Here is a 72,089-nt window from a genome sequence, read left to right as displayed (position 1 = left end):
CTGTATCTAAAGATACCATGGGGTTCTCTGAGAAGTGACTACTTTTTTGCATCATTTGCTGTTAAATAGTAGGACAGGAAAATACAAACAGCAGGCAGCCAAAATTTCACATCTCATATGGACCCAGATTATTTTTTGGAGGGGAGGGTGGCTAGTGGTGTCCAGGCCTACAGGAAGAAAACAGCTGTATATTACTTAACTTCTATTTTGAGAAATGGGCTTCAAGGGATGCTTGAGCTTGCCTAGGATAGAGCACTTGAAACACCTTCCATCTTTCAAATTGTCACAGAGCAGAGTAGACCCTTGACAGGCTCTGGACAGGTGAGAAGTCAAATCGCACAGAGTGGGAAGTGCCCAGTTCTTTCAAAGCTTCTCATGAGCTGCTGTAATGGCAGAGACTGGGAATCCTGGAACGCGTTTTTCATTTTTATGGAGAGGATACACAGCAGGGTATGGTGGGGAGAGTGCTGGACCAGGAGTTGGAAGTTTAGGGTGACAATCTCAGCTGCATCACTGACTGTTCATGGAGGCCTGAGAATTGCTAGGCTACCTGACTCTTTCATCATCTTTAAAATGGGGAGAAGGGTGGGACAAATTGCAAAAGTAGCACTAATACATGTCCATTACCACATGTAAAATGTATAACCAACGGGAAGTTGCTGCGTAGCACAGGGAGCTCCGCCCAGTGCTCTGTGGCAACCTGAGGGGTGGGATGGGGTGAGAAGTGGGAGGGAAGTTTAAGAGGGAGGGGATATATATGTATACTTGTGATTGATTTACGTTGTTGTATGGCAGAAAACCAATACTGCATTTAAAGCAATTATCCTCCCCACTTAAAAATACATTAAAAAAACTAAAATGGAGAGAAGACCACCTTCTCTGTTTTGCTGATCAGATGAGAATATTTAATAAACTGTGACCATCTTACAGTTGTAATTATTATCGTAGTTATAACCATCACCATTGCATTTGAATCTGCATCCTACAGACAGTGAAGATGCTTTATACATATGAGGTATTTGAAGTCAAAGATGCTGATGCTCATTTTTTCTTCTCTGCTCTCTCTATATTAGGTACTATTTTTTCCACTTTCCAGAGCTTCTGGCATAGGTAATCATGGTTTTTTATGTGTGTATGTGCCTTCCTGTGTTATGTATGGAAACTTTTAGAAAGCTTGTACTTAAACCAACGTAAGGCAAATAGAAAACTGCATTGTAATTAGATAAGAAAGCATCTTATCATCCCTTCACTGGGTTTAAAATATGAGAGTTTCTTACGGAAAAAATTAGAGGGTGTGTGTTTGTTTTTTTCCTGGTTGAGGTCTTCTTTTAAGGAGAAGCTTTCTTTTTCTTTGGCATCTATGGGCTTCCCTGGTGGCTCAGAGGTTAAAGTGTCTGCCTGGAATGCTGGAGAACTGGGTTCGATCCCTGGGTTGGGAAGATCCCCTGGAGAAGGAAATGGCAACCCACTCCAGTATTCTTGCCTGGAGAATCCGGGCCGGCGAGCTGTCCGCCCATCTTCCGCCATCCGTCCTCGACAGATCCGTCTTCCAAGTCTGACCCTGAGGCTCGACATCCTGGGGACAACGCTCTCCAGCAAGGCGGTCCAGACACTGACCGCACGCTGCCACCGGCTGCGGCTCAGGGGCGAGGGCGGGCCTGGTAGGCTACAGTCCATGGGGTCCCAAAGAGTTGGACACGACTGAGCGACTTCACTTTCACTTTAAGAAGAAGCTTTCTTTTTCTTTGGCATATACGGTATTTTAAATACAATTTTATTACCCATAGTATCAAATAACTGTATATTATCCAACTTGCAAAAGGTATTCTGCCTGGATTGTTATTAAAATGTCAATTATGATTACATCATTCTAGGGCTGGATATTTAATCTGAGAAAATAAACTAAGCAGGTACCCTCCTCCTGCATTATAGGGCTTTGGGTTCTAACTTCCTTTCTGGTGTATAACTACTGGCTGCTAAATACATGAGACACTACTTGATCCTAATGTAATATATCAAATCCTTGTTATAACTTGTCTTTAAAAGTTCACATGCTTTTCCGCTTTAGTCAGTTTTAAACATTACAAACTACCCTTTATCTTTAATCATTGCTCTTTTATATACTAATTGCATAGGCCAGGCTGGGTGAGTTTATAATTTTGCTACTGCTTGACCTTTTGAATCTGTGCATTTCATTTCAGCCTTGAGCAAACTAGTGAAGATGAGAGATGGAGGAAAGTTCTGTTTGGCTTCCTAGGTACAAGAGGTGATATCTAGGGTAGTTTTATTCCGATGCCCGGAGATTCCAAGAATGGGGAAAAGGTTGATGAGAAGACATGGAATACTTTTTTTCAGAGAGGTATCAAGAGACGTGTTAGTATCCTAAGGATTCTAGGAGATCCTTTCATCCAGCATGACAAAGAAATCAATTGACTGGATTTGTGAAAGCAGCTTTTTATCAGGAGCAAAGGTGGGTGAAGTCCTCTTCCAAGTGGAATCCCATATCATCTTTGCTCCCCAGGTTGGATTCCTCCCACCCGAAGTTTGAGAAACAGCTCCAAAGAGGAGAGAGCCAAGGGGCAGAGAAACGTCGACTTAGGGAAGAGGTGTTAATGGAATTTAGCTCAGATTTCATTTCATGGAAAAGAGATCAGTGAGTGTTATGATCTCCTAAATGTGACTAGATTGCTTAAGAACTGGTGAAGATTTACAAACTCCTTGAGTTATTTCCTCTGAACTGCAGTAGATTTTTGTACAATTCTCCCTGTTTAGGGCAGGCTCGGTTGAGTAATAAATTGGTGATTTCGCACTGTTCTGTTTCACACCTGTTAAGAGTTAATAAGTTGCAAAACACTTTCCAAATAATTTAGATACTGCCCTGCTTTGGACATTACAAACAACAAATTCTTTACACTTGACTAGTTGGTGGAGTTGCGAGAATAATCACCCAAGTTCAAAACACCTGGAATCCTCATCAACTCTTGGGAAACACTGCCACCATTGTCCTTTGGGTGGGTTGAGCTAATTGTAGAGTTACTGTGCAATAACCCTTTATTTGAGACTAATAAACTCATAACATCTTTAGAAAGTATGGTGCTTACCCATTGGACTCTGGCATATACTCAATAATGTCTGCATTTAAAAGGGAGAGAAATGGAAACTTTCTTCTGTTACTAATAGAAGAAAGCATCTATTTACATTTAATGGCTGTAGCCACAATATTTCTTGAGCGAGATTATGCAGTGTGTGTGCGTCTGTGTATGTGTGCATGCACACATGTGTGGACGTGAATGAGTGTGCAGTTCCGTAAAGAGAAAATACAACTTGGCAGGTCTGGAACCTCGAGGTTCAGATGTGCACGGGAGTGTGTTTGGTTGTAGTGAGGACAGCTTGTCTCCAGCTCATTTCAACACAATAGGCAGGAGACAGCATAGCTGAGTTTCCCCAAATGGCTAGTGCTGTAGCTTATCCTTTTCAATGTCAGTGGATTGATCGATCATTAAGATGTCTCTAGTTTTTAAAAAGAGACAGCCTACTGACAAGCAGAATGGCTTTTTTTTTTTTTTAAAATCTCAATTGAGAAAAAAGCCAGACAGACTTAAAGAAAACTATGTAAAATACTGTTCTGGAGAACATTACTACCTTTTGCTAATCTTTTAATTCTGATAAGTAGCAATGATTTCATTGGTGGGCAAACCTCACTTGTGCAAACCTCTCCCATCTCCTTAATGGGATCTCTTCAGTCTCTGATGTCCACTGGCCTCTGTTGTCTATATCGCTCACGTGCCAGTGTCTTGTTATGACTGTTGTTCATCATTTAAATATTTTGCTGCAGTTTGACTTTGGCTCAGACGGTAAAGTGTCTGTCTATAATGCGGGAGACCTGGGTTCGATCCCTGGGTCGGGAAGATCCCCTGGAGAAGGAAATGGCAATCTACTCCAGTACTATTGCCTGGAAAATCCCATGGTCAGCAGAGCTTGGTAGGCTACAGTCCATGGGGTCGCAAAAAGTCGGACACGACTGAGCGACTTCACTTTCCTTTCCTTGCTGGTAAGTTAAAGCTTATAGTCTAGTTGGGGGTAATATTCTTGCACCTTGTGTTTGCTTTGCACAGTAACTTAAACAGGGTAAGTGCTAAAAAGTATGTTTGTTGACTTCATTCCTGGAGAATAACTTCAGTAGAGTTAAAGAAGCAATTTTGCTCCTTTCCACAGCAGTAAACAGCCATTAGTTTGTTATTGTAAGGTTGCCTAAGGCCCAGTTTTCAGCCTAAAACTGAGTGTGAACCCTCTATCAAGAAAACAGAATTATTTAACACAATAAACATTTGGTTGTACATTTGGCCTAGAGGAAATTTGTTGTCTATCTGTATGGCCCCAATTCTTCACCTAATGACTTATTCCTTATTCCCTGTGTTTATGTTCCTGGTTATCAAGGAAATCTAAGTCTAATGTAAGAAGGCAGAAAATGCACTCTAAATGTAGACTAATGGTGAGTAAAATGCAGGGATAATTTTGAGAGTGTCTCTTAGGAAAATATCAATAAACATTCTGACATGAATCCAGGGCTCCAGGACTTAGATCTTGGGGTGAAGGCTTATACTCAGCTCTATAAACAATTAAGATTACAGGTTGTTCGAAGCATTAATGTCCCGTGTGCTTCTGCTCACTAGTCTGCCTACAGTGAAGAGATTGCCACCATTTGTATGCCTCACCACCCTAGGAAGTTTAAAGAATTCTTAATCAGCCCATTTCATGTTTTTAGGCTAATTCCATTTCCTCTTCTGAAGGCAGAAAGAAAAACATCAATGCTTAAAAAAACAGTTTGGAATTCTTGCTTTTATCTTAGCGTATGTGATTATTAATGGGTATTATAGAAGTGTTTTTTTATTTGGAGGTTCCACCCCTCCTTTTTTATTTATGAATCCTGAAGCTGCACCCAGTAAGCCTTCTCTCCTTCCTTCCAGACTCTTCCTTCTTGCTATTTCAGACCCTTAGGCAAGCCTTTCCTCCTCCTTCTGTATGCTGCAAAGTAGAGAAGCTAGTTTGAGGCCTGTAACTTTCTGTATATGTCAAAAGAAGGGATCCAGATTTCTCTTACATGCTGGCACCCATTGGTCCATCCATTTCACTCCTTTCTGTAACAATCCACACCCCCCCAAAGTCCGTTGGCACCTCTTTCTTTGAAACCAAGGCCCAAGGAGGTCAGACAGCCTCTCTTGCTTTGCCAAGCATCACTCAGCTTTAGCTGAAGTAATGTTTACATATATGATCATTCCATGCCATTTAAAATATGTAATGGATACTGCAAAAACAATAGGCATATTCAAGCTACAACGCTGTGCACAAGTGGGAGAAATATTCCAATATCCTATCAGAGCCTAATAGGTATAATTTTGCTCATGATAGAGTCATCTGCAGCAACTTTCCCAGACTGCTGGGTACAACAAAGAAGCAGTTGTCAACCTTTCAGAATCAGATGTTAATGATATTTCGTGTCTTTGTTGAGTCTGTGGAAAGCAGCTACTGCACCTAGAAGGGAAATGACTTCCATACCGACCGCCCTCAGCCAGAGTCCTCGGGACGGGAGAGCTGGATTGAGTCCATATTTACATTTCAGAGAGAGGTGTGAAAGAAGATTTCAAGACAGAATTGACTGAGCTGCCTCCCACTTGCCTTCCCCTTCGTTCAATCTTATCAATGCTGTGAGGGGTCTTATTATTTTCAACATATAGAAGGGGAAAATGTAATGTAAACAAAAGGCCGACGTGTTTTGGCAAAGGAGAGAAGTTTTTCTGCATTTCGTGTATTTTTGGAAAACCCTGAAATCCCAGAGTCATACATCTTCCAAGGTTTGGAGGCGCGTTCGTCCAGGCATCGCCTTTATTCAGCAACTTGGAGAGCAGTAGCTTTGCCGTGTCTTTTGTAGCAGGCGGCTATTTGCTCTTTCTCCCCTGGCTGGTTATAAGAGCTGCAGCTGTCAAACACTTTGTTTTTCGCGTCTTCCTAAAGGCCCCCCTTTCATGCTCTTGCAGTGGGCCTTCACTTCAACAACATTCTATTTTCATTTGTTTCATAAAAAAGTATTAATTCTAAGTCCCCTCAAAAAATAAAGCCTGTTAACACTCAGTTCCAGCTGCTGGGAATCCAGCCACTCTGTTTGAACAGATGCATATAATTTTTTACAAAACTTAATTTTATATTGGAGTATAGTCGTTTAACAATGTTGTGATAATTTCAGGTGGACAGCAAAGGGGCTTAGCCTTACGTATATGAGTGTCCATTCTCTACCAAAATAGCAAAGTTTTTACGTCCACGCCAAACTCCGTATTTCTTCCCTCCATTCTTTGCCCCTGACAACCATAAGACCATTCTCTAAGTCTGTGAGTCTGTTTCTGTTTTGTAAATAAGTTCGTTTGCAGATACATGTAATTTTGATTTAAATCTTTAAACTCTGTACAGCTAACTATTGAGATTCTGACAGAACTCTGAGGGTCGGGTTCACTCTGTTCATAGGAAAACCACAGGCCCTACTACCAATCTTAAAAGCAGAAACTATACCATGGTCTCTTTTGAAAACCATGCTTATTTGAAATTCTACTTTCATAATGATGGTGATATGTCTTTCAGTGAAGACCTTCTGACAGTTATCCAAACTAAAATCAGGGGATATTGTCCCCGTCATGTGCACCCACTTATGAAGACTATGTCAGCTCATCTCTGTAACTGTGAAGATTTTTTTATATAAATTAAATCACAAGCTGCATGTCTGCCAATATGGAACCTCTTATGTTTATATATATACTCCTGTCAGAATTCCATGTAAGTCCCGAGATACTCTATGGACGTGATTGTGATTGTACAATGTGTCAAGTAAGACATTTTCCAGATTTGGTCAATTAACAGGACTTTGGCATACCTAATTCAATCATTTCAGTCATTTTGAAGTCTGTTTCTGATTGCCATAGCTTAGTGTCTTGCTACTCTTGAGTATTTTGTGTGAACCGGCAGGCTTGGCAGCACTTTTCTACAAATGCAGAATCTTAAACCCCAGATAAGATGGACTGCATCAACTACTCTGCTGCTGGCCTGCTGACTGTGAATGAATAGCAAGGACCTAGTGGATCCTAAATTAGGTGTTCAGGTCATTTTGAGGTGAGACAGCTTTGGAAGTATGTATGCATTTTCTTGTATGTGTGGTTAGGAAGGGATTATTTTAAATATGATTAAATCATGTAGTAAACATCCTCTAAGTTATATAATTTCTCAAAAACTTTATTTTTGAAGTGTATGCTCTTGGCAGAATCTGGCTCATTGATGTATTAATTTTTGAATTCCTAATGATGGCTGTTGGAAAGAGTATGTAAAGAGTTTGTACATTTACAATCAAATATTTCAATGCTTTAAATGTAATAATTAAATATCACTGGGAATCTATAATAAACTATTGTAGTAACAGTAGGTAATATTTTTACAACACTTGGTATAAGCTAGGTGCTCTTCTAAGCATTTTACACATATGAACCCAACGAATCTTTCTGACAGAACCCCTTGAACAGTATGAAAAGGCAAAATGATAGGATACTGAAAGAGGAACTCCCCAGGTCAGTAGGTGCCCAATATGCTGCTGGAGGTCAGTGGAGAAATAACTCCAGAAAGAATGAAGGGTTGGAGCCAAGGCAAAAACAATACCCAGCTGTGGATGTGACTGGAGATAGAAGCAAGGTCCGATGCTGTAAAGAGCAACATTGCATAGGAACTAGGAATGTGAGGTCCATGAACCAAGGCAAATTGGAAGTGGTCAAATAGGAGATGGCAAGGGTGAACGTTGACATTCTAGGAATCAGTGAACTAAAATGGACTGGAATGGGTGAATTTAACTCAGATGACCATTATATCTACTACTGCGGGCAAGAATCCCTCAGAAGAAATGGAGTAACCATCATGGTCAACAGAAGAGTCCAAAATGCAGTACTTGGATGCAGTCTCAAAAATGACAGAATGATCTCTGTTCGTTTCCAAGGCAAACCATTCAATATCACAGTAATCCAAGTCTATGCCCCAACCAGTAACACTGAAGAAGCTGAAGTTGAATGGTTCTGTGAAGACCTACAAGACCTTTTAGAACTAACACCAAAAAGAGATGTCCTTTTCATTATAGGGGACTGGAATGCAAAAGTAGGAAATCAAGAAACACCTGGAGTAACAGGCAAATTTGGCCTTGGAATATGGAATGAAGCAGGTCAAAGACTAATAGAGTTTTGCCAAGAAAATGCACTGATCATAGCAAACACCCTCTTCCAACAACACAAGAGAAGACTCTACACATGGACATCACCAGATGGTCAACACCGAAATCAGATTGATTATATTCTCTGCAGCCAAAGATGGAGAAGCTCTATACAGTCAACAAAAACAAGACCAGGAGCTGACTGTGGCTCAGTTCATGAACTCCTTATTACCAAATTCAGACTGAAATTGAAGAAAACAGGGAAAACCACTAGACCATTCAGATATGACCTAAATCAAATCCCTTATGATTATACAGTGGAAGTGAGAAATAGATTTAAGGGACTAGATCTGATATATAGAGTGCCTGATGAACTATTGAATGAGGTTCGTGACATTGTACGGAAGACAGGATCAAGACCATCCCCATAGAAAAGAAATGCAAAAAAGCAAAATGGCTGTCTGGGGAAGCCTTACAAATAGCTGTGAAAAGAAGAGAAGCGAAAAGCCAGGGAGAAAAGGAAAGATATAAGCATCTGAATGCAGAGTTTCAAAGAATAGCAAGGAGAGATAAGAAAGCCTTCTTCAGCGATCAATGCAAAGAAATAGAGGAGAAGAACAGAATGGGAAAGACTAGAGATCTCTTCAAGAAAATTAGATACCAAGGGAACATTTCATGCAAAGATGGGCTCGATAAAGGACAGAAATGGTCTGGACCTAACGGAAGCAGAAGACATTAAGAAGAGATGGCAAGAATACACAGAAGAACTGTACAAAAATGATCTTCATGACCCGGATAATCACGATGGTGTGATCACTCACCTAGAGCCAGACATCCTGGAATGTGAAGTCAGGTGTGCCTTGGAAAGCATCACTACGAACAAAGCTAGTGGAGGTGATGGAATTCCAGTTCAGCTGTTTCAAATCCTGAAAGATGATGCTGTGAAAGTGCTGCACTCAATATGCCAGCAAATTTGGAAAACTCAGCAGTGGCCACAGGACTGGAAAAGGTCCGTTTTCATTCCAATTCCAAAGAAAGGCAATGCCAAAGAATGCTCAAACTACCGCACAATTGCACTCATCTCACATGCTAGTAAAGTAATGCTCAAAATTCTCCAAGCCAGGCTTCAGCAATACATGAACCGTGAACTTCCTGATGTTCAGGCTGGTTTTAGGAAAGGCAGAGGAACCAGAGATCAAATTGCCAACATCCACTGGATCATGGAAAAAGCAAGAGAGTTCCAGAAAAACATCTATTTCTGTTTTATTGACTATGCTAAAGCCTTTGACTGTGTGGGTCACAATAAACTGTGGAAAATTCTGAAAGAGATGGGAATATTAGACCACCTAACCTGCCTCTTGGGAAATCTGTATGCAGGCCAGGAAGCAACAGTTAGAACTGGACATGGAACAACAGACTGGTTCCAAATAGGAAAAGGAGTACATCAAGGCTGTATATTGTCACCCTCCTTATTTAACTTCTATGCAGAGTACATCACGAGAAACGCCGGGCTGGAGGAAGCACAAGCTGGAATCAAGATTGCTGGGAGAAATATCAATAACCTCAGATATTCAGATGACACCACCCTTATGGCAGAAAGTGAAGAGGAACTAAAAAGCCTCTTGATGAAAGTAAAAGAGGCGAGTGAAAAAGTTGGCTTAAAGCTCAACATTCAGAAAACAAAGATCATGGCATCCGGTCTCATCACTTCATGGGAAATAGATGGGGAAACAGTGGAAACAGTGTCAGACTTTAGTTTTGGGGGCTCCAAAATCACTGTAGATGGTGATTGCAGACATGAAATTAAAAGATGCTTACTCCCTGGAAGAAAAGTTATGAGCAACCTAGATAGCATATTGAAAAGCAGAGACATTACTTTGCTGACTAAGGTCCGTCTAGTCAAGGCTGTGGTTTTTCCTGTGGTCATGTATGGATGTAAGAGTTGGACTGTGAAGAAGGCTGAGCACCGAAGAATTGATGCTTTTGAACTGTGGTGTTGGAGAAGACACTTGAGAGTCCCTTGGACTGCAAGGAGATCCAACCAGTCCATTCTAAAGGAGATCAACCCTGGGATTTCTTTGGAAGGAATGATGCTAAAGCTGAAACTCCAATACTTTGGCCACCTCATGCGAAGTGTTGACTCATTGGAGAAGACTTTGATGATGGGAGGGATTGGGGGCAGGAGGAGAAGGGGACGACAGAGGATGAGATGCCTGGATGGCATCACTGACTCGATGGATGTGACTCTGCGAGTTGGTGATGGACAGGGAGGCCTGGCGTGCTGCGATTCATGGGGTCGCAAAGGGTCGGACACAACTGAGTGACTGAACTGAACTATGAGAGGTCTTATTATTGTGTGCACTTCTCAGATGAGAAAATTGAGGCATTGAGAAGTAGCACCTTGCCCAAGTTCACACTACTAGAAGGTAGAGGAGCTGTGATTGCTCTGATTGCCCTTTTTAAACATTAGATAGCAATGACTTCCAGCTGGGATGATCTTTCAGAGCCCAGTGCACTCTCTTGTTTTACCTGTGAGAGGAATAGAATTCAGAAAAGCCATGGGACTTGCTTAACAATACAGATAAATCTGTGGCAACTGGACATACATCTCAGCCCCTATATAGATTATGCACTTGAACTCCATAACCTCCTGGGAAATAGGCAGGCACCTTGATGTCAAATGGATGACAGCCCCGTTTTGCCTCATTGCTTCAAGGGAAGAGATTGGCCTAAGTACACGTGATAGCACTCCCACATTGGATGTTCCTTGTGTGGCAGAATCTCTCCCTCTTTTTCATGCATCTAGTCCACCCTGTCCAGATGTGTCCTGCTGCACTAATCACTGATTTGCATTATTTGTTGACATGTCTCCTCTACACTAGGCTTCAGTGCTGAGGCCATATTTCATGCTTCTTTATGACCTTAATTACTACCATGGCTTATGACGCACAGTGAGCCCTGAGTAGAGCTTTGCTGTGTTGACTAATGACTGTCCCTCACTACTGCTTCAGGAATGCCGTCCAGATGGGTGTGAAGCCCAGGTGGCTCGGGCAGAAATAGAAGGGACTAAGTTCAAAGGTAAACCTGGGGGGGAGGTATAATTTCATGGGCTACTGGTGGTATTGGTGGTGATTTGTACATGGAAGAGCACAGTTTGCTGTTTAGGTGGTTGATTATATCTTTCCTGTATCTTTTCATGTTTGTATTTTGTACTTTTTTTTTTATTTGTAATTCTCAAAGTTTTCTACATACAATGGATGTGCGTACTAAGTTGCTTCAGTCATGTCTGACTCTTTGCGACCCCATGGGCTGTAGCCTGCAAGGGTTTTTGCAAGGGATTCTCCAGGCAAGAATATTGGAATGGGTTGCCATGCCCTTCTCCAGGGGATCGTCCCAACTATATACGGTACCTGACTTTATACCACATGTGGAGAAGAGCTGGTGAACGCTTGTGGGTATCAAAATGAAATTGTTGATTTGCACCTAGGAGAATTTACAATATTACTTCTCTCTGGGAAATATTTCCCTTGAAGATTTTTATTTATTTAACTAGAAAAATGAAGTAAGCACTAGATGAATCTGCTGTTCAAGGTCAGGGGAAATTGTTAAAACATAAATGTTTCAATTTTTACTAGCCCATGGTTTTAAAACAAGGTCACAGTTACTTTTAATGAACAAGTGAGTCCTTGCTTGTCTGAAGAGTCTGTGGTCAGAGTGTTTCCCAGTTAGTTTTAGAGGTCCCCAAAGGGTTGCTCCATGTGTCCTCGTAAACCAGTCTGGCAGCTGTAGTTGTCACTCGGCTCCTTATTTTCTTCTTTTTTCCCTCCTGCTCTAACTTGTACTTATCCACAACTGCTGTCTGCCAGGCCCCTATGTGAAGTGTTCATTGACTTGCTAACTGTAAAATGTATTAGGAAAAAACAGGAAAAGTCATATGAATGAGAATCTTAGCCTATCAGATTAATCTTTAAAATTAAACTATTTGGAGTTGATTCACATGTATTTCTAAGAAATAATTCAATGAGGTTAATGGACCCATCACCTAGTTTTCCTCTGTGGTTAACGTCTTGTAAAACTGTAGTATGTTATCACAACCAAGATATCCATATTGATAGTGATACAGTGAAGACACAGAACATTTCTGTCACCAATTCTGTCTCCTATGCTGCCATGCTGTAGCCCCATCCATTCCCTCCAACACTACCAGCTTCTAAACTCCTAGCAGACGTTAATCTGCTGTCCATTTCTGTAATATTTTATATTGTGAATGACACATACGTGCCAACATTTAGTAGATAGCCTTTTGAGACTGGCCTTTTTCACTCAGCACACTTCTCAGAAGATATATCCAGGTCATTGTATGTGTCAATATTTTATTCCTTTTAAATTGCTGTATAGTATTCCACAGCATTAATGTGCTGTGGTTTAGCTGTCAATCACTGAAGAATATCTGGGGTGTTTCTAATTCTAGTCTATGACAGATGAGTCTGCTGTGAAATTTGAGTACAGGTGTTTGTGTGGACATAGTTTTCAGTTTGAGGGTATAAGTGCTAAGGAATACAACAGCTGTGTTATTTTATAGTTACATATTTTATTCTTTAAGAAACTGTTTTCCAAAAAAAAGAAACTATTTTCCAGAGTAGACTTTTCATTGAATATAGGATACTGTCAAGGAAGTTCTTTTAATTCATCCATTGAGCAACTTTTGGTTACTTCTGTTAGGTCTTCAGGACTTCTGATGAGAAATTTGCTCCCCTTCCAGTTATTGGTAAGGTATTTCTCTGTCATTGCTTGTAAAATTTATTCTTTGTTTTTAGTTTTCAAAAACTTGATTCTGATGTGTCTTGATATGAATTTATTGGGATTCATCCTATTTAAGATTCATTTGCTAAGCTAAGTCGCTTCAGTCGTGTCCGACTCCATGGGACCCCATAGATGGCAGCCCACCAGGCTCCCCCGTCCCTGGGATTCTCCAGGCAAGGACACTGGAGTGGGTTTCCATTTCCTTCTCCAATGCATGAAAGTGAAAAGTGAAAGTGAAGTCGCTCAGTCGTGTCCAACTCTTAGCGACTGTTAGCCCGCCAGGCTCCTCCATCCGTGGGATTTTCCAGGCAAGAATACTGGAGTGGGGTGCCATTGCTTCTGGTTACATGTGCTTTAATTTGCTTCCTGGGGGTCCTGGAGGCTGCTTTCCAGGCGGAGGCACTAGGCTGGGCTCTCCTGCAGCAGGCCCCCCATGCCAGCCCTGCAGACCCTCGGGAAGGGCCGTGTCCTCCTCCAGGCCACCCATGCCTTCCACGAGCTCCTCGTAGGTGATCTCGGCAAACGGCCACGGCCCGAGCAGCTCCACGTTGTCGGCCTGCTCCAGCACCTCCTTCTCCAGCAGCCGCCTGCCCACCTTGTCCACCTGCTCGCAGCAGCATGTGAGCAGGTCCAGGGTGTGCGCATGCGCGGAGCCCATGAGCCGCCGCACCTCCTCATCTGTGAGCTGGGCCTGGCCTAGCTGAACGGCTTCTCCACCAGCGCCTCGCCTAGCCGTCGGAGATCGAAGGACAACCTGGCCCAGCTTCTCGTTCATCCCGAACTGCACGATCTGGGTATAGGTGCTCTGGGTGACCTTCCTCAGGTCGTCCTGGGCCCCCGTGGTGACCTTCCTGAAGAACAGCTGCTCAGCCACACGGCCGCCCAGCATGGCACACATGAGGTCAAAGAGCTGCTCCCGTGTGTACAGGTACTGCTCCCTGGGCAGGCACTGGGCATAGCCGAGCCCCTTGCCCCGGGGGACGATGGACACCTTGAGCAGCGGGTCTGTGTGTTCCAGGAACCCGCCCACCACCACATGGCCAGCCTTGTGGTTGGCCCCGGTCATCATCTCACCAGGCTGCAGGACCTGTGTCTTCTTCTCAAGGCCTCCAATGACCCTCTCGATGGCCTGCTTGAAGTGCTTCTTCCCGACAAGAGGGGTTTAGGTGGTGGGCGGCGATCAGGGTGGCTTCATTGCAAACATTAGAAATATCAGCACCTGTGAAGCCTGGAGTGAGGGCGGCAAGATTCTTCTCCAGGGCATCCTTGCTGAGGCTCTTGTCCAACTTGAGCGGACGCAGGTGGACCCTGAAGATAGATGACCTGCCTTTGATGTCTGGGGGGCCAATGTAAATCTGATGGTCGAAGCAGCCCGGCCGCATCAGGGCTGGGTCAAGGACGTTGGGGCAGTTGTGGTAGAGTTGAATCTGTCCATCTCCACGAGCAGCTGGTTCAGGGTGTTCTCCTGCTCACTCTGGCCTCCGAAGTGCCCGTGGTCATGCTTCCGGCCAATTGCATCAATCTTGTCCATAAACAAGATACAGGGAGCTTTTTCCGGGCCATTGCAAACATGTCACAAACCCGAGCTGGGCCAATGCCAACAAACATCTCCAGGAACTCAGACCCATTCACAGTGATGAAGGGCACACTAGCCTCCCTTGCGGTTGCCTTGGCGAGAAGTGTCTTGCCGGTACCGGGAGGACCTGTGAGCAGGACTCCCTTTGGAATTTTGGCCCCAAGGTCCTGGTACTATTTGGGGTTCTTCAGGAAATTCACAAACTCCATGATCTCCAGCGTGGCTTCTTCGCAACCAGCCACGTCTGCAAACCACACACTGATGTCGTCCTTGATGATCTTGGTTATTGTCTCACCAATGCCAAAGAGGCCCCCTCCTCGCCCACCACGCCCAGCCCCCATCGGACCTCTCCTCATGGCATAGAGGAAGATGCCAATCAGGAGAAGGGTGGGCACCAGGCTTCGCAAGAAAGTCCCATCACTCTTGGTGGTGTAGACCATGGCCGTCTGGTTGGGGGGCTTGATGCCTAGCTCCCATTGGGCAGTCTCCAGGTTGCGCTCGAAGTTGTCCACACTGCCAATGCTGAACCACGCATACTTCTCGAGTGATGTCTCAGGGGCAGGAATAACATGCACGAATTGCTTATTCACCACTTCCAGCCGATCCACCAGACCCCTCGCCAGGTGATACTGCACGAAGTGCTTCCAAGTGATTTCCTTCCCAGGATCTCGGAAATAGAAGTAGAGAAATCCTGCAGCGACACCTGCCCCCAGCACGGCCAGACTGCGGAGATCCTTGTTGTCCCAGGGCACCTTCCCCTTCTGCATTTGTTTCCACCAGGCAAAGTCATCCCGCTTTCCTCCTCTCTTCCCTCCGTCCGCTCCAGGACCAGCATCCTTTGGTTCACTAGTTCCTTTGGGTTCCTTTGGGTTTCCCTAAGATTCACTTAGCTTCTTGAATTTGTAAATTTATGTCTGCCATATTTGGGCAATTTTCAGCCATTATTTATTTGAATTATTTTTAGCCCTGCCCTTTTTCTCCTTTTCTTCCGAGTCTCTGATGACATAAATGTTACATCTTTTGTTATAGTCCCACAGTTCTTCAGACTCTGTTAATTTTTTCAGTCTATTTTCTCTCTCTTCTTTTTTTCCAGATTGGGTAATTTCTGTCTTCCAATTTAGTGATTGTTGTCTTTATCTCTCTCATTCTACTCTTGAGTTCATCTATTCAGTTATTTATTTTGGTTCTTGAAATTTTCAGCTCCTAAACTTCCATTTGGTTTTATTTATGTTAACTATTTCTTTGCTGAGACTTTCCAGTTTCTTTCTGCTTCAAGTGTACAAGTATAACTTGTTTTATTGTGCTTTGCAGATATTGTGTGTGTGTGGTTTTTTTTTAACAAGTCAAAGGTTTGTGGTAACTCTGCGTTTAGCAAAACTATTAATACCAGTGCCATTTTCCTAACAACATTTGCTTGCTTCATGTTTCTGTGTCACATTTAAGTAATTTTCACAGTGTTTCAAATGTTTTTGTTATTATTGTATTTGCTATGGTGATCTATAATCAATAATTTTTGATGTTACTACTACAGCTTGCTGAAGGCTTAGATGATGGTTAGCATTTTTTAGCTGGAAAACACTTTTTAATTAAGGTATATACATTTTTTAAAGACATGATACTATTGCACACTTAATAGAATACAGTCTAGTGTAAGTAGAACTTTTGTATACACTGAGAAACCAAACTTTCATATGTACCGAGAAACAGTTAGAACTGGACATGGAACAACAGACTGGTTCCAAATAGGAAAAGGAGTACATCAAGGCTGTATATTGTCACCATGCTTATTTAACTTATATGCAGAATACGAGAAACGCTGGGCTGGAAGAAACACAAGCTGGAATCAAGATTGCTGGGAGAAATATCAAGAACCTCAGATATGCAGATGACTCCACCCTTATGGCAGAAAGTGAAGAGGAACTAAAAAGCCTCTTGATGAAGATGAAGGAGAAGAATGGAAAAGTTGGCTTAAAGCTCAACATTCAGAAAACGAAGATCACGGCATCTGGTCCCATCACTTCATGGGAAATAGATGGGGAAACAGTGAACAGTGTCAGACTTTATTTTGGAGGGCTCCAGAATCACTGCAGATGGTGATTGCAGCCATGAAATTAAAAGATGCTTACTCCTTGGAAGGAAAGTTATGACCAACCCAGATAGCATATTCAGAAGCAGAGACATTACTTTGCCAACAAAGGTCCGTCTAGTCAAGGCTATGTTTTTTCCAGTAGTCATATATGGATCTGAGAGTTGGACTGTGAAGAAAGCTGAGTGCTGAAGAATTGATGCTTTTGAACTGTGGTGTTGGAGAAGACTCTTGACAGTCTCATGGACTGCAAGGAGATCCAACCAGTCCATTCTAAAGGAGAGGAGTCCTGGGTGTTCTTTGGAAGGAATGATGCTGAAGCTGAAACTCCAGTACTTTGGCCACCTCATGCAAAGAGTTGACTCATTGGAAAAGACTCTGATGCTGGGAGGGATTGGGGGCAGGAGGAGAAGGGGACGACAGAGGATGAGATGGCTGGATGGCATCACTGACTCGATGGATGCGACTCTCAGTGAACTCTGCGAGTTGGTGATGGACAGGGAGGCTTGATGTGCTGCAACTATGGGGTCGCAAAGAGTCGGACATGACTGAGCGACTGAACTGAACTGATTGAGAAACCAGAATATTTGTGTGACTCATTTTGTTGCAATTGTCTGGAAATTAACACCCAAGTATCTGAGGTAGGCTTGTATTCATAATTGTGCATCAAAACATTTTTAAGGTCCTTTAAAGATCTTCAGATAATTCTGACATCCCTTTTGTCTCAGTGTTGGCATCTAATGATTATCTTTTTTCATTCCCTCTGTGGTATTCATGATTATTGCTATGACACATAATCCTTAGTTGAAACCTGGGAATTTTGGGTTATAAGACTCTGAATCTTATTTAAACCTTCTGTTTTAACTGGATTATTTTGACTCTCCTCAGCAGGGAAAGAGGGAAAAGGTGCCACCCCTTACTTGTTCTGTGAGTGTTGAAGTCCGGGTTATCTACTGGCCTCTGTTGACACTTGAGCAAGGATGGGGAATCTTCTGGATACAAGTGAAAGGGATTGGAAATTCCTGTTGCACCCTAGATTTCCATGATAATTCCCTGGCCGGCAGAGGTCAGAGCTCCTCATGATTTCTTGCCGCATGGTTTTCACTGATGCCAATGGGTAGGCAGTGGCCTCATTACCACTGGGTGGTGGTCAAAGTCCTGATTCTACTAGTCATCTTGTGTGTTGCAACACCACTCCAATGGGAAAGAGGCAAGGTGCCTCTTTACTCTCAGGTGGGGATGGAAACAGCCTCGTTTCTAGGCCTCTGCTGGTTTAGGTGGGGATGTGGGCACAATTTTTCCCCCTGTGATGTTCAGCAGAAGTAGAGAGACAGTTGTCTAAAAGTTACAAACTTTATCTCTAGGCTGCCCCTTTGTAATCTTTTGGCTAGAGAGAGAGTTGGCTTTGTTGAGGTTTTCTGTTTTATTTTTTAATTGGTAGAAAGTTGCTTAACAATGTTGTGTTGGTTTCTGCTGTATAACAACACGGCTCAGTCATAATGATATATGTGTACCATAATGATCTGAGGATATATATATCCCTTCCCTCTTGAGCCTCCCTCCCCTCCCCTCATCGCACCACTCTGGGTCATCACAGAGTGCCAGGCTGGGCTCCCTGAGTTATTTAGCACCTTCCCACTAACTATCTGTTTTACACGTGACAGTGTATATATGTCAATGCTACTTCCTCCATCTGTCCCACCCTCACCTTCCCCTGCTGTGTCCACAAATCTGTTTTCTACTAGGCTCATCAATATGCATTTTCTAGATTCCTTATATATGTGTTAATATATAATATTTATTCTTTTCTTTCTGACTTGCTTCATTCTGTGTAGGAGGCTCTAGGTTCACTCACCTCACTACAACAGACTCAGATTCATTCCTCTTTATAGCTGAGTAATATTCCATTTATAAATATACCAGAACTTCTTTATCCATTCATCTGTCAATGGACATTGAAGTTGCTTTTATGTCCTGGTGATTGTAAATATTGCTGCAGTGAACACTGGGTACATGTGTCTTTTAGAATTGTGATTCTCTCAAGGTATATGCCCAGTAGTGGGATTGCTGGCTCAGATGGTAGATTTATTCCTAGCTTTTTAAGGAACCTCCGTACTATTTTCCGTAATGGCTGCATCAGTTTGCATTCTTACCAACAGCGCAGGATGATTCCTGTTTCTCTACATTTTCAGTGTTTATTGTTTATAGATTTTTTGATGATGACCATTCTGATCATTCTGGTGTGCGGTGATACTCATAGTTTTGATTTGCATTTCTCTAATAATGAGCTTCCAGATAGCTCACTTGGCAAAGAATCCGCCTGCAATGCAGGAGACCCTGGTTTGATTCCTGGGTCAGGAAGATCCACTGGAGAAGGGATAGGATCACCCACTTCAGTGTTCTTGGGTTTCCCTTATGGCTCAGCTGGTAAAGAATAATGAGCAGGGTTGACCATCTTTTCATGTGTTTATTGGCTATCTATATGTCTTCTTTGGAGAAGTGTTTGTTTAAATCTTCTGCCCATTTTTTGATAGGGTTATTTTTCTGATATTGAGCTGCATGAGCTGCTTGTATATTTTGGAGATTAACCCTTTGTTAGTTGCTTTGTTTGCAATTATTTTCTCCCCTTCTGAAGGTTGTCTTTTCATCTTATTTATAGTTTCCTTTGCTGTGCAAAAGCTTTTAAGTTTTATTAGGTCCCATTTGTTTATTTTTGTTTTTATTCCATTACACTAGGAGGTGGGTCAGAGAGAATCTTGCTGCAATTTACATCAGAGTGTACTGCCTATGTTTTCCTCTGAGAACTTTATAATCTCTGACCTTACATTTAGGTCTTTAATCCATTTTGAGTTTATTTTTGTGTGTGGTGTTAAGAAGTGTTCTAGTTTCATTCATTAAATGTAGCTGTCCAGTTTTCTCAGCACCACTTATTGAAGAGATTGTCTTTTTGCATTGTATATTCTTGCCTCCTCTGTCATATAAGTTGTACATAGGTGAGTAAGTTTATCTCTGGGCTTTCTACCTTGTTCTGAAAGAGATAGGAATACCAGACCACCTGACCTGCCTTTTGAGAAATCTGTGTGCAGGTCAGGAAGCAACAGTTAGAACTGGACATGGAACAACAGACTAGTTCCAAATAGGAAAAGGAGTACGTCAAGGCTGTATATTGTCACCATGCTTATTTAACTTATATGCAGAGTACATCATGAGAAACGCTGGACTGGATGAAGCACAAGCTGGAATCAAGATTGCTGGGAGAAATATCAAGAACCTCAGAAATGCAGATGACACCACCCTTATGGCAGAAAGTAAAGAAGAACTAAAGAGCCTCTTGAAAGTGAAAGAGGAGAGTGAAAAGTTGTTAAAGCTCAACATTCAGAAAACGAAGATCATGGCATCCAGATCCATCACTTCATGGCATATAGATGAGGAAACAGTGGAAATGGTGACAGACTTAATTTCTGGGGGGCTCCAAAATCACTGCAGATGATGACTGCAGCCATGAAACTAAAAGACACTTACTCCTTGGGAGAAAAGTTATGACCAACCTAGACAGCATATTAAAAAGCAGAGTCATTACTTTGCCAACAAAGATCCATCTAGTCAAGGCTATGGTTTTTCCAGTGGTCATGTATGGATATGAGAGTTGGACTATAAAGAAAGCTGAGTGCTGAAGAATTGATGCTTTTGAACTGTGGTGCTGGAGAAGACTCTTGAGAGTCCCTTGGACTACAAGCAGATCCAACCAGTCCATCCTAAAGAAAGTCAGTATTGAGTGTTCATTGGAAGGACTGATGTTGAAGCTGAAACTCCAATACTTTGGCCACCTGATGCAAAGAAGTGACTTATTGGAAAAGACCCTGATGCTGGGAAAGATTGAAGGCAAGAGGAGAAGGGGATGACAGAGGATGAGATGGTTGGATGGCATTACCGACTTAATGGACATGAGTTAGAGTAAACTCTGGGAGTTGGTGACGGCTAGGAAGGCCTGGCGTGCTGTGCTTCATGGGGTCGCAGAGTCAGACACAACTGAGCGACTGAACCGACTTGGACTTCTACCTTGTTCCATTTGTCTATATTTCTGTTTTTGTGCCAGTACCATACTGTCTTGATGACTGTAGTTCCGTAGTATAATTTGAAGTCAGGGAGGTTGATTCCTCTTTTTTTCTTTCTCAAGATTGCTTTGACTATTCAGGGTCATTTGTGTTTCCATACAAATTGTGAACTTTTTTGTTCTAGTTCTGTGAAAAATGCCATTGGTAATTTGATAGGAATTACATTGAATCTGTAGATTGAGTAGTATAGTAGTCATTTTCACAATGTTAATTCTTCCAATCTGAGAACATGATATGTATCGCTCCACCTGTTTGTGTTGTCTTTGATTTCTTTCATCAGTATCTGATGTTTTTCTGCATGTAGGTCATATGTCTCTTTAGGTAGGTTTATTCCTAGGTATTTTATTACTTTTTGTTGTGGTGGTAAATGGGATTGTTTCCCTAATTTCTCTTTCTGATTTTTTCATTTTAGTATATAGGAATGCAAAGGATTTTTGTGTATTAATTTTATATCCTGTGACTTTACTAAATTCATTGATTAGCTCTACTATTTTTTTGTGGTGTTTTTAAGGTTTACTATGTATAGTATCATGTCATTTGGAAACAGTGAAATTTTTGCTTCTTTGTTTTCCAGTCTGAATTCCTTTTATTCCCGCCCCCCCCATTTTTGCTGTGGATAGGAATTCTAAAACAATATTGAAATAGTGGTGATAATGGACACTCTTGTCTTGTTCCTGATCTTAGAGGAAATGCTCTCAGTTTTTCAGCATGAGAATAATGCTTGCTGTGGGTTTGTCATATATTGCCTTTATCGTGTGGAGGTAAGTTTCTTCTATGTCAGTTTTCTAGAGAGTTTTATCATAAATGGGTATTAAACTTTGTCAAAAGCTTTTTCTGCATCTAATTGAGATGATCATATGGTTTTTCTTTCCATTTATTCATATGGTATATCACATTGATTGATTCATGTACACTAAAGAATCCTTGCATCCCTGGAATAAACTCCCCTTGATCATAGTGTATGATTCTTTTAATGTGTTATTGAATTCTGTTTCCTAGAACTTTTTGTTGAGGATTTTTGCAACTATGTTCATCAGTGATATTGGCCTGTAATTTTCTTTTTTTTTGTGACATCTTTGTTTGGTTTTGGTATCAGGGTGGCCTAGTAGAAGAGACTTTCTTTAAGAAAAAAATTATCTGCACTTATTGGTGTTTCTAGATTGTTAGCATCTTCAGTTCCAAATCTGGGTATATGAGGCAAAAGAAAGCATAGGGAGCTCACCACTATGCAATTTCAGAGTCCTTAGCTACTCTGCCTACTTCTATCAGTCACTGTTTTCTTATGTTATATATATGTGTGTGTGTATATCTTGTATTCTGTTGTTATTTGTGGTCGTGGGAGGATTAGGGAAAAGTGCGCTCACTCTATCTAGATCATAAATTTAAAAAATTATTCATTCAGCCCATTGGTTTTTGGTGAATTGGATTTTGGCCAGCTGATGTTTGCTGAGTTGTCCTAGAACTGTTAAATCAATAGAATTAACAGGGAAAACTGGGCGGAAAAATTTGTAAGCAGATTGGAGCTGTGCTCTGATATCCTCAGTTCTTCTTGAATGGCCCCTGAAAACTGTAATAGCATGTGTGTGAGTGCTCGGTTGTGTCCAACTATTTGCTACCCCATGGACTGTAGCTGCCAGGCTCCTCTGTCCATGTAATTTTCCAGGCAAGAATACTGGAGTGGGTTGCCATTTGCTACTCCAGGGGGTCTTCCTGACCCAGGGATTGAACCTGCATCTGAATACTTAATATTTTTATAGCAATTTCCTGTTTAAAAATACTTTCTTAAATATCTGATATGTATAAATGATTCATATTAAAATATACCAACTATCTCTTTGTGAGAAGTAACTATAGTTTAATAATTTAATAGTTTTAAGAGTAATTAAGACAAACCATAGGTTCTTAGGTGGATCCTTGGGAATAAGAAAGGTTCACATAGTTAACAAGATGACTTGCTGAGTTAAAGTTAAATGCTGAGTTACTGAGTGAAAGTGTAAGTTGCTCATTGTCTGACTCTTTGCGACCCCATGGACTCTACAGTCCAAGGAATTCACCAGGCCAGAATACTGGAGCGGGAAGTCGTTCCCTCCTCCAGGGGATCTTCCAACCCAGGTCTTCCACATTGCAGGCAGATTCTTTACCAGGTGAGCCACAAAGGAAGCCCAAGAATGCTGGAGTGGGTAGCCTGTTCCTCCTCCAGCGGATCTTCCCGACCCAGGAATCAAATGCTGAGTTACTAAAGCTAACTGAATTACTGAGATTTCCTTTCAAGGGTAACCAAACCATTTGTGATATTAACCTTTCATTTTCAAAGGCAGCTAAACTTCATGTTATCTATGGTAATGATTCAGAATCTTAGAGTTTCACTGTACCGCCACACGACTCATCCCTCCTTGAATCACATCACACCATAGATTTCAAAGAGCGATGCATCAACTAAGTTCAGTGCACTGTCTGGCGTATTTCATACCAAGGACTTAAAAAAAATTTGAGAAATCATTTAAATCAGTGGATTTTACTGATTTAAGAATTTTTAAGGCCAATAATAAGGATTTTTGTCTTATTCCAAAAAAGTTGAGTAATCTAGAAATAATCAATCCACGTTCCCTTCGCCAAATGCAGTTTCAAATTGAAGTCTGGTTAATTCCAACTAGTCTCATTTGTTCTACCTATAGGTTCTTAAATGATTGAGTTAACTTGATACTTTTCAAAGATCAGTGGGCCCAACTGAAGTAGGCCCATTCCTATACCTGAGCTTCCCTGGTGGCTCAGCAGTAAAGAATCTGTCTGCAACGCAGGAGACACAGGTTCGATTCCTGGGTCAAGAAGATACCCTGGAGGAGGATACAGCAACCCACTCGAATCCCACAGACAGAGGAGCCTGGCAGGTTATAGTCCGCAGGGTCGCAAAGTGTGGGACACAACCGGAGTGACTGAGCATGTTTCCATGCATTCCTATACCTACAGTAATAGAAGAAAAGAATATGCTGTAGGATATCCAGAATTGTATCCAAAAATGTTTTTGTATTTAAAATAACTATATTACTTACGTTTCAAGCTTTTTATTGTAAGAACTAAAACCTGGAATCAATTTATCATCTTATTTAGTGGATTTCATAATTATTTAAAGATTGTCTCATCTTTATTAGTGCATTTTAAATGTCAGATACTTGCTTCAATGGACAATGTGTATAAGATATGTCATATTTTATTAAATGAGATTATAGATTAGACTCACATCATAGGAGAAATTAATACTTGTTGGCCACTATATGGTAAGCACTGTACTAAGTGATTCTCAAAATCGCCTCCCATCATCTCCCCAACTAACCTAATTTTCAACTTGGGTAGAAGGAGACTAATGAAAGTTAAGTGATTTATTCAAAATCCTCACACACAGAAAACTAGGAGCACTAGTGTCCACTCAAATCTGTCTATTTTGGAAACCAATACACTTCCTTTAAACCTTGCCTTCTTTATTTATCTTAATTTCCCCTTTCATTTTAGTTTACTTGTTTACAGTTTTTCCTTTATCAGTTCTACATACCAGTTATTCTTTTCCATGAGCCATCTTTTGTGAGTCAAGACTATTTTTCCTAGAAGGCAATTTGTATAGTAAAAGTTGAGGATATTTTCTGACAGATCTTACATTACTTTTTTTTTTCTACCATTGTTCTCCAGAAAGCTCCCTATACATTTCATTCCTTAAAATCCTGTGAGTTTGAACATTTCTGTTCTCCCTGTCATCACTGCAGCGTCTCAGAAAAGAATCTCATTCCATATGCTTTCAGGCGCTCAAGGAACCAAAACATGAAAACCTGGAATTTGTCATTACCCATTTGGCCTCTGGTCCATCAAATCCAGTAGCTTGCCTCCAGGAGAGATCAGTCCTTGACTCCTCAAAAGAATCTCTTCCCTCTCTTATATACTTGGTTAATTGGAAAAGGCTGTTTTTTAGGTAAAAGATTCTGCTTCATCTGGATAGCAACCAAGTCAGCCATATGGGAAGGAAAATAATCTAGTGAGTTGCAAAATAAGAAATCATGGTCCATGTGTTCCCCCGGATGACTTTCTATGGGATATGAGGCTCCATCTCTTTGAGTTTCAGTTTATAGCTCTTTAAATGGGGATATCCTTGGCTCCATTACTAAGATTTGAGAATATAATAAATATGCACATGATAATTAAATCTCTATACCCAGTGAAGGAGCTCTTTTGGAGTTTTCCCCCTTTCTGACCACCAAGGAATGTTATTTATTTATTTATGCGTGTCTGTCTTTGGTGTTGCTGGGTCTTCATTGCTGTGTGTGGGTTTTTCTCTAGTTGCGGCAACTGGGAGCTTTTCTTTATCATGGTACGTGGGCTTCTCACTGTGGTAGCTTCTCTTGTTGCAGAGCTTGGGCTCTAGAGCATGTGGGCTTCAGTAGTTGTGATGCATGGGCTCAGTGGTTGTGGCTTTGGGCTCTAGAGTGCAGGCTCAGTAGTTGCACACAGGCTTAGTTGCCCTGTGGCATGTGGAACCTTCCCTGACCAGGGATCGAACCTGTGTCCCCCATTGGCAGGCGTGTCTTAACCACTGGACCACCAGGGAAGTCCAAGGAATGTTAAATCAACTGATCCAACACTGTTTACAAAGTTAGGAATTTTGCTTCTTCTCATTTCATGCACCAGTCTATTTGTGAAAATGTGTTGAGGACCTGAAAGTCTTGAATGATGGTCTTGATGCAGAAACACATTGGCCAACAGAAGTCACTGTTTCCTGTATTTGCTCTTCTATTCTATGGATATGTCTTAGACTTACTAGCTCACTTGACCATGAAACACACTTCAAAGAAATATGGCAGAGTCAATGACAGGGTAAGAATGAAGGTATTAGTCAAATTAGGAGTAAGAATTCTATTTATCTATGCATTTCTATGGTAACTTTTTCTTTAGTGAAAGAAACACCAGAGAACAGCTGTATACTCTCTGCCTAAAAATGAAGCCTATGAAAGAAAAGAGGATCTGGAAGAAACTCTGGTATCAGACCAGGTGACCATGGGAGTTATTCAATAGGTATTATATGTTGTCAAGAAATCTTTTCCTTCCAGAAACTGAAAGGAAAATAGCCTTAGCCTTTTATGAGAAGTGGGAGAGATTGTCAAGCAATGTAGTGGATAAATTGAGGACTGTTACATCCAGTCCATTCTAAAGGAGATCAGCCCTGGGATTTCTTTGGAAGGAATGATGCTAAAGCTGAAACTCCAGTACTTTGGCCACCTCATGTGAAGAGTTGACTCATTGGAAAAGACTCTGATGCTGGGAGGGATTGGGGGCAGGAGGAGAAGGGGACGACAGAGGATGAGATGGCTGGGTAGCATCACTGACTCGATGGACGTGAGTCTGAGTGAACTCCGGGAGTTGGTGATGGACAGGGAGGCCTGGAGTGCTGCGATTCATGGGGTTGCAAAGAGTCGGACATGACTGAGCGACTGAACTGACATGTGTGTACAAATCAAGATATTAATAAAGTGCAAAAAATGTTATTTCTTTCTGGAAACTACAGGAGTCTGAAACTATTGTAGTTGTCATTCAAACACTGAAACTGTGTAGGTGATTCAAAGTGGTAATGTCAATGAATTCATTCAAATTATTTTCCTATAGTAATTCAGCTTTAAGAAATGTCAGGGATTTTGTAATCTCCGAAGTGGCCTGTGTCAGTCTGTCTTGTTACTTATATGATGGTCATATTCTCCTAAATACAGTGTGAAATTCACTCCCCTGGAGAATGGGATAACTCTTTCTAGAATGATTTAAGTAAGAAGAAAGAGAGTTAATAGACTTAACTCTCTTATGTTAATACATAAGGAGATACAGAAAGTAAGTTTTTGTATGGTGATTCAGATATTGCTATGAGATTACAAATACAACATGAAGGCCATGGAGGGCTGGTGCCTACTACTACTGGCCATTTTGCTGGCATGTGAGTGACCACTGAAAGGGTTAATGAATAGCTGCAATTTGAAATATCACATTTATGTGATTTAATCACCTTTAAGTACCCAAAGAACAATGAAAAGATTTGGTTCATCTACTGAGGTGTTTCATGTAATAAAACATTATGATAGACTGAGGGGTATTGGGTTTTATAGTGTCTTTATACTAAACATATCACATCTGTCATTTCTAACTGATAAAGCTTTAATTACTCAGGTTAGTTAAATGTGAAGTGATGATCTAATGGAGCTTTACACCTGATAATAGCTGCATAGAAGAGAAAATACGAATAACAAGGTCCTTGCTCTATACATAGGTGATAAGCAAGACCATATCTTGAAGTTTTAAAATATTTTAACAAAGCAATAACACTTTATTGATTTTATCTCTTTTCTTTGACATCATTACTTAGGGCAAACATTCTGAATGTGAGTTTGTAAGATGTTGAAATGAACATGGAAAAATTTGAAATTGCATCAGATTGACAAATTTAGCTCAAACAACTATGGAGTACAATATGAATATATTAGATGTTAATTAATTAATTAGACATTAATTCATTCTATGCTCTTGTAGATAAACTAGTAAACTCACATAATGGTAGCCAGATCATACAACTTTTGGAAGATAATTTGGAAATATGTGTTTGCTTCCAATTAATTCCACTGCTGGGATGTTATCTTAAGAAAATAGTCCAATATATATGAAGAAAAGCTGTACCTTCCAGTATATGCATAGCAGCGTTATTTATACTGGTAAGTAATTGGAAATAAAATGTCCAGAAATAAGGTAGCTGATATTATGGCACATTACATAACTATTAAGTTCATAATTATGGAGTCTATCAGCATGAAAAATGCTTATGTTATTTTCTCAAAGAAGACATCGAGATGGCCAACAGGCACATGAAAAGATGCTCAACATTGATAAATTTTAGGGAAATGCAGATAAAAACCACAGTGAGGTATCACCTCACACCAGTCAGAATGGCTGTCATCAAAAAGTCTGCAAATAAGAAATGCTGGAAATGGCACGGAGAAAAGGGAACTCTCCTCCACCATTGGCGGGAATGTAAATTGGTGCAACCACTATGAAAAACAGTATCGAAGTGCCTTAAAAATTCATAGAACTAAACTAAATAGAGCTACTATATGATTTAGTAATCTCGCTCCTGGGCATATATCTGGAAAAGATGGAAGACTCCAATTTGAAAAGGTTCATTCACTCCAGTGTTAATGACAGCACTATTTATAATAGCCAAGACATGGAAATAACATAAATGTCCATCAACAGATGAGTGGACAAAGAAGATGTGGTGTATTTATATATATGTGTGTGTATGTGTATATATTAGCCATAAAAAGAATGAAACAATGCCATTTGCAGCAACATGGATGGACCTAGAGAATATCATACTAAGTGAAGACAAAGACAAAGATTATATGATATCACTTATATATGGGATCTGAAAAATAATGCAAATGAAGCTATTTACAAAACAGAAACTGATTCATAGACATAGAAAAGAAACTTATGGTAACTAAAGGGGAAAGGGAGGTAGGGAAGAGATAAATGAGGAGTATGGGATTAGCAGATATACTCTACTATATATAAAATAGATAAGCAACAAGGATTTACTGTATGACACAGGGAACAATATCCAATGTATTGTAATAACCTGTAATGGAACATAATATAAAAAATATAACTTTGCTATATGCCTGAAACTAACACAGTATTATGAATCAACTATATTTCAATAAAAAATGCTTGTGTCATAATGTTAAGTGAAAAAACTTAAAACTACATACATGATATTTTAATAAATTTTGTGTGTTTACTATTTATAGTTTAAAAATATTTGAAACAGAGCTACAAGTAAGTAAGTTTATGCACAAGAAGGCAAATCTGAAGGAAACACATAATTGTGTATTTGGGGGGATTGTTCTGTTTTCCATCTTTTATAATGTGTTTTAATTACTTTTATAAAACAAATTATAATTGAAAAATAAATCCTACTCCATCCCCATCCATAGGGAGAAATTTAGAGAGAGGAAATTATAGAGCTGTAAGAAGAAGGAAAATTAAAAAGAAGGTCAAGTTGAAAGTTAATGACAAAATGGTGAATGAAGAAATATATAGACATGAGGAAAACATTCTGGTGGGATGTTAGGCAAATCTGGACAGATACATCAATGACTTTGAAATTCACAGCAGATAACTGAAATCTGATGATCAGTTACATGGGGAAATTGTTTTTTAAAAAAAGCAGCTAAAATATATGGTGGAAACATGATCTGGAAAAAAAATTCAACAACATGGCAAATGGAGAGATGAAGGACAACGAATTACCTTGAGTTGCATCCAGGTTCTTGGAACAGTCTCACAGCATCATCTATGAATTTTGGTGAGTAGCAAGTCAGGATATCAATACTAAGGACTTGGATCAAAGTTGGAAATCGTCCCAAGGAAACTTGGCTGAGCAGGAGACTATGCAAAGAATTGAAGATCAGTCGGTTTGGTCGCTCAGTTGTGTCCGTCTCTCAGTGACCCCATGGACCTCAGCACATTAGGCTTCCCTGTCCATCACCAACTTCTGGAGCTTGCTCAAACTCATGTCCCTGAAGTCAGTGATACCATACAACCATCTATCTCATCCTCTGTCCCCTTCTCCTGCCTTCAGTCTTTCCCAGCATCAGGGTCTTTCCCAGTGAATCAGTTCTCTGCATCAGGTGTCCAAAGTATTGGAGTTTCAGCTTCAGCATCAGTCCTTCCAGTGAATCTTCAGGACTGCTTTCCTTTAGGATGGACTGGTTGGATCTGCCTGCAGTTCAAGGGGCTCTCAAGAGTCTTCTCCAACACCACAGTTCAAAAGCATCAATTCTTCAGCGCTCAGCTTGCTTTATAGTCCAACTCTCACATCCATACATGACTACTGGAAAAACCATAGCTTGGACTAGATGGGCCTTTGTTGGCAAAGTAATGTCTCTGCTTTTTAATATGCTGTCTAGGTTTGTCACAGCTTTTCTCCCAAGGAGCAAGTGTCTTTTAATTTCATGGCTGCAGTCACCATCTGCAGTGATTTTGGAGCCCAATAAAATAAAGTCTGTCACTGTTTCCATTGTTTCTCTATCTATTTGCCATGGAGTGATGGGACCTGATGCCATGATCTTACAATTCAAAGAATTGAAGATAGAAGACTATTTAAATAAGTTTAGAAGACTATTTAAACAAGTTGTAAAATGTTGAGCTGAACTGGTGGCCACTAGTGAATGGAATATTCATATTATACCATTATAACTTTTAGAGGGGAATATTATCCAAAAAGTAAAACAAGCTAACTTTGAGTTGACCTTGGCAGTAAGACGCAACATTGATTGTGATAAAATGTGGTTTGAAAATCCATATTGAGAATCCAACACATTGGTCTTGTGTTTTAAGCTTTTATTTATCTGCCACATGTATCCACATATTATTAATAAATAATGCATATGTATTTACATATGCATATAGAGGAACATGTTTGTTGAAAAGGTCAGTTGATATAAGAATAAATGTTACATTCTGAAGAGGAATCATTTGGTCATCTGATTAACTGTTCCCCAATAGTAGGAGTGTTTTATTGTATTATACTTGCTTTTTATGTCTCTGTACTGGGAAGCTCAAAAGTTTACCCTTGAGTTTTACCCTAGTCTTACCCTTGCCTGCATTTTCTTACCTGTCACTTACTGTTTACTGGTCTTTATTTTTTCTTGAGAGTTCCTGGATCCTTTTCTTGTGTGGGGGGTGTGGGGAGTAAAATTGCTTTACAATATTGTGTTAGTTGCTGCTTTACAGCAAAGTGGATCACCTATATGTATATGTGTATCCTCTCCCTCTTGAACATCCCTCCCACCCCATCTCACCCCTCTAGGATGTTTACTGCTATTTAATTCTCTGGAATTTGGATTCCATTTTCCAGGATTCATTAGTGGCTTTAAGAAATATTCATTACTTACAAATAGCCATTGGCCTTTCCTTTATCCCTCTACTTTTTTACCCCCACATTCACAAGCCTTTGGTTTCCTTTAATAACAGTTGACTTTTTCTTCCAGTTGAATAGAAATAGCTAAAAGCTACTGACCATTTAGTCTGTGCCAGAGACTGCACTAAAAGCATCATTACATGCTACTTTGAGTTTTCTCTCCCAGTTTAGAGCAAGGGCTCCTTTAGTGCTGGGCTTGGGTGGCGGGAGTTAACTTGATTCTCTTCCATCTGGAAATCAATGGCAGGTACAGTTTCCTAACATGAAAAAAGCAGAGGAACTTGTTTTCACAGAGGCAGTCATTTCAATTAAGTACAGTGGATATACTCTTTACTGTAGAGCCACTTTTGGAAATTATGAGGAAAGAGCATCTTTTCAAAGAAGATGCTTCTGACTATAGCACTTGTCTCTTTGTTTCTTTCCCAGCTCATTGCTAAGTGAACTTCTGGTCATCTGATAAAGATTTTGGCCCAAGCTATCCACTTATCTGTCCACATTAGTAATATTAAATAAGGAATTATCCTTGTGTTGTGTAGACCTGAGTAAAAAAGTATCTTCAAAAATGCCACAAAGCGTCCTTGTTATCCCATTGGTATAGGGAAATTTATTACAGGAATGTAAATATCATAAATATGGAAGTTTTGAAAGGTATGAAACAAAATATAGAACAAATAATATAGCAAATAATTGTTTATATAACATATCAACATATTTTTAATATAATATATAAGAAAATATAGCAAAAAGAGGTTTCTTTGTATCCACTTCAGTGAGTTCAAAGTTGGAATTGAAGAAGGTGAAGGCAGAAAAGAAGAAATGATGTTTCATCTAAAGGTACATTCCAGGATTTTTTTTTTTTTTTTTTTCCATTTTGGCTGTGCTGTGCAGCTTGAGGGATCTTAGTTCCCTGACCAGGGATTGAACGTGGGCTCCCTGCAGTGCAAGCTTGGAGCCCAAACTGCTAGACTGCCAAAAATTCCCCTCCAGGATGATTTTAACTCAGTCTCTCATTTCTGCCTTTCCTTGCTTCCCAGTTTTTGCAATCTCTCTCTTCTTCCTTCCTTTTCTCTTTCCCCCTTCCTTCCTTTTCTCATCTTTAGATACCCTTGTAGAAGTTGGGATATAGCTACTGTGCCGTGACAATGGCCAGAAAGAGGAAACAGAGGTGCTTTCAAACCTCTTTTCTCCTCCTCCCTTCCTGCAAACATCACGTTGACTATGAAGAACACACACACACACACACACAAACACACACACACACAGAGCACACACCCACATGCAACCAGAGTGTACGTGTGTGCGCGCACACATACACACACACACCCAGAGCAGAGTTCCTGAAAACTGCTGCCAAGTGGCCGCTGCCCAGAAGACTGTAGAATTTCTGGCACAAGCCAGAATCGATGACTCTGGCCAAGTGATTGTTGCTGAACTTACGTGTGTCGAAAGGTCAGCCTTGTGGTGCGAAGGCTGGGCACAGTCACTCTAGGCAAATTGGATTGTGTATGGAGGCCCCGAGGCTTGTTCTGCACTTTGCAACTGGTCTGGCAGGCTCCTCCACCTCCTGGGTCTGCCATGGGTATGGGAAACACCCAGCAGTCAGGTGGTCAGGAAGCTCTGCCAAGGTACAGTATCACCCACCTTTGTTTTGCACACAAAACCTACAGTAATGGCCACATTTTTAGCAGGTGAATGTCCAGGACCCTGTGTCCTGATGAGAAAGCTCTAAATCTTTGCATGAGGCATTTATTTCAACACTTCAACTCTGAGATCGCGTATTATTTAAGTGGATCCTGTACTGACTTGTAACTAAAATATAAATGTTATCAATTTGAGAAAATACCAGTGAGTCACAGCACAGCTTAGACATTGTTTTGTGTACAGATTGGTGTGTGTGTGTGTGTGTGTGTGTGTGTGTGTGTGTGATGGAGGGCTGTTAGATTAAAAAAAAAAGAACTATGAATTATCTAAAGGATACCACCAATAATATTACTTAACCATTGACCATTTTTGTCCCTCTATTCTTTCAAGTGAAAAATGGATAAAAGAAAAATACTATCTAACTTAGAGTCAGAGGCAAGGGTGACATCGCAACTTCTTTTGTTTATTAACATGGAAGTCATCAGATGGAAAGTTTTTCAACTTCCTGTGGCTGACCCAGTGCCCAAGGAGCCACCCTTTCCCCTCTCCCACTTGCTCTTATGAAAGATGAACCTGCCCTCTTCCTTCTGTCTTCTAAGCCTAACTCTTCTGCCTTTCTTCTAGGTCAGGTACCCTTTTACATCTTTGGGAACCATGTTCTATTACAGGGTTCCTCTTCTGTAATTCAACAAGCTTCTTCCCTTTCGTATTTAAATGTGATCGAACCTTTCACAGGGTTTTCTAGGTGGCTCAGTGGTGAAGATTCCGCCCGCCAGCATAGGAGATGCTTAAGACTCAGGTTTAATCCCTGGGTCAGGAAGATCCCCTGGAGAAGGAAATGGCACCCAGTCCAGTGTTCTTGCTTAGGAAATCCCATGGACAGAGGAGCCTGACGGGCTACAATCCATGAGTCGCAAAGAGTCAGACGCGACTGAACAACTTGTAGGAAAGTGAAAGTTGTTAGTGGCTCAGTTATGTCTGACTCTTTGCGACCCATGGACTATAGCCCCCCAGGCTCCTCTGTCCATGGGATTCTCCAGGCAAGAATACTGGAGCGGGTAGCCATTCCCTTCTCCAGGGGATCTTCCCAACTCAGGGATCGAACCTGGATCTCCTGCACTGTGGGAAAATTCTTTACCGTCTGAGCCACCAGGGAAGCCTCCAACTTATATGAAAACCTCCCTCAGTCCCACAGTGTCTTTCAACTCTCTCTTATCTTTCACTATCAAACTCATTTGAATGCTGATACCTGCCATTCACTACTTTCCTTCCCATTCTGTCCTCCGCTCACTGGGTTCTTGTGTCCACCATGATCATTAGACCAAAATTGCTCTTACTAATGCGTTCCATGACTCCTAATCCAGCCAGACACGTTTAATACTTAGTTGATCATTCAGCACTGCTTAATCTTACAGACTGTTCCATCTGAGGTAACTCTTCGCTTGGTGTCTGTGACATCACTCTTCCGTTGGGGTTTTCTGACTCTCCCAAGAAACCAGTCCTTCTTGGTCTTTGTTGCATTTAGAAAGATAATTCAGGCCGATTGTCAAAGATCCAGTGTAATGGTTTTAATTTTATCTTCACAATAAAAAGGTTAAAAGACTATCAGTGCATATCTGTGGGATGATAATAAACTTTTGAGCATCTATTTTAAAAGTATCTTATTATTGTCATTACTTTATAGTGTTGGACCTAGGAGGGTCTATGACTCTGGGTTTACTCTTGTCCCTGTTTTTTTCCCCCAGGAAATTCTGAATGCATCCTCTGTTGTTTTTGTGTAAGTGGGATTCTTCATGGAACCGTCACAATATCACCCTTAATTTCACTTAAAGGTATTGTAATAGCATTGGTATGAAGTATCCATTGTCACTAATCAGCTTACATTTCTTGAGCACCTGCTATGTGCCAGGTATTTGACATTTCTAATTATGTCAACTCCCTTCCGGTTAAAGATATAACATGGAAATAACGATTAACAACTGCTTGTTCTAGTCCTTACAACCTGTCTTCTAAGTTATATATTCTTATCTCCTAGCATCACGTTATCAAAGGCAGGACTCATACCAGGTCCCCCTGAATGCCCGACTCCTGTGTTCTTTCCACTGCACATACTCACGTCCTTTGCTACGACCCAGTGTCCCAGTTCACAACACCATAGTTCAAGATCATCTGCATATTAATAGTTAAATGATGAGTTCTTTTGGGGGTCTTTCCTATTCTAAAAAAATCCTGTAACTTACTGTGAGAGGTGAAATCAACATTGAAGCCCTCAGACTCCCACCTTTTTGGAGTCACCAGAACTATTTCTCAGGTTCATTTTCTTTAGATTTTCTTGCCTGCTGGATTGGTTGCTGGTTGTTGAGTTTGACCTGTCTTGGGTCAAGTCACATCCGGTTCATCTTAAAGAATTCCTGTAAAAAAACAGCACCCATCTTGACTGTCCATGTGAGGGCTTGAGATGAAAGTGAGATAGAAAGAAATGATGCATGGGCCTATAAGAAGAATAGGTAGGACGAATGGGTTCTAAGTTACCCATAATCGGCTGGAGGAGGGGAATGGTTTTGCCTCCCTCTTCTCAGCAATTATTTGATAAAGTTTGGAGACGCTTTTGGTTGTTAGAGCTTGAGGAGTGGGCACTGCTGCTGGCAACTAGTAGGACGAAGCCGGGGATACTGCCCAATGTGGTAAAATGCACAAAACACTTCTAAACTTCCCTCTCTGGACAAAGAATTTTCATGCTCAGAATGCCAACAATTCAGACGTTGAAGAAATTCCTCTGTAAAGAAAGAAGGGAAAAGAGAGAGAAAAGGTGACTTGGCAAATCTGAGTCTTTGTGACTGCAGACATGGAGATTTCATCGAGAGCAATTAGAAGCCCAGAAGTTTTGCTGAATTATTGGATAAGGGGATGAATCATTCCAACCAGCTTGAGCTTGAGGTTAATGTGAGAGAGACAGCTGGCAGAACCAGTAGGCAGAAACATTGTTAAACTGAAGTGAGTGGGAGAGGAAATGTGGAAATAGAAATAATTCATCTTGGGGTGATGGTTCAGGCCACAAAAGGGGTTGAAATGTTCAAAGACATGTGGGAAAAGAAGAGTAAAGACATTTTACTGCTATGTTAGAAATATAAATCCTTCACACAAATAGTGAATTTTTCAGTAATATACAGTAAAGATTATTCCTGCTCTGCCCATCTGTTTCAACATGAGGAATCAAAATTTGAATACCAACCTTTCTAAAATAAAGGTTCCTGGAGAGATTTAATTTTACTTTTAACAGTTTACTTAAAAAAAAAAATACACCTCATACCACTCTTTTCTATTTGAAGTAGAGGTTATCAAACTTAGTATTTATTTTTGCTTAGGGTTTACAAGTTAAATTACCACGTGTCAGTAGCGAGAGGGATTGGAGTTATTTTTTGCTGTAACAGAAGATCAGAAAAAAGAATGTCCATAAAGAGAGGTGTAGCTAGGATTTTTTAGTGTGTCTGCTCTCTGGCAAGTTTTCAAAACACTTAATAGTTTCAGCTTATAATTGCTAAACATGGAAACATTGAAACACCACACCCTTGTGTTAACTTATAATGAATAGTGACTTTTAGCACAAACACACATTTTGTGAAAGCACACAGACAGCCAGCCACACCTGTCACGTTATTAATCAGCCACCATCTCTGGCTGCCCAGTCTTCCTTTGGAGAGATTGTGGGGGAGCAGGCTCCTATATTAAGCAACGTGCAGCTGACTTAGTTTAATGAGCAGGCTGAGGATCACTCAATTGCATCCCCTCCTCTCTCCAAGCAAGACCCATAATCATATTAAGAAGTTCATATTTATGCATACATGTGTACACATTTATCTGATCTTAGAAAACTCCTATGTTGTTTGGAGATGTTGCTAATGAAGAATCAAGTATAGGCACCTGGCATACCCCCGTGATTCTGCAGAAGGATGTACTGGCAACAATAAGGCCCTCCAAGGCCTTCAAGTGCAATGAGATCTGGAATTTCCCAGATTGGAGGAACCAGTTCGGCTCTTCTTGCGTGCGTGTTAGGTCACTACAGTCATGTCCAGCTCTTAGTGATGCAACTCTATAGACGGTAGCCTGCCAGGCTTCTCTGTCTCCAGGCAAGAATACTGGAGTGGTTTGCTATGCTCTCCTCCAGGAGATCTTCCTAACCCAGGGATTGAATCTGTGTCTCTTATGTCTCTTGCATTGGCAGGTGGGTTTTTTTTTTTTTTTTTTAACCACTAGTGCTACTGAGGAAGCCCTTGGCTCTTCTTAGCTCCCTTATAAAAATGTCTTGACTTTGTTGCTTGTGTCTTGTGAGTAATTATGGCTTCATCTGCTCCGTCTTTTGAATAATATTTACAGTTTTGCTAGCCGTGGCCTTAAAAATAATCTTCACCTTATTATTCAATGAGATGTCTCATCATGCTGAATAAGGCATGACCCACACATGCTAAGAATAAACTGGATGGTGCCAAGAAATCTTCCACCCACGTAACTGGAAATGCATGGAATGCAGAACTGGAGCCCAGCTGCAACACTGTCTGCAGAGATGGCTCTTCAGTAGGTAGAGGAAGCCATCTACTCCTCATTCATTAAAGGGGCCTGGAAATGTCCATGTGGAAATTTTATTTCTCCCTCAGGCCTGCCGTTGTATCTGAAAGTCTCACCATTACAGCAACTTCTTATCTAAGACATCATTTCAGTAAAAGTATGTTTCAAACACGTAGAAATATCCTACAAGGGTATTTCTTGTAGGAACAGTAAATTCAACTGAAACTTATTTTTACTCTAACATAGATAGGTTTTCCTTATTTTCTAATTTTGCCACTCTTTCTTTGAAAGTAGAGAGCCTTGACAAAATAGAAGTTAGGACGATACTTGATCCAGCAGTGTTTAGGCCTAATGGGCATTGGTAGGGGGACCATTGTACTGGTGGTGGTTGGGCAAGAGTGGAAAAAGTTTCCTTTGGGGCAAGAGAGCCATCTCTGAGATACTGACTTTTGAGACCTCTCCCTGGAGACACTACTATGGGTCATTTCTTATAATAGCAACATAAATAATGCATCAATAACAGTAGCCTCAGTTATTCTTCACTGGGTTCTGGGACCTCAACTCTAGGCATCATGTTCATTGGAAGTGAAAGTGTTAGTTGCTCAGTTGTGTCCTACTCTGTGTGACCCCATGGACTGTAGCCTACCGGGCTCTTCTGTCCATGGAATTCTCCAGGCACGAATACTGGAGTGGGTTGCTGTTTCCTTCTCCAGGGGATCTTTCCAATCCAGGAACTGAACCTGGGTCTCCTGCATTGCAAGCAGATTCTTTACCAGTTGAGCTACAAGGGAAGCCTCTATCTTCTGGATTTTTTTTTTTTTTTTGAGGATCAGGTGAAATGGAGAATTATCTTCTAAATTTTTTTCTTTAATGTATGGTCTATTGTATTCATATCACAAATAACTAGGGAGGCAAGCTCTGTTCCTTGCTGGATTGTGAGACAGTTGAGCCAGGGATGGTTTATAATGAGTCTAACTTTGTCCACCGAACACAAGAGACAATCGATAGACATTTATTGAATAAGTGAATTTGGTCATGGGTGACTGAGGAGTAAGCAGTCTTCTTTTAAAGTTTACAAACAGAAGATTAAATTATGTCCACCAAAATCAGTTTTAGGGGCCAGGAAGTAACATAAGTACTTCTAAAACATGTTTTTTTATTAGCTAAAGTTTTCATTAGTTGTCCAATTTTTATCAAGATCACTAATTTTCTTGTGACTGGATAATTGAATTTTATTGTACATCCTCAAGTGACATAAGGGTGGAAAAAAACTGTGTATACATATATGTATGTGTTTATTATAAATATACTTTTGTTTTTATATATATTTTATATATAGTATATATTTTATAAATATATTATTTTTTTTGTTTATATCTTTGAGGGCCTATAATTCTGAAACTTCTGCCAAAGGGGAACATACCATAATGCAAGCACCATATGAATGAGGAAAACAAAATACTTGCCAATTTATTATTCAAGATATATATGAATAAATGATATGAATGGATGTGCAGAGCTATAAATATGTATGCTACAGATAGAAAAACCCGATGAATAACTTGAAGAGAGGTGCTGTAAGTGTGGGAAACATATCACATATGTCCCTGGAGATTTAACATGACACTGTCATCAGAGAAACACGTGGCTGCTTTTTGTGATACTGGAAACCCAAAGATGGGCGTGCATTTCTCCATTTCTAAGTTGTGTGTGTGTGTGTGTGTGTGTGTGTGTGTGTGTGTATGTGTGTGCTTTAATGATCCCAGGCTCTTTAAAAAATTTAAACAACATGACTATGTCCCTCCACATATTTATACAATTTTAAACGAGAAATCATGCTGTTTTAGGGAAATCCCTAGAGGACCAGTGGCTAGAACTCAGTGCTTCCACTACAAGGAGCATGGGTTCAGTCCCTGATCAGGGAACTAAGATCCTACAAGGTGTGTGGTGTGGCCAAAAAAAATTTTTTTTTTATATTTAGAGAATGAATTTATAGTTACCAGGGGGAAGTTTGGGGTGACTGGGGAGGAACAGTTAAGGGGTTTTGCATTGACATGCACACACTGCTGTATTTAAAATGAATAACCAACAAGGACCTGCTGTATAGCACAAGGATCTCTGCTCAATATTATGTAACAACCTAAATGAGAAAGAATTTGAAAAAGAATAGATACATGTGTGTGTAGATATATATATATAACTGAATCACTTTGCTGTACATCTGAAACTCACCCAACATTGTTAGTCAAGTATTCTCCAATATAAAATTAAAGTTAAAAAAATAGCTCCTAAATACAATATTATATCTAAGTAGCAATAAAAAGAAGTTGCTTAAAAAGAAATGATGTTGTTTTAAATTTCTCAAAATTAAGTATGAATTGGAAATGTAAAATACTTCTGAAGTGGTGAAAAATTTGTTGGAGGAAATCATCTTGTTCCTGCAGTTTTCCCCTTCCTTTTATCCTGGGAGCTTGTTTTAATAACTTTGTTAAACCAAATCAGTCAAACTCTGTGTGTGTGTGTGTGTGTGAGAGAGAGAGAAAGTATATCTCACTTTGAATTAGATTCCCTCTTAATATAGCATTCCAGATAACCCCTATCACCAAACTGGAGCAGCATGTGAGTTGAAATCAATTTATCATCTGTATTCTATATAGTCATAAAAGATCTTTTTTTTTTTCTACTGTCATGAGAGAAGTCCTCTGAAAACCAGCTTTAAGAAGCCTTAACAGCAGGACATTTCTCTGATTAATCTTTCAACTTGTCCTTTTTTGTAAGGCACCTCATAACTCAAAGGTATTGTCCCTCCCAGAAGTATCTGCATTTTAACAGACTTCCTAAAAATACATGTCTTCAGAATCCCTAGATGTAGTTTTCTAATGGTGAGTTTCCAGGCATCATGATACATAATGAGAAAACTTGGATCTCCTGTGATGAGACAAAATGCTAAGGGGCCTGAAGTGAACCCAGTTTAGTGGCATTCCTTGTCTATTTGCAGGAGCAAATCTTCTCTGCAGAAAAGTTTCCCCCGTTCTTAAGAAGGATTACAGAACTTTTGCAGTTAAGATCAAGGAGTAATCTCACGTGTGTAGGTGCACGTCGTTGAGTCATGTCCACCTCTGCAGTCCTACGGACTGTAGCCTGCCAGGCACCTCTGTCCATGGGATTTCCCAGGCAAGAATACCGGATGGAGGTGGTTGCCATTTCCTCCTCCAGGGAATCTTCCCGATCCAGGGATTGAACTCACGTCTCCTGGATTGGCAGGTGGGTTCTTTACCACTGAGCCACCTAATCAATCTCACAAAGATCCCTATATATATGAGGAACTAGCCACTTTGACTTAGAGATCTAGGGCCAAAAGATGATAGAGTTAGTACCTTGAGATATTTACACTTTTCAAATATGGAATATATACAGAGAATATTACATAAAATGTTACATGTGGCAACTCTACATATAATGACTAAAGATGTAAAGGCTGCAAAAAATTTGCCAATTAAAATCGCATTAGGAAAGAATAAGTAAAAATGTAAAAGGAAAAATTCTAAATATGAAAAACATTGTTGAGATGATGATGAAGTGAAACTCAAAAGATTGTTAGGTAGCGTATTAGAGCCAAGGCTAGAAAGAAAAGGTCTAACAGAGAATGGAAGAGGGGTACTATTTAAAGATACAGTGGATGTGAATTTTCTAGAACTGATTAAAAATCATGAATCCTTAAGATTTTGGAACCACCCTGTTCCCTAAGCAGGATAAAGAGAAAGAAATTCATGCTTAGACATGATGTGAAATTGCAGAACATCAAAGACCATAAAGATTTTTAAATTGAGTAGAGAGAAAGAACAGTTAAAGTGAAACAGTAAAGGCACTGTTTTACATTTGAGCAACTTTGTCTGGCTTAATAGTAGTTGGATTCTCATATCTTCTCATTCAATCTCTCTTAATAACCCATGCCATGTAGCTTCTGGAAGACTCCACTGAGAGAGTGAGAGTGAAAAGGCCAAATTTCCAGAGCTCTTATGAAAACAGTTTTGAGCTCACAGACATATCCCTTGGTGGGGCTTCCCTGGTGGCTCAGTGGTAAAAAATATGCCAGCCAATGCAGGAAAGGTGGGTTTGATCCCTGATCTGGGAAGATCCCCTGGAGAAGGCAATCCCCACTCCAGTATTCTTGCCTGGGAAATCCCATGGACAGAGGAGCCTTGCAGGCTATAGTCCATGGGGTCGCAAAGAATCTGGCATGACTGAGCAACTAAAAAACAGTAACAAAAATCATTTAATTATTGCTAAACTTGTAACATAAATACTCTCAGTATCACTCTTTTTGTAGTTAACAAAATTGAGGCCTGTAAAAGTAAAGTACTTTGTCTAAGGTAACAAAGTTAGGAAATGATGGAGTTAAGAACTAAACCTTGCAATCTGACTCCAGAGACTGAGTGAGAAAATGAGGTATCTAAATTTAGAAAATAAAAATGTAGAGATGAGCATAACTTTGCTGAGGCATTAGGTATTAGTGTGTTAGATGCACTAATATCTACACAGTCCCTTATTGACTCTTTGCAACCCATGGACTGCCACATGCCAGGCTTCCCTGTCCTTCACTAACTCCCGGAGTTTGCTCAAATTTAGTGTTCATTGAGTCGATGATGCCATCCAACCATCTGGTCCTCTGATGTCCCCTTCTCCTGCCTTCAATCTTTCCTAGCATCAGGGTCTTTTCCAGTGAGTTGGCTCTTTGCATCAGGTGGCCAAAGTACTGGAGTTTCAGCTTCAGTATCAGTACTTCTAATGACTATTCAGGGTTGATTTACTTTAGGATTGACTCTCAAGAGTCTTCTCCCTAGTATAAGCTTAGTTTAAGACTCGATACAGAGGATGTATCAAAGTGCCAAAGAATTGATGCTTTTGAACTGTGGTGTTGGAGAAGACTCTTAAGAGTCCCTTGGACTGCAAGGAGCTCAAACCAGTCAATCTTAAAGGAAATTAGTCCTGAATATTCTCTGGAAGGATTGATGCTGAAGCTGAAAAACTCCAATATTTGGCCACCTGATGAGAAGAACTAGCTCAATGGAAAAGACCCTGATGCTGGAAAAGACTGAAGGTAGGAGAAGGGGACAACAGAGGATGTGGTGGTTGGATGGCATCACTGACTCAATGGACATGAGTTTGAGCAACCTCCGGGAGTTGGTGATGGACAGGGAGGCCTAGCGTGCTGTAGTCCACAGGATCGCAAAGAATCGGACATGACTGAGCAACTGAACTGAACAGAGAATTTAAAAAGGCTGTATTCTTATGGCATTTAGAGTCTTGTGAGAATAAAAGGTTTTAGGAACATGAGAAATATATACCTTACAGCACAAATTGGTGCTTTCAGAGTTCTAGGTGCTTCTGGACAATGACATTATGGAGTGAGTTGTTTGGGGACATGGGAGAAAAGGATTTGGGTATGTCTTGGAAGATGAGCAGACTTTGAATTAACAGGTAGTAGAAGGGTGTTTCAGTGGACGTATGAACAATAGGAGAAAGACAGGATGATCATGACCTATAAAAAGGGACCATAATGAAACTTACTGAACTTACGTACATAGGGGAAGTGTGAATCAGGCAGCACCCAATTTTGGATGAGACTGTGGAAATCCTTGAATATTAAGTTTGAGATGAGCCTCAAAACAGAGAGAGAGAAACCAGTTTGGGCAAACCAGAACAGTGCTGTGAAAGTGGCGAATCATCTAAGGAAATAATCATCAGACAATGCAAAGCGGTATGATGTTGTAGACACCACACTTGAAAAGTGATAAGCCTGTTACATATGATATATGAAATGAAAGATGTTTCAGATGTTTTCAAACTTCATGTCGGTTGCATCCTGTGACCCGCCCCCCAGCCTTCATCTTCGGGCAGATAACAGAACAGCTATAATGATCTCCTGTCTGTGTGGTCTTCTGCAAATTTTCCCCCTCTTCTTCTTATCAGTTCTCTTTATATTCATCTGGTCACTAAATTTTCCTGTGTGTCTTTGAGTTGTTTCATGTCGCTGAAAAATGCTTGATGTTGTTGTCTCCAGGAAATAAGTCCAGTGTGGTGAGGAACCAAACACACTGAAAACCTGGAATAACAAGACCTCTTTTTTTTGTGGTCGCTCTATTGATTACACATGACCTGAATCAGCTCTTTATTCCTCAGTCTTTTCATCTCTGACCTGAGGAGAGCAGCCACATTACTGCTAGATAATGCTGAGAAACAGTGACACTTTCTGATAAAGGAAGCTTGTTAGAAATCACTGACTAAAATCTTAAAACTTTCCACTGCCATTTTAATTTAAGCAACACTGTGCCATACGTTGTATTTTAATTACTAGCTAGGTTTCTAAATGTAGACTGTAATTTGATAAAATATCTGTAATGTAGGCAAGCTAGTATAGCTAAATACCCCTGCCATGTGCTTATACATATTGTATGTATACGTGTGGACCATATGCACACATATGGTGAGTCTCTATGTGGCTGTAAAACTTGGAACTGTATTTGTAGCAGTTCCATTTGTGGAGGTTCAGAACAGTGTTTATAGGAGTAAGAAAGATAAGAGTAGGAATAGCTTTGGCAAGAATCAAAATCTACAAATTTTCTTCCTCAACCATCCTAATCACATGCATTCTACCCAACTCTACTGGTAGGAAGAGTTAACATGGATATAGTGCTTTGAGTTTATGAAACACCGTTGCATAATTTCCACTGGGACTGTGGGGCAGTTAACTGTGGGAACAAGGCCAGGGTAACGATAGCGTGTGAGTAATGGTGGGGGAGGTATGGGTTGAATCTGAGCTGGACGGCATCTAGGTCATAGGACAAGTATTTGGGGATGAGGTGTTTGGCCTTTATCATAAATGCAATGGGAAACCTCTGAAAGGTTTTAAACAAGAGAGTGACATGAATTCATCTCTATTTCTGAAAGTTTTTTCATAGGTTGCCACATGGAAATAGATTCTAGGAGGATAGGGTGTCAGAAAGTTGCTAAAGTTGCCTGGTTGAGAGGTGGTGGTGGCCTGGGGTGGGCTCACCCTGAAGCTAATGAAGCTTATGCTTCAGGGCCTCTTGCTCAGAGAAGCCCTTTTTCAGCTGGGTAAGAACCTGCACAATGTATTCATGATTTCCCTATGTATTTGTGATATTTGCAAAAATAATGTATTTTGCCTGTTAACTGTTAAGACAGCTGTTTCTCTCCACTCCTTTCACCATATTTCCACTTGGGTGGGGTGATAGAGGCATGATTGTGTGCATTTTTAGGATCTATCAGGGAGAAGTTGAGTTAGGCTTACGTCATTTTAACTACAGTTTGGAAAGGTGTTTTGCAGTGGTTGCATTACACGAATGAAGCCTACTTTACTTTCATAATCTTTATACTTATTGGAGAGTTAAAGAAATACAGATTAAAAACTAATGAGATATGAAATCAAAGTGATAAAGATTAAACTCTAAATTCACTAGAAATTTTTATGACATCTGGAAGTGAACTGTATAACTCTCAAATTTTTAAATTTCATTAATTTATTAAGGAGACATATTATGAGTGGAATTGAGAGTTTGTTGATTGTTTGATAACCTAACTAACGGAGGTAAATGAGTCATATGAACATATTAGGAAAATATTTAAATTTCTTGCTGTTTTGACAAGGTGAAAATACATAAAACTCATACTACACCATTCCACCATTCTCAGTTAGAGCATCAGCAACATACCCATTACTATATATAAAATAGATAACCACTAGTAACGTGCTGTAAAGCACCAGGAACTGTACTAAGTACTCTGTAATGGCCTGTATGGAAAATAATCTGAAAAAAGAATTGACATATGTTTATGTACAATTGATTCTCTTTGCTGTACACCTGAAACTAATGTGATATTGTAAGTCAACTATACTCCAATAAAAATTAAAAAAGAAAAAAAAATCAACAGCAAACTCTTCAGTGAGTTTGCTGATTCAAAGTGTATTTAAGATTAGTCATCTACATAGAAAAACTTGAAATGCTCTGAAATCTTACACCTCACCTACAGAAGAAAGTAGAAAGTGATTTTTCCAAATTTGACAGAGACCTTATTTATGGAGCACTGCAATAAAGTGTGGTGATGATGAAATAGAAATTTTAAGCTCTCAGTAATGATCCTCTACTCGCTAGACGAAAAGCTAGATTATCCACTGTCTTTATGAAGAAGAATTCCAAAAATTGTTTTCATGCAGAGGTGATCAAAGAGTATGGAGCTAAAAACATGTTGGAAAATTAGGCAAGTGTGTGAACATATCACTAAAAATAGTATGTCATTTTTCTGAGTTTTATAAAGTTTGTAGTATTTTTTCAGTGTTAAAATTTATTTCATATGTGATTTCTTTTTAAAAAATTAATTTGTTTATTTTAATTGGAGGCTAATTACTTTACAATATTGTAGTGGTTTTGCCATACATTGATGTTAATCAGCCATGGGTGTACATGTGTCTTCCATCTTGAACCTCCCCCCACCACCTCCCTCCCCATCCCATACCTCAGATTGTCCCAGTGTACTGGCTTTGAGTGCCCTGTTTCATGTATTGAACTTGGATTGGCGATCTATTTCACATATGGTAATATATATGTTTCAATGCTATTCTCTCAAATCATCCTATCCTCTCCCTCTCCCACAGTCCTAGCATATAGGGTCATCATTACCATCTTTCTAAATTCCATATATATGTGTTAATATACTGTATTGGTGTTTTTCCTTCTGACTTACTTCACTCTCTATAATAGGCTCCAGTTTCATCCATCTCATTAGAACTGACTCAAATGCATTCTTTTTAATAGCTGAGTAATATTCCATTGTGTATATGTACCATAGCTTCATGTGTGATTTCTTTGCTCATTCTAAACATATGTTTATTTTCCCTATGATTTTGTATTCATAACTTTGTGTGCCTTTTCTTTAAATATGGCATCCCAAATTGGATAAGCCTTGGACCCTATAAGACCTGGATTTCTCTCTGACTTAGATGGTGGCTGTAAAAATGGAGAAAATTGGAGATATTTAGGGTGGGTTTTGAAGGCAGAATTAATGCTTTTAAGATAATTTTATTCAAAGGTAAATGTATTAAAACGAGAAATAAAGTAGCACCTCTAAACAACTTGGGTCTGGTTAACTAGGATTTGAATCTAGGTATCAGGCTAGAATGCATCTGTTCATTGTCATATTTGAATCTTCAGTTTCCTTAGGTGGGTTTTGAGGATTCAGTTAGATGACACTGACGAAACGCTTCATGTCATATCTGACATGTTGTTGAGTGTGTTTATGTGTTGCTGTTTTTAAAATGATAGGAGGTTTACTCTTTCTATATATATATATATATATGATGTTTATTTTTCTGTCCACTTCCCAATCTCTCTGCAAGAGTCAGACCATTCTGCTTAGAGCTTTCTGATTTTTTTGAGGGACAAGGGAGTCCCTCTTCATTGCTCCTTGCTGCTGCTGCTGAGTTGCTTCAGTCATGTCCAATTCTTTGCGACCCCATGGCCTGTAACCTGCCAGGCTCCTCTGTCCATGAAACTCTCCAGCCAAGAATGCTGAAGTGGGTTGCCATTTCCTGCTTCAGGGGATGTTCCTGATCCAAAGATGGAACCGAATCTCTGGTGGCTCCTGCATTGCAGGCAGATTCTTTACCGCTGAGACACCAGGGAAGCCCTCCTTGCTCCTCACTTGGCATTTATCAGCCAGCCAGCACCCAGTGTGAGGAGTGGTGCTCAGAAACAGTGGATCCCTTTGTCTGACTGGTCTGTGGAACATCAGTGGCAGAATTACTTGGGGATACCTGGACATGGGGCAGAAACTGTACTTGCTTCAGTGGGGAGTGTTGGCGGAACCTTCACAGTTTTAAGAGGCAGAAAAAGAGAATCATACATTTTCTAATGATGTAAGAACAAGGTAAACTTGTAGAACTCCAGAGCAATTATAAAATAATCTGAAATATCTAGTTTAGATTAATTTAGGCAGATTTAAAATGATGAATGAGGTGGGATGGGTCTAATTCTCAAAGATTCTACATAGCAAGAATATTCTGAAAATGATTTGTTACTGAAACCTATTTCAATGCCTGACGACTCTTTTGAGATCCCTCTGGACTTCTCAATTACTTATGTAAAACTTATCTTGTCACAGTTAAGTGGGAATAATGACTTTTATCTCTTTGGGAACTAAAATTGCATTAATGTTTTTATTTTCTAAGTGTTAATCATAATTAGTTCCTGCTTTATCCTAACCCTCCCTTTATAAAGAAATTTTTATTTCTAATTCTGAGATGAGAGAATTGAAGCCTTTTGGATATACAGGTACATGCGTAAATGCACTCACAGGCTGTTTTGTCTTGAGGGGTATAAGAGCTCTAAACATAAGGTGTTTTGTTATGTTCGGTTCTGCGTCTGGGTAGCCAAAACTACAACTTCTGTTCTCCCAGGTCACCACATCCTTAATTGATCATAATAAATCCTTTAGGCCCCCCAGGAGTTTGCCAGAGAGACAGCATTTACTCTTGTTTGTTCGTTCATTTGCTGGTATTCTGCATATTTGGACTTCTAAATTAGGATGTGCCTGCTAGAGATTTCAGTTTAAACTTGAATTCTGTACCTTCATTACTTCTCTACCTCTTCCTCAGTGAGTGGAACAATTTTTTTTTTTTTCCCAGAGCTTCAGTTCAGCTCTGGGAAGAAATGTATGCCAACAGTGACTTCTTTCCTTTTAGGTCTCCTGAGTGTAGCACTTGAAATTGTATAAGATATAGGTGAGTAGAAGAGAGAGGAGGATTGTAAGAAAAGAGAGATGATTCAAAACTAAAGAAGGATTCAGTCAGGATTGAGATTTTGGGGGGTAAAATCGAGTTTTTTTCTTTCTGTATAATTCTGTTTAAAATATATGATGATGCCCTCCAGGCCCATCCATGTTGCTGCAAATGGCAAAATTCTGTTCTTTTCTATGGCTTAGTAGTAGTCCATTGCGTGTGTGTATGTGTGTGTTTCCATGATTATTCACTCACCTGTTGATGGACTTTAAGTTGCTTCCATATATTGGCAATTGTATGTAATGCTGCTATGAGCGTTTATCTTTTCAGATTATTGGTTTTTTTTTGTGTGGGGGATATATGCTCAGGAGTGGAATTGCTAGGTCATGTGGAAGTTCTATTTTTAGTCATATGGAAATTCTATTTTTAGTTTTTTTGAGAAACCTCCATATCGTTTTATGTAGAATCTAGATAATATAACAAACTAGGGAATATAACAAAATAGAAACAGGCACACAAACATAAGGAATAAACTAGCGGTTACCAGTGGGCCAAGGGGTAGGACAGTGTAGGGGTTTGGGACATGGGAGACATAAACTATTGGGTGTAAGATAGGTTCAAGGATACAATACAGGGAATATGGCTAATATTTTGTAATAAGTATAAATGAAAAAATAACCTTTAAAATTATGTAAAAATAAAATAAATAGAATCAACAACAGATTTGAAAGCAAAGAATATGATGAGATCAAATGACAAGATTTTCTAGCCTTAAGAATTAAACATTTCTCATTCAGATTTTGTGGAAGACAAGAAAGTTATCTTAGGAAGTGAATGGTTAACTGCTGTTTTTAAGCTGAAGTACCATTTAGTTTATGAACCAATTCTGTATGAGTCTTTTATTTCTTATAACTGAACAGAATAATTCTTACTCCAAACTTCTAGTGAGATTATATTTTTTCTTCTTCCCATGCCCCTCTCTAGAAATAAATACATATACATATCTATGTAAATATTATTTATACATGCCTTTACAAATATGCTTGTATTCCCATAAAACATGTGACTTTTTCTTTAGTGTGATATAACTACAATTGAGAAAACCCCAACAGGATCACGGAGTGTTGTCCTTCTTTATAAACAATCAGTAGGCCTAGTCTGGGAGCTCTATTTGCAGTCTCCATACTGGCCCATGAGGACATTAGGGAAGTCAGAAGTCTAGATCCCAGTGACAAATGGCTTGCCTTCCACTCTGATAGTCTTGGTTCACAGTGGGCACTTTAGGTGAAAGTAGAAGCGACAGGAGGGAATTCTGGAATCAGCTTCTCAAACCTTGCATCACTTCCTCCACAGGAAACAGTGGAAGATCCTTTCTCGCTGCTTCTCCTCTGATAAAATGCCTAGTGTGAGAGTAATATTTCAATCTCTTAACCCCAATAGGAAGAGGGAGGGATGGCTTGATTATTGCATAGTTCAGCATTTGTTTCTGCTTCTGGCTCTGCCTCCCTCTGCCCCCTCTTGGCAGCCTCCTCAGGATTAGCTTCTCCTTCCAAACATTTTTGAGTCAGACCTATTTATTGAAGAACATGCCCAGAAATCTGATCCTGTAATTACTCCTAAAATTATCAAACTTGTTCGTCCTACACCCTCTTTTAGCAGCTGTTTGAGGTAGAAGCAGTGACTGGCCTTTGATTAAGCATTAAGGTTTTTTGTTTGTTTGTTTGTTTAAATGAACAAATGAATATGCATTTCCTCTCACATCATCAGTAACTTGGTTTGGTTTCAAAGTGAAGGCTGCTCCATGACTCCTGTGACTGCATTTAAGCAATTAGGAGCTGTCTCCACCTTAACATTTTATCCATTAGTCACTGTTGAACCTTTGTCGTTACTTGTTAGTCTCTGAGAAAACGTACGCTTTAGTTCATGGTGTCTACTCATTTTCTCCATCACTGTGATAAGATTTTCCTTATTCATGGCCAATCGGGCAGAATGGAAACATTGGGATTGGGAAATCTCACTGACATTGCTTCCCTGTGACTCCAGTCAAGATGAAAATGGAAAGTGAAAATCTGGATGATTATAAATGATGAGACATTTTTTCAAATATCTGGAGATTGACATCATAGCCCCCAAATTCTCAAATTCATGGTCCAGTAAAAATAATTGAGTAAAAAATGTGAATGGCTTCTGTAGGACTGCCTGTTTTTACTTTTGTCAGTTAAAAAAAGGACCAAACTCTGCTTACTTTTGCCGCCATTTTATAAATGAGAAGATCCATATATATCAAAAAAGGGTCATATCTCAGATTAAAAGAGAATTCTTTTAAATGAATCCATTAAACTTTGTTGAAAACACACTGCCTATTTTTCTCATTTCACATCAGACCTGTGAGAACACTGTATTCTAGCTCAACCTGTCTGAGACCTAATTTGGGGACATAGCTCAGCTTTTGTTTGGATGCCTCATATTTCGACAATACAGACCACAGATGTGTATCAGTGTAGGAGTTTAGATGATGTGTTTCCCCCCTTTTATCAGCACATAGGGATGGTTGCTTTCTATCTGGAGAATTTTGCCTAATGGGTACAGACTCTTGTAGATGGCTTTTAACTTCATGTTATTTTTCTGGAAGGATAAGTCCACTGTGCTTGTGGGCTTAGTGAAGATTTATCATAGTGAAACGGGATCAATCTTAACACTTATATGGAGTAGGCAGTGGCTTATATGGCTTGATTTGTGGAGTGCTGAGAAAGCTTGGAAATAATTCTTCCACTCAGTTGCTACACAGCCTGAAAACCCCAAATATGGATATTTATTCTTTTGGATATTTATTCTCCCTGAAGTTTCCTCTTCTTGCCCACCTACACTCTCCACATAAGACATCACCATCATTCTAAAGGCTTTATTTATCATTGTTATGCTGACAACCTGTTTTAAAATGCACCCAGTATTTTTTTTTAATCACATATATGGTCAGGTCAGTAGATGAGAAGATAATGGCCATTAGAAAATTGTTTGTCACTCATCATTCCCAAGAGAAATGGCGTGTCGTTACCTGGAAAGCACCAGGTCATTTAGGAGGCAGAAGAAGCAAAGGAAACCTGTAGGCAGAGGGGCTTTTTTGTGGTTTTCCTAGGAAGGACTGGATAATTGGATTTGAATAATTTAGGTGGGCTCTGAGCTATAGAGGTGGGCCCTAGTTGCCTGGTACCTAACTATGGGTTGGTTAGGGCAGAGCATGGTGGGTCTTTATGTATTCGTTTTTGGCCTCCTTAGGTCTTAGCTGCAGCATGCAGGATCTTTGCTGTGGCGTGCAGATTCTCTAGTTGTGGCGTTCGTGGTGGTGTGCAGGGTCCAGAGCACAGGGACTCTGTAGTTTGCTGCAGGCAGGCCCAGAAGTTGCTCTGCGGGCTCAGTGTGCCCATATGTGGTATCTTAGTTCCCTGGCCAGGGATTGAACCCATGTCCCCTGCATTGAAAAGTGGATTCTTAACCACCTTACCACCAGGGAAGTGCTGGTGATAGTGGTTTGATGCATGAGTACCTGATAAGGAGGTCACTGGGTGTGAGCTCTTGATTACTTGGTCTGCATATGAAAGATGTGCTCACAGGGGAGATGTTAGGTAGCTGTCTGTAGGATTTCCTCGCCCTGGGAGGGCAGTCTGTCCCTGGTCAGTGAAGCCTTAGATGGAAGATCATCAAGAATACAGAAAATAAGAAAACATAGTTTATACACACAGTCCCCTATGTTGGGATTTGCTGTCCAGACCTCCTTTTCACGCATATTCATCTATCCAGCTGCTACTTGGCATCATCACTTAGATGCCGTAGGGTATTTCAGAATTAACCTGCCTAAAACAAAGTATACCAATCTATCCATAAACCTGGCCCTTCCAGTCTTCACCATCTCAGTAAATACTGCCTGTAAAAATAAAGCTAGAAACCTGGATAGCACCTTTTGTCCCCTTTGCTTCCCATGTTCAATCCATCTGCTGCTCCTTTCATTTTTAGTTCTAGAATATATATTACATTTATACAGCTCTCCTCATAGCCGCTGCTCCAGTGCTAGTCTAAAGCAATACTTCTTATTTCAATATGGAGACTATACAATTAACAATCAAAAAGACCGCACTTAAAGAAACAAAAAAATCAACAAGTGAATATAAAAGCTATAAACTATACGTCCTCTACTTTTCGATTTTCTCATTCTCAATCTTTTGCCATCACTGTGCTGCAGCACAGGACATTACCTATCATCCAGCCTGTGCTAAAGTAAACTTTTAAAAATATTAAGCAGAGTATATCATCACTCCCTTACTTAAAAATCTTTGGGTTGTAAGATTTCACTCATGCTCAGAATGAGGCCCAGTTCCTGACCTTGGGCTGGAGTTCCTGCAGGATGTGACCTCACTCTAAGCTTTCTAACTTCCTTTCATGCCATCTTCACCCTCACTCACTACTCTTCGAAGCTTTTTTGTTTCTAGAATATTCTAAACTCTTTCCTGCCTCAGGAATTTGGCAATCACTGGTAAACTGTATGTGAAAGTTTTTTTTTTTTCCCCTAGACTTTGTGTACATCTGGTTTCTTCTTGTCCTTTAACTGTGGGCATAACAATCATCTCCTTAAAGCAGACTTCCCTGTCATCCTCTCTAACCACAGTCTGCTTCTCTGTCCTCCACACCAATCATAACATCAAGTTCTTTATGTTGTAGTATTGTATTGATGGCTGGTTGTCTAGTCACTGTTAGTTTGTTGTTTATGGTGTCTTTTCTGCATGAATGCAACCTCCAGGAGGTCTGGCAGTCACATGCCCTGGTGAGTATTTCTTAGATGAATGAATTATTTAGACGGACCATGTCTTTTCTTATGGTTCTTCTTCTTTTCAACTTTATTGATATATGATTGACATTAAACATTAAGTTTAAGATATATAACCTGATGGTTTTATATAGGCATATACTGTGAAATGATTACCACAATAAGGTTGGTTAATACATCTACCATTGCAGATAATTACCACTGTGTGTGTTTCTGTGTGTGTATATATGGTGAGAGCATGTAAGATTTACTCCTTAGCCACTTTCAAGCATACAGGATAACATTCTGTACAGTAGATCCCCAGAACTTACTCATCTTAGAAGTAGAAGTTTGTAAGCTTTGACTACCATCACATCTCCCCACCCCTGAGTTTCTACTGATTCTTCTTTTTTAAACATCAAGGCAGCGATCTAAAAGTCTGCAAGCAATAAATGCTGGAGAGGGTGTAGAGAAAAGGGAACCCTTTTACACTGTTGGTGGGAATGCAAACTAGTACAGCCACTATGGAAAACAGTGTGGAGATTCCTTAAAAAATTGCAAATAGAACTGCCATATGACCCAGCAATCCCACTGCTGGGCATACACACCAAGAAAACCAGAATTGAAAGAGACACATGTACCCCAATGTTCATCACAGCACTGTTTATAATAGCCAGGACATGGAAACAACCTAGATGTCCATCAGCAGATGAATGGATAAGAAAGCTGTGGTACATATACACAATGGAGTATTACTCAGCCATTAGAAAGAATACATTTGAATCAGTTCTAATGAGATGGATGAAACTGGAGCCGATTATACAGAGTGAAGTAAGCCAGAAAGAAAAACACCAATACAGTATACTAACACATATATATTGAATTTAGAAAGATGGTAATGATAACCCTGTATGTGAGATAGCAAAAGAGACACAGATGTGTATAATGGACTTTTGGACCCAGAGGGAGAGGGAGAGGGTGGGATGATTTGGGAGAATGGCACTGAAACATGTATACTATCATGTAAGAAATGAATCACCAGTCTGTGTTCGATACAGGATACAGGATGCTTGGGGCTGGTGCATGGGGATGATCCAGAGAGATGATATGGGGTGGGAGGTGGGAGAGGGGTTCAGGATTGGGAACTCATGTACACCTGTGGCGGATTCATGTCAATGTATGGCAAAACCAATACAGTATTGTAAAGTAAAATAAAGTAAAAATTAAAAAAAAAAGAAAAAAAGGGAAAAAAAAATCAAGGCGCAACTGTTAAGACATGAAAGCCTACTGAAAATTAATATATCAGTTTGTTTTCCTCCTGGTTGTCTGAAAACAGTACAAACTCAGGGAGTAAAAGGGAGAGAAAAGAATGATGACTAGATTTATGTAAAAGGTATGAGAAAAGAAATTGGCATCAAAATGGATGGTTTTGTGAGTTTTAGGTTTTAATTTGTTTCTTTTTAATTTTCTTAAGAACTTGCTATGTGCCAGGTGGTGCTAACTATTTTTAACAAATATCTTATATACTCATCACAATAACTCTAGAAAGTAGATATATTATTATTATGATAAGATATATGAGGGGCATTTGTAAGATGGCAACTTTTATTTGGTTTCCAGTTTTATGTTATTTAAACACACTTTGTAAAAATAGGAGAAAGAACGTGTGGGTTCTGGAGCCATGCAGGCTTGGGTTTTCATTTCTCATGGCACCATCACTTGCAGTGTGACCTTGAATATATTACCTAACCTCCTTAAAAACTGTTTTCTTCATGTAAATAATGGGAAAAGCAGCAGTGCCTACCCGCAGAGTTGCGGTGCTCACTAATTTAGATTAAATGGTGGGTAGAAAATTATTGTAACACAGTGTCTGGCACATAGAAAATGCTCCGAAAATATTAGTTATGATGACCATCCTCAGTTTTATAACATTTAGGAGCAGTGCATAAATAACAAAGTGTTCTGTGCTTGGTGTAAGGGAACAAGATGTCCCAGTTTAGGAACATAATAAAACTATAGCAGAAATGTCTCTACTTAAATGTCTTTGAAGCAACTGTTCATACACTAACAGCTATATTTATATTAAAACAAACGGAAAAGCTGACAAGGTATCACATAAAACATATACAAAGTGTAGCTGAGGGTGTAATTTCTGAATATACAGTGAATACATTAATAAGAACTAATGGGTCAACCTCATTTGTAATGACATTTAAAGAGAAAGAGTCTTCTCCATTTCTGTTTTTTGGTGAAATTTTAATAATATCATTTTGGTACTCGAGTCAAAAAAGCTCTGAGTCATTCTCTCGCCCCCCTTCAGTTGCCCCCGCTGCCTGCCATGGTGCAGGTCATACAGAATTGCTCTCTATCTCCTAAGTTTTTGTCCAGACTTGTTTTATGGGAGCTCAGGTGATGTGGCTCCTACCCCGCCTTTGGGAGCCAGCTCTATGGCTCAGTTGCTCGCTCAGTTAGCACGGATTATCGAATATGGTGTCTTCATGTTCTCTTTCATACTACCATCCTGTTACTTTTAACTAACACCTTCTGCATTATCCAAAGTAATGCACTTCTTTTCTTGATGTTTGCAGCCTTCAGGTATTACTGGACTGTTATCATGAACCCCCCTCCCAAGTCCCCTCCCTCCACCCCACTTTAATCATCACTTAGCCAGGTTTTCCATATTTAGTTCTTTTTATCTTTCCCCACAAGTTCATCCCCCCAAGGCCTGTAATCATTTTGTGATTCTTCTTTGAGACCTTTCCAGTTTGTCTGCCTGTGTCTGGAATTGAGGTTCCCCAAGATGACTGCATCACTACAAATATATTCTCTAGCGGAGTCCTCTGGAGTCCCAGAGCTATTTGCTTAGAGGAATGATAGAGCGTTGAGCCAACCTCAAAATGAGATGGCACGTTGAAAGCATGTGTTGTTGAATTCTGCTTTCTATTTGCTTGTCAACATGACCAATCCCCTTCCTAGATTTCAGGTTTCTTAGGAGGAAAATACATGCACAATTGACTTCTCTTGAATGGATAAGTGTCTTCAACCTTGACTGCACATTGGAGTTTACCAGTGATCTTTAGAAAATACTCATGCCTGACCCCCATCCCCAGGCACTCTGAATACATTGGGATGGGATAGGAGCAGGCCATCAGAATTTTTAAAAACTCTCCAGGTGATTCTAATGTGCAACAAAGTTTGAGAATCACAGCCCTAAACAATACATGCTTAGTAAACATTTGGCAGATGAATGAAAAAATAAGTGCTGTAGTATTAGGTGGGCCAAGAAGTTCGTTCAGGTTTTTCCATAACAGCTTACAGAAAAACCCGAGCAAACTTCTTGGCCCACCCAATACTTATCTTTTCCTCGACTCATATCTCAAAGTATCTCCAGGGATCACTGTCTCACAGCTTCCTGCTACTATTATTTATGTGCACTTTATATTGGTGCTTCAAACTTTTCCAGGTCACTACTCATTGAATGATTTTTTGGCCAGAGTTTCTAGAAGCCTTGAAGGAATTGTATCATGTGTCTGACCTCTCGGTTTTCTAACTTCTCAATTTAACAGTGATCTCATGTATAAGTATGTCATTCTAAATCTTTCCAAGTGCCTGAGAATAAAATAAATCATAATTTCCCTTCCACTTTTTTTTTCCATTCATTTATTTCTCTAGCACTTGTCAACTCTATAAAGATCTACCTTATTTAAATGCCCACAAGGTTTTGCAAAGAATTTTTCCTGACAAATTTTGGTTCAAGAGCAGCATGTCTGTACAGATACAATTAAATACTTTATTAGATAAAATTTCAAGATACAGTTTAGCATATTCATAAATACTATGTCACTGTAATGGTAGATTTTAAAAGATTGAACAGACTTTAGTTTTTAGAGCAGTTTTAGGTTTACAAAAACAGTTGAAAAGAAAGTACAGAGAATTTTTTTGTGTGGGTATTTTGGCAGATTGAAGCTCAAAGCATCATACAAAGGGAAATGTCTTTTGGGTCTCTGGCAGATGCTTTAAACAGTGAATATTACATTGGGAATTTTAAAACTAGGTAGGTGACAAGAATGTGAAACTGCATTGTGCTGGACTTTTAATTATAACGATAGAAAGAATGGGGCTTACCTGGCATGGTTTGGGGTTTATTTTTCTTTCATGGACTCTCAAATATTTTTACTTTTAGCACAGTCAAGAGGTAGACAGCCAAAATGTAGCTCTCACAACAAGACCACACGAATCCAGCATTCTTATCTAGAGAGGCCTTCCTTTGAGAGACGGCCAAGAGGCTGAAAGACATGTCTCTAGAATGTGGGGCAGAGAGAGCGTCACCAAAGGGGTAGCTTGTTGGAGCAAGCACTTGACCTTCAGTAACTATGCATTCTTGTCTTTAAGACTGTGCAAATTCTTGAGTTGAATCTTGCGCAAGATTGACAGGCCTGCAAGTAGCTCTCATTCTGATGTCTTTGTCTTCTGTATCCTGCTTTTTACCAAACACCGACAGCCTGGATAATCAAAGAAAACCTTATGCCTATCAGTTTTCTCATGCAGTTATGTTTGAGACAAGAGGAAGTTCTAGGGTTTGATTAACCTCAGTACTGAACAGAAAAGAAAGGAGCAAGTCCAGAGAGATTCTCACTCAGCTGCCCAGATAGTACCAGAAAAATAATTTTCAGAGGTTGAGTCTCCAAGTAATCAATTGTCCAATTTCTATTATTTTATAAAAGAGGAAGAATGTAATATCAATATATATTAATGATGTCTTTATTAAAACTATGAAGCCATATACAGTAACTTTCCTGTGGCTAAAACTCAGTTTCCTTACCATTTGCATTAGTTTGTCTGGTATATATCTGCATGCTTTTATCAAACCACAAAAGAAGTATCCTATGTGTCTCTCTAGGGGCTTCCCTCATAGCTCAGTTGGTAAAGAATATGTCTGCAATGTAGGAGACCTGGGTTCGATTCCTGGGTCGGAAGATCCTCTGGAGAAGGAAATGGGCACTCCAGTATTCTTTCCTATAGAATCCTATGGACAGAGGAGCCTAGCAAGCTACAGTCCATTGATTTGCAAGAGTCGAACACAACTTAGCGGCTAAACCACACCATGTATATCTCTAGACTTAGAATAATTGTTGAATTCTGCCGCTGTTACAGTAAAGTGTAGATAAAGATAAACTTTTCAAAGACGTTTGCATAGGGAAACATCATAGTCACCTCCAGTTAGAGGTCCTTAACTTACGTAACATGCATGCTTAGTCACTCAGTGGTATCTGACTCTTTGCTATCCCATGACTGTAGCTCGCCAGGCTCCTCCGTCCCTGGGATTCTCCAGGCAAGAATACTGAAGTGAGCTGCCATTCCTGTCTCCAGGGGATCTTCCAGACCCAGGGTCAAACCTGGGTCACCTTCACTCCAGGTGGATTCTTCTACCGCTTGAGCCACGAGAGAAACCCAACTAATAACTCTTGTTAATAATCAGAGACTGGCCTAAAATATTTTTGCTCCAAAAAGCAAGAGCATGAACCTGTTTTCAGGGCCAGAATAGAGATGCAGATGTAGGTGATGGACTTATGGACACAGCCGAGGAAGGAGAAAGTGGGATGACTTGAGAGAACAGCACTGAAACATACGCATTACCAGGTGTAAAATAGATAGCTAGTGAGAAGTTGCTGTATAGCACGGGAGCTCGGCCTGGAGCCCTGTGACAGCGTAGGGGGTGGTACAGGGGTGGTGGGTGGGAGGGAGTTTCAAGACAGGGGAGGTATATGTATACTTTTGGGTGATGCATGTTGTTTGGCAGAAAGCAACACAATTGGCAATTATCTTCCAATTAAAAATAAACTTAAAAAGAAAAAAAAGGCAAGAGAAGACAACACAGCAAAATCTCAGGTTTTGGTAATTGAGATATGGTAGTTGGTTATGGGATATAGAAAGTCAAGAATTATTGGGAAAGGGCTTTGGGGTTACATTTATCTAGGAAATTATTTTCCTCAGAAAAGCCAGGGGAGTTAACTAAACTGCTTACCAACACAGTGTAAGTAGAAGTTTATATTCGGGATCTTTTAAAAGGTGGTCCAGGGACTGTCTACATGGGCTGGAAAGTGTCTGGTGGTTTTTAGTCGCTAAGTCGTGTCTGACTCTTGTGACCCCACTGACTGTAGTCCACCAGGCTCCTCTGTCCGTGAGATTTTCCAGGCAAGAGTACTGGAGTGGGTTGCCATTTCCTTCTCCAGGGGATCTTCCCAACCCAGGAATCAAACCCAGGTCTCCTGCATTGCAGGCAGATGATTTACTGACTGAGCTATGTAAATCCCTGAGCTTAACTCTAAACCCACTGTAGCAAGATCTGTGGGGGTGGGGCCAGAAAGCTGCATTTTTAACATGATCCCTAGCTGAATTTTCTGTATTCATCTTGGGTCTACTTACAGAATATAGAATAGAATGGGTCAGAAGGTGTTAAGCCTTGTGTCCTCTTCTCATTTTACTTTGCTGATTATACACTGAAACAAAATGTAAGCTAGAATTATAGAAACTATAGGTGGTGAATTCCCCCATGTTAACAACTCAGCTTTAAGTAGCTGCACACAGAAAGACCCCAAACCCTTTGCCTTAATATTTTTAGCTTTTGAACAATCAGAAATTACAACCAATGAAAAAAAGAATCAGAGGAAAATGATCCAGATATAATCAGTTCTCTAATGGGAACATAGAATTAAGATTAAGATCAGATGAACATTGTAGTAAAAGTTGGTTAGTAATTGTGTAGTCTAGTATATATACTTAGGATAACTATCCATTTCTGTTGAGTTCAGTCACTCTTAGTTGATCTCTCCCACTCTCTTTTTTAAAGGTCTGGTTAAAGCAGTTTCAAATGTTGTTAAAAAGAGATATTTTAATCAGCTGGATTTGATTAATTTTTTTTCAGAGTTCCAGTTTCTGGAGTGTTCGGAAAAAGAAAATGATATTCTGCTCTGGTAGAATTTGCCTGAACAAGATCTATTTCTGCCTGTGTGTATCATACATTACATTTAAAATACAAATAATGCAGGTGAAATAACAAGAGGTTACGCATTCTCATTGAAGAGCTTATTTATTCTCATTCTCATCTAAGTAACTCAAACATACCCATTATAAAAAGCTATATATATATATATTCATTTCAAACACCCTGCATTCATTAAAACAGTTTTGGAATTTCAGTTTTCAAGGTTTTTTTTTTGCTAAGATCAAGTAATAGTCTTTTAAAAAATCCTCTGGAGGGAAAAAAATGTTCATAATTTGAGAGTGGCTTTGATTTGGGGGCATGATTTGATGATGTGGCTGTTCATTTGAGAGACCCTTGGACTGCAAGGAGATCCAACCAGTCCATTCTGAAGAAGATCAGCCCTAGGATTTCTTTGGAAGGAATGATGCTAAAGCTAAAACTCCAGTACTCTGGCCACCTCATGCGAAGAGTTGACTCTTTGGAAAAGACTCTGATGCTGGGAGGAATTGGGGGCAGAAGAAGGGGACAACCGAGGATGAGATGGCTGGATGGCATCACTGACTCGATGGACGTGAGTTGGTGATAGACAGGGAGGCCTGGCGTGCTGTGATTCATGAGGTTGCAAAGAGTCAGACACGACTGAGTGACTGAACTGAACTGATTAACAACTTAACAAGTTGCAACTCTAGAATAATGAAATCTATTTTTTCTGTGATCATACATGGGTTCCAAAGACAATTCTAAAAACAACATCCTACTAATCTTTTGTGCATTAACAATACTACTATAGTGACCAAGGAATTTGCTGTGATATAGGTGAAATAATTCTGGTCTTGGTGTATAAAAACATGTTAAAAGTCACAGCTCTGCTGCTACTTTCTGTGAAGCCTTAAGCAATTTGCTTGCTCGAAGTTTCCTTTTCTTCATCTTTAAATGAAGGTTATTATAACCTACCCCACAAGATTACAACAAGATTTAAATAAGAGGATATGTGAGAAAGTGCTTTATAAAATGAAAACACAGATGTGTTATGTTGATAATGTTACCTATCTCTGAGCTGTTTGTTTTGAAGAATAACTGCATTTGGACGAAGATGTTCTTTATTTCTTTAAAGAAAGTTTTATATTTTTGTGATCACTACTCAGTTAGTTAGTAGTAATTATGTTTATTTAAACAAATATTATTCTTTAAAGCAGACTTTTGAAATTTCCATTTCAGGATGTTGGTCTCCCTTAGAAGACATTGAAAAGGAGTGAAATTCTATTTTAAAATACAGAATTCTCATTCTTCCACTTTTTTTTTAATACAAGTAAATTAGAATCATGACGTTTCCCTACTCAACACTTTGAAAAACTGATATCTATAATATAAGGACTGATAAGTTATTTAAATGAGAAATATGAGTATCAATGACGAAAACATTGGCCAAATCTATCCTTTCACGTAAATTAAAAGTCTATGATCTTCATTTTTCTTATTTATTTCTGAAAAATGCTTTCCATGTGGGATAATGGAAAAGTGACAGTATTAGTAATCATAATCCACAGAAAATCTTCAAAACATTTCAGATGATTTTTTCCACAGTATACTTTATTTTTGTAAATGTGATAAGACAGAAGTAATTAATTTAATATGGATCTTTGCCTTCCATTTTTTTCTCCATAACATTAAAGTTTCCAAATCTAGTGAATGGGAAGACGGAGGCCAAATTAAAGGTTTATTTCCTCCTCAAGTAAAAGGCTTAGCCTAGAATAATTTCATCAGGCTCTTAATGATAGTGAAAAGATTTTGACAGTGTTAAATATAATTTTGAAAGCCTTAGTGCATTCTTTTAATTTTTCCCTGTTTCATCTTGATATCTAGTTAGGTCCAAACTTTGGGTGAAAGGTCAAGTGACACGATTAATCTTTTAACTCCCTCTATAAGGGCTTTTAAAGAAAGATCCTTTGGCACTATGGCAGCAAGCCCTCTACATTTGAATAAGGTCAGGACAAAAACACACAGAGTGGGGGAAGAGAATCCAGCCACAGGTGAAGATAACGTCATGTAGATAACAGCATAATATTTTTCAAATACTCACAAACACTCACATTCTGATTAATTCTTTATTAAATCGGTTTTTCAGCCTTGGCCATAAAGCATCTCATTTTCCAGAATTCATTTTCCCAATCTTGCAGTTGTCTGCACTTATTTCACAAGAACCAAAGTAGAGACTCCGGGTGGAATCTGTGTTTGTAATCCAAGTCTACACAAAGTGGATCCAAAATATTATTACTTATCGTTAGAGGAAGGAAATAATCATTTTGTACCAGACGTTTAAAGAGATAGAATTTCTTTCTATACAGTCTAAAAACAGGAATGAGAAAGTAGAATTTTCTTAAGAAATCACTTCAAAAATAAAAAGAAGTAGGCCTTTTTTCTTTAAACTTTGTTTTAAATTCAAACTTTAAGTTAAGCTTTAAAGTCTTAAATTAAACTTCAAGTCTTAAATTTTAAACTTTAAGTCTTTAATTAAACTCTAAGTCTTAAATTCCAAAACGCTGTTTGGAATTTGATTCTCTTCTAAATAGAAATTTGCTACCTGTTTTATACTTCTATTAATTTGTGTTTTCTTTTAAAAATGTTTTTAAGAAAAAGAATCATACTTATTATCTTTTTTTTTCCTCATGCCTAACACAGTGCCTTGACCCAAATAGGTTCACATTCCAAGCTTGTTCTTTATTTGAACACGTCTATGTGTTAAACTTTGAGAGGGCAAGAGGGAAATTTCCTGCCCCCCAATGTCATCTAACATCAAAGGGCATTTCATCTGCTCTGGGGTAGAGATTATTCCATAGGCCTTTGTTAGTCTGTATCTTAGGTATCAGTTAAAAATTGTCTTGATAATAGCAGCAAATGAATACTCATGGAGTACCTAGCATGTTCCACTCTACTACTAAGTTCCTCACCAGTATTATCTCACCAGTATTATGAGTATTACTCATCCTCATTGCCAAGTCACTTCAGTCGTGTCCGACTCTGTGCGACCCCATAGACGGCAGCCCACCAGGCTCCCCGTCCCTGGGATTCTCCAGGCAAGAACACTGGAGTGGGCTGCCATTTCCTTCTCCAATGCATGAAAGCAAAAAGTGAAAGGGAAGTTGCTCAGTTGTGTCCAACCCTTAGCATGGACTGCAGCCTACCAGGCTCCTCCATCCATGGGATTTTCCAGGCAAGAGTACTGGAGTGGGGTGCCATTGCCTTCTCCGACTCATCCTCATTAACTCATATATAAAGCACAGTGACTTAGAGGGGAAAGTGAAGATTTGAATATCATATTCAAGTCTACTCAGCTAGGCAGTTGTAGGTCCTTGGGTTGCGTCTCCAAATTTCTTCCACCTAAGCTTTGGCAAACAGAGGATGTGGGCATCCAAGATGCTAATAAGATTAAAATGCGCCAAAGATGTTAATCTTCACAGTTTTGTTTAACTCATCCCAAACCTCCTCCGACCCCATCTCATCCCTGTGGTGAGAGCTGTTGGTGCAAATAGAGACTCATCCTCACCTGATGTTCTCCTCTCCTACTTCTGGAAGCCCTACTCCGCATCTTATCTTCTTGCTTTGCCCTGAGCTGCTGCTCTGGGATCTCTGCTCAGTGGCTTCATGGAGGCAGCTCCGCAGAGGCAGTGATGGCAGTTGTTCACTCACTCAGTCGTGTCTGACTCTTTGCGACCCCATGGACTGCAACACGTCCGGCTTCCCTGTCCTTCACCATCTCCTGGAGTTTGCTCAAACTCTTGTCCATTGAGTTGGTGATGCCCTCCAACCATCTCATCCTCTGTTGTCCCCTTCTCCTTCTGCCTTCATTCTTTCCCAGCATCAGGGTCTTTTCCAATGAGTCAGCTCTTCCCATCAGGTGGCCAAAGTATTGGAGCTTCAGCATCAGTCCTTCCAATAAATATTCTGGACTGATTTTCTTTAGTATTGACTGGTTTGATCTCCTTGCAGTCCAAGAGACTCTCAAGAGTCTTCTCCAACACCACAGTTCAAAAGCACCAATTCTTTGGCTCTTACCCTTCTTTATGGTCCAACTTTCACATCTGTACATGACTACTGGGAAAGCCATAGCTTTGGCTACATGGACCTTTGTTGGCAAAGTGATGGCAGAGACTTATGTAGTTAATGCTACTCTGTGTCACTTAAGGATTCCAGGATGAAAAAGTATTGAAAGTGTTAGTCGCTCAGTCATGTCCTACTCTTTGTGATGCCATGGACTGTAGCCTGCCAGGCTCCTCTGTCCATGGGATTCTCCAGGCAAGAATACTGTAGTGGATTACCATTTCCTTCTCCAGGGGGTCTTCCTGACCCAGGGATTGAACCCGGGTCTCCAGCATTGCAGGAGGATCCTTTATTGTCTTAGCCACACTCGTGTGTATCAGATTGGGGCAACTTTATGTAGGTCCAATGAGTGGACTCTCCTCTGGTTTCTTTCTTTGCTGTGACCCTGCCTTCCATTTTAAAGCACTTTTGACCTAAGCTCCATCCTCTTTTCTCTATAGACACTTCTCTTTCCTCTTTCTACTTAAATTCAATCTTGGCACTCCAGCTTCTCTCTGAACGTGTTCCCTATCAAGAACATGTAGCTTCTCTCTCTCCCCATCACCTGATGGACAGTTTAATGGGCGACAATGTTCTGGCCTGGGACAGTTGAGATGGTACCTAGCAGGGAGGTGGTAACACCAGCTTACAGGGCTGGCCTGCATCTCACAGCCAAATTGCCTGCCATACAGTAACTGCTTTGTTTAAGGAACAGCAGATACTATCTTCTCTTTCCTAGCAGCCTCCATTCGCCAGGGCTTTCCCCAGCATCTCAGAAGCACGAGTCCCCACTAGACTGAACCCTTGGAAGGGAACCCAGATATTCAAACTTGATTTTTAAATGATTCTGTTGGACTGCTTGCCTTATACATTTAAAACACAGGCCTTTCAGGAAAATCAACTTCATGAATATTCACTTCCCTTTTGCAGATTCAAATGCCTCATTGAGCCACTACACACTTCACTTTTAGAAAAACAAATGGAAATTGGTTGATGTATTTTGTCAAGTTAGATGCATTCTTTCTCTTTTCTTGTTTTCAAGTTTAACGTCTTGTCCTCCAAAGTCTCTAGCACTCTTTATTTCTTGTTCTCTTTGGCAATCTTCCTGGAATCAGAGGCAAATTTGAAGTGATTCTAAATTTAGGTTTTCATACTCAGCAATGCCAGATACTGCATTTTTGCACATAAGAGGTAGAACCAGAGTCTTTATAAGTCACCTGTGAAGTAAGCACTATCCCATTTCAAACCTGAGCATCAGTCTGCATCAGTTGTGTCTGTGATGCTCACATTGTGCATGGAGGTTCTGATGCATTTTCTGAATTGTCCCTAGCCTACCTCTGGGGGGAGGGAGGCGATCCCAGCCTGGGAATGGAGGGGAGACACTTGGTAATCTCAGGGTTCTCCATCCTGTGTACATACTTGGATAATTCCTCATGTGCCCACTTTCTCCAGCATTTTTACCTGGAAGGAATAAAGTTAAGCAGAGCACAACAGTCAGATTTAAAGTAATCAGCAGATGCTTGGAAGGTGGACACATGAGGAATTCTTCCTTTATGTTGATGATGAGGGACTTATGAGTCACCGTAAGGTTGGAAGCCTCAGGACCGCTGCAGCACTGGTTCCCCTGAGGACTGCCTGGTGGGGTGGCTTCTGTCCATTGCACAGTGCACCCACTCTACATTTTCCCGTTGTCCTTCAACTCCTCTTGCCATTCAGTCATCCCTGTAGCAGATGTCCAAGCGCTAAGGAATTGGTTTTGGCAAAGATTCCCAAATCCAGTTTTAGGGAATGTTGATGCCCACCAACCAGAGAAGGCGATGGCACCCCACTCCAGTACTCTTGCCTGGAAAATCCCATGGACAGAGGAGCCTGGCAGGTTGCAGTGCATGGGGTCGCTAAGAGTCAGACACGACTTCACTTTCACTTTCACTTTCCACTTTCATGCATTGGAGAAGGAAATGGCAACCCACTCCAGTGTTCTTGCCTGGAGAATCCCAGGGATGGCGGAGCCTGGTGGGCTGCCGTCTATGGGGTCGCACAGAGTCGGACACGACTGAAGTGACTTACCAGCAGCAGCAGCAGCATGCCCAGCAACACGCCCAGCAACACCTCTAGCACGTTGGACTTGTGTGTTGTGCTCTTGTTGTCCATCTTGGCCAACCCTCCAGTGGGCCTGGGTGATTCCATTTATAACTTGAATCAGATCATGTCACTATCCACATGGAAATTTAAAGCTGTTCCTAAGTCCTCAAAGGCTTACATGCTCTGGTTCCTGGCTTCCTCTGTCAACCAATCCTTCCCTCCCCCCAGCTTGCTGCTTGCTCACCAGTTCCAGCCTCTTGGGCCTTCTTGCTGACTTCAAACCTGCAGGCCTACTTTCCCCACAGTGCCTTTACATAGCTCAGTCTGGAACATTGGGCTGTCCCATTTCATGTAGGTCTCCACTCAGACGGCAACTTCTCTAAATGGGTTTCCTTGGCCACCCTCTAAATATAAGACCAACCTGTCACTCTGTGTCTTCTTACCCCAGTGGCTTTCAGACTCACTTACCTGTCACCCACAATGAGAAATACATTTTGTATCATGACCCCATGTGAAGTATACAGAAGAATTACAGTGAAAATTTCATAAACAGTGCCTATGTTTACTATGGGAGATGCCCTCCAATACCTCCCATTTTATTCTGTTCTATTCCATTTCATCCCACACCATCCTAATCATTTTATTAAAAATCCTGCTGGCTATATCCTTTCAAACAGATTTTACCTCCAACTGAATAGTTACAGTGTATCCTGTCTCACCTTGCTAGTAAAGTCGTCTTACTTTTTCTTCATAGCTGTTGTCTTCTGCATACTTTTGTTTATCATCATCTAGCTTTCCTTCTAGAATGTAAGGACATGAAGGACAATAAAAAATGCAGATTTCAGCATGTTTATCACTGTTGTATCCATAGCGCTCAGGGACATACATATAATAAGCCCTCAATAAGTATTCCTTGAATGACTGACTCAGTGAATGTGTTTATGAAAAAGAGATTTTGTTGGCAAATAATTTGGGATAATCCAGTGTATTCCACATCCCTCCCAAAGATTCATAGTTCCCATTAGAATGTTTAAAACTACAAGATGTTCTCTAGTAAAGAAAGCTGTTTGGTTTTGTTAACCCCAGGATTCAGAAATCAATGGACTCTCTCAGAACCCATCCTAAGAACATATCGATTAAGGGGTCATGGGGCATTGGTGATACTCATCACAGTTCACAAAAATATCTAGGTGAACAAAGCGGTAGTGGATACTAAACAGGTGATAGTGGGGTCCTGGAGCTATCACATTCTCCCTGAAATGGAGGTGTTAACCCTTCAGTTACTGAATGCAGAGAAGGCTCAGGGATCCTGAGGGAGGGATTGAGTGGTTTGAGCACAAGGATGGGGGCACTTGGGTGAATTAGGACAACAGTGGCTGTATTCCAAGGTGAGGTGTGTGTGTGCATGCGTTCAGTCATGTTGACCCTTTGTGACCCTATGGACTGTAGCCTTCCAGGCTCCTCTGTCCATGGGGTTCTCCAGACAAGAATACTGGGTTGGATTGCCATTCCCTTCTTCCAGGGATCTTCCTAACGAGGTCAGACTCGTTATCTCCTGCGTCTCCTGCATTGGCAGGCAGGTTCTTTAAAGGAGATCCTTAAATGTTTTTGCAACTGGGACATTTGTTCCTGTCTGTACCCTTGAATTTAAAGCCTGAGTAAAGAATTACTCTGCCTTATTTCTCTAATCTTTTAGTTGGGGGACCATCACCCCCAACGAAGTGGCCAAGGGATCAAGGGGAAAGAGCAGAAGTCCAAGACATCTTCCTTCTCTTGGCCTAGAGGGAGAGTAATGGAGAGAACCTCCTTGAGAAGCGGGAGGAAGAGGCAGGGACTCATTAGGGGCTTCTTGGGATGTAGTGGGTCATAGTGTTTGTTTTTTAAGATGGACATTTAGAAGGGCCAAATCTTTGAGTGATGAGAAATTAGGCCCTAAATAAATGTTAGCTGCCATTATTATTATTATTTCTTTTAACCATTTTAATCACAGCCTGGGATACTATATTCAGTACCTAAATTCAGTACTTTAATTCTGAAAGTAGCATCTCAGCTTTTATGATTGCAAACTTTTATTCTTTCCTAATCAACCTTGGCTCTACTTCCTTCTTTTCTTTCCTCAAAAATGTAAATTAAGCAGTAGAGTCGTCTGTTTGCCCAGTTCTCTGGTCCTGAGGTGGTGGTGCCCTATTTTTCTGACGGGACAGCTATTTTATTTGCTGTGTTTCTGCAGTTGCACATGATCATAAAAGCATGATTTCCCCGGTTATGCTCATTTCCAGGAGGGAGATCTGAGCTGCACTATACCACAGTAGATATTGTTTTTAAATCGGAAAACGGTTTCAATACTCCTGTTCAACAGTTCATCAGCTACTACCAAGAAAGATGATTGCTGTAAATGGTTCAGTGGTTTCATTCACTTTGTCCAGTGTGAAGTGAAAGGCACAAAAGATGACGTTGTAGGCAGAACATTCCTTCAAAGGCGACATGCTTCATCCTAGTGTGTGGAGTGTGCATCGTCTTTGTGGACGGAATTATTAGCTGTATGGTGACCCTGGAGAGGGGCGGTGTCTGGGGTGTCCAAAGGAGTGCTGGAAGATGAAGGACGTAAGCAAGCCTGAAGAGATGGAACAGTGATCCAAGATCGCTGCAAATGCTCGGAGCCTTTCTCAGTGGAGCAGTGAGTCTCCAATAGACAGTGCCTCAAAGGTATCCAGGAACCATCAGGAATTCCCTCTTTCATGAACCGCAAAGGTTAACAGCATGCACGGCCCAGTAAGACTGAGAGCTGGAACGGAAGTGCAGTCTGGCCCGTCTTGCATCCTCTGGTGATTATCTCTGTGGTTTTCTCTTTGCTGAGATGGCCTTGAGTTGAAAGACACAGCCTTTTAATTTGGTTCCTCAGCGCTGGTGTAACTGGCCTTTGATATGGAACAAATCCAAGTTCATTTTCACTTTGACAATTGGCTGTGTGACTTTGGGAGAGTTACTGCACCTCTTTGTGCTATAAGAATAATGATTTCTATGTACCAGCCTTGCTGTGATCACGAAATCACAAGAAGTCATGCTCTCGAGCTCGACATTCTGGGTTCAGATCCAAGTTCAGCCACTTGTCAATCACGTGTGGTGTTGGTAGTTTCCAGCTGCTCAGTCTCCTTTCCAATGCTTGGTTTCATGTGCAAAAGACAAATACTGACCATATCTACATCATGGGGGTGTCTCTGGGATAAAAGGTCATCATAGTGCACGGTCAGTTCTTAGCCTTGGAACTTTTTCAAAGGAAGCCGTTGGTAAACATCAGCCATTATCAACACAAACAGTATTACATGCGAGGTTCATAGGAGGTGCTTGGTAAATCTTAGTTCTCCCATTTCTAGAATGTTCCCATTCAGGGGTTTATTTATTTATTTATTGCCTGCTAATGAAAACTTGCCTGACAAGGGAAGTTCTTATGGCTGTTAATTGTGCAATCTTCCCCCTTGAAACCTCCTTCTGTGGGAGCCTTAGAGGTCAGAGTCATTTTGGAATAAGGAACCTTTTGTCTCTGATACTCTTGCACAAAAGAGAGGATGGGCCATGACTGATTTTACCAGCAGTTAAAGATAATTGTCACAAAGATTGGGGAGGTGTGACAGGAAGGAGCACAGACTGTGGGATCAGATGAGGGGGATTGAAGCCAGTCCAACCTCTTTCTCAGCTGTGGCCTTAGGCTAGTTGGTTTTTTTTTTTTTTTAACCATTCTGGGCTTCCAGCTTTTCATCTGGAGAATTGTAATGAAAATAATGCCCGTATGAAAGGCTGATGAAATGAGATCTCTGATGTGAAAAGTGCCTGTTTCGCAAACCAGTAAGCACCATAGATATGTGAAGACATAAAAATCAAGGAAGTTATTTCTATTACTTTAAGTTTCCAAAAGGGAAGGATTTTGGAAATAAAACTAAAAAGGAAAGCAACAGCACTGTCTTAATGAGTCATGGTAGCACAACAAATGCTCTGTTTGCTCAAAAATTTTCACCAGAAAATAAGGGCAAGGATCAGAAAGAATGAGGATTCAAATTTGATTGCCTCTGAAAGTGCTTCTCTATTTAAACCTTATACTCTAATACGCTACATTTTAAAGACAGAACATGGGCAGGTATCTGGAATTTAGTGCAATTCCTACATTCCAATTAGGTCATAACATAAAACTTGAGGTACGCAGAACCAGGCGGTGAGGAATGACATTTGGCCTGGCTTATTCCCTGTTCTATGATTGTATCAAGATTATGGAAAAACATAGCTAAATACACCTCCCTGCTTAACATTTCATTTCTCACGTAGAAGGTATATAGAATTTGTTGTTAATAGCTGAGTGCAATAGACATTTTGATGCTTGCCAAATATTTTCAAGATTCTATTTTCTAGGCAAAAAGTAAGATTGCAATTTCTGTTTCCCTTGGGCTTGCCCACGTGACTCATTCTGGCCAGTGTGGTATGAGCAGAGGAGACATACCTTACTTCTGGACTACAGCATTTGAATCATCGCTTTGAGACACTGGTGGTGGTTTAGTCGTTAAATCATGTCCGACTCTTGCAACCCCATGGACTGTAGACTGACAGGCTCCTCTGCCTATGGGATTCTCCAGGCAAGAGTATTGGAGTGGGTTTCCAGTTCCTTCTCCAGAGGATCTTCCCAACCCAGGAATTGAACCTGGGTCTCCTGCATTGCAGGTAGATTCTTTAATGACTGAGCTATGAGGGAAGCCCTTTGAGACACTAAGAGCTCCATTTTCTTTTATGTAAAGTTACTGGCAATGTTGGAAGGAGTAGTTGCTCTGTTAGCTGGGACTCTAAGTGACCAAGAAGAACAGAGCTCCCCTGCTGATATGTGAGGCACATATAATGTCAGAAGGAAATACATCTAACTCTAAGCTGCTGGGGTTTGGGAAGTTGTAACCTTGTCTATCCTCTTGTAGCGACAGTCAAATCCTACAAATTTTTAAAAAAAATTCTTCTCCCATTAGGTTATTACAGAATATTGAGTAGAGTTCTCTGTGCTATACTGTAGGCCCTATTGGTTATCTGTTTTAAACATAGCATTGTGTACATGTCAGTCTCAAACTCCCAATCTGTCCCTCCCCTACACTATTGCCCCTGGAAATGTAAAGGGATAAATAAGATGTGGTCCATATACATTGTACAATGGAATATTACTCAGCCATTAAAAAGACTGAAATAATGCTGTTTGCAGCAACATGGATAGACCTAGAGATTGTCATACTAAGTGAAGTAAGTCAGACCGAGAAAGTCAAATCCTGTAAGTCAGACAAAGTCAAATACATGTTTTAATTTTAACCTCTGCCACATACTGTAAGATCCTGGACACATTACTTAACATTTCTCAGCCTCCATTCCCTCATCTGTATTGTTATTTCATTGGAAGATTATAATAATGCTAAATTTGTAGCATTGTTGTGAGAATTAAATTAAGCCAAAGTACTTAGGATAGAACCTGGCATATGGCAGGCTGAAAGAAATGAATTTCTTTTTGTTATTACTATTTTATTAGAATCATAGGCTCTTATTATTTGAATGTCATTTAGATACCATCTACTCTAACATTTTTTATTTTTCATCACTGATAGAGGATAGCAGTTAGGTTTGTTGATCACTAAATAAAGTTTTTGTTATGTAGGACTTGTGCATGTGTGTGTTAGTCGCTCAGTCATGTCTGACTCTTTGTAACCCCATGGACAGTAGCCCGCCAAGCCCCTCTGTCCATGGAATTCTCTAGGCATGAATACTGGAGTGTGTAGCCATTTCCTTCTATAGGGGATCTTCCCAATCCAGTGATTGAACCTAGGTATCCTGCATTGCAGGCAGATTTACCATCAAAGCTACCAGGGAAACCCTATGTAGTACATGATTCCCTTGGAAATTGCCAGATAAACTTGTACAAGTAGGATTCCTAACTTCCATCTGATTCATAATAAAGTTCATCTCCAGATGTTGAGCATCACTTCTGTAAGGACTCTGCTGGCTTTAAGGTCTTATTATTCTAAAGAAAGTGAAGTCACTCAATCACATCTGACTCTTTGTGACCTCATGGACCCCATGTGACCCCATGGACCCCATAGCCTACCAGGCTCCTCAGTCCATGGGATTTTCTGGGCAAGAGTACTGGAGTGGGTTGCCATTTCCTTCTCCAGAGGATCTTCCTGATCCAGGGATTGAACCCGGGTCTCCCACATTGCAGGCAAATGCTTTACCCTCTGAACCACCAAGTGCTTTTATCATTCTAAATGTCTTGCTTAAAGCAAGATATATCTGTGTAATCCTTCTGATATCCCTAATTAGAA

At 40.2% G+C, this 72,089-nt stretch overlaps 1 pseudogene; it reads right to left on the bottom strand.

Moving 5' to 3' along the window:
• On the bottom strand, positions 13,377 to 65,823 carry LOC102185105 (annotated as a pseudogene).

Source organism: Capra hircus, chromosome 14 (assembly GCF_001704415.2).
Source record: "Capra hircus breed San Clemente chromosome 14, ASM170441v1, whole genome shotgun sequence".
NCBI classification, from domain to species: domain Eukaryota; kingdom Metazoa; phylum Chordata; class Mammalia; order Artiodactyla; family Bovidae; genus Capra; species Capra hircus.
Note: the sequence above shows the minus strand (reverse complement) of the source record. Positions and strands in the feature narration are given on the sequence as shown.